Below are 72,089 nucleotides of genomic sequence, written 5' to 3'. Positions count from 1 at the left end.
TGGATCAATAGCTATGAAGTCATCATCAGTGAAGAGTATTGGGGGTATTCTTGGTCGACCTTTGATTGTGGTCGAGTGCATCGATTGAATAGCCCGTAGATATTTCTACTAAGCTCAAACACCCTCCACATGCAAACCCTTCAACGATCGTGTTAATTACCTCACGACTGATTCTTTTTTAAGGCTCGACCCTTCTAAGGGTTTCGCTCCTTCATTGTTTCTTTGTTGGGCGTTTGTCATCATCGTCATGACGCCGAGGGTAAGTCTCCTTTCATTTATCTCTTCAAGGATATTTCTCCCTTTGAGGGGATCTCTAAGAACTAATGTTCATACCTAGGATGAATTTACGTAAACGGCCAACTCTAATGAGCTCTTTAATTTTGTATTTCAACGCCTAACACTCTTCGGCTGTGTGACCAAAGTTTTGGTGGTATTGGCATTGCCTGAACATATCAGCATCCTTTGGGCCTTGTAAATTTTTAAGTGTTAGGATGAGATCGGCATTCAGTGCTTCATCCATGATTTTCACCCTATCAGCATTCAAAGGGGTATAGGTGTGAAATTGAGGGCCTCGATTTTCTTTGTACCTGTTGGATCGTCCGGGCGCATGTCTGCCACCTTGATCCTTCTCTTTTTCATTATCTCCACCATTATATGCTCGAACACTATTGCGATAATCACGTAATTCTTCCAGTTGCATGAACTTAGCCGCCTGTTGCCTTACTTTGTCTAAGTTTTTTGCTGGTTTTTTACATAGATTGTTAGTAAACGAACCTGACTGAAGTGCTATGACCAAGTGACATATAACCATCTTTTGGCTGAGGTTCTTGATATTCAAGGATAACCTTCTAAATCTCTCCATGAATGCTCAGAGTGATTCACCTTTCTGCAAATGGAAGTCTTGTGAACCAACTAAGTGCTCCTTCTTTTAGCAAGGTGGGGAACACTCGACACCATACTGATTTATCTTATGTTTAGAGGCTCATTTGTGTCTTATACACATCAATGTGCTTGTTTGGATCTGTGATACCATCATACTGATCGACATTCAATCCCTTTCCAGTTGGGAGGGAGTTGTGCTTCCATGATTTCATCTGAGAAGGGATGATGTCCCTTCGGATCATCTTCTATGATGTGAGTGCACTCTGTATGCAATCTGGAAGACCGATAAGTCTAAGTTTGGGTTGTAACTGTTCTCTCTTGGTTTTGTGTGTGCTTTCTTCTCAGAGGAAAAGGTTCCCTTTGTTATCTACGCTTGACACCATGTGTAGGACCGGTTAGTTGCCGCTTCATCTCTTCATTTTGCTCCTTAAGGATTCACATCTCCTCTTCATTCTTCTAGCGAAGAGCCACATTCTCTTTGTATTTTTGGCACATTTCTTCCATCTCTTTTTGTAGAGTCTAGAACATAGCGATCTGATCTTCCTCTGGAATCCTTTCATTCACCATCTGTCTTGTTGAAACCATTGTTGCTTGTTGTGATTCTATTTTGGTCCAACGGTGGGCACCAATTGTACTTGTATAGACAAAGTGAGCCTTAGATAGTACCTGAGATTAGCTGTAACAATTGACACTAGTGTCAGTCGCTCTCCCAATAGTCGTGTCTTCGGTCGTGCTCCCTTGTACTTCAGTTCTTCAATTTTCCCACTCCTTCAGGCTTCAACAACTCCTTAGTTCCTTAGCGCTCAATCGAGAGTAAACTTATTAAAGGTTCTTCGACGATCAAGTAAGTACTCTGTATTGAGAGTGTATGATGTAAAACTAATAAAAATGTACCTTAATCCTTTGTAGAAGGCTTGTTTATAGTGTTCGGTAATGGACTATTTGATTGATGGGTCATATCTGGCGCATATCTTCAATAAATCCGTATTAGATGATTTCTGGGAGTGTCACTCGGATTTGTGGGAAGGTATATCTGGAGCATATCTTTAGTAAATCAATGTTTGTTGAATTCTCGATGTGTCACCAGGATTTGATAGAGCGTGGCCTAGATTTGTAGGATGTTTCATCACTTGTCATTTAGTCAATTTATTCTTTAATATGGTTGATCACCCGGTCGATCGGTCAATCGAGGACGAGTGACGTGGTTCACTCGGTCACAACCGCTACAAGATACTTTGTCATGAGACTTTAAATTTATAATATAGATTAATAAAATTATGTTAATTATATAATTTTAACTTTTAAAATATACGTAGTTAATTGACTTAATTAATGACTCAAATCAGTTAACAAAAATTTATGGCAATTATTTCCAATATTGTGAACCTATTTAATGTATGAATCTTATGAAATAATTTTACGCATCTTATTTTACATGAATCTAATTTTTCTAACGTCGTGAAGTTTTTATGTTATATATTTGTAAGTTGTGTTTTAACACTGAGATCTTATACTCATGTTTTTATAAATAAATAAAAAACAATTGAATTTTTATATATAATTTAAAAAAAAGTAATTTAATTATATAATTAAATATTATTTTATTTTAAAATTCAGTCTACCCATTTTTTTACCATTTAAGAATTTCATTGTGTGAAGATACTAACGTATTCCAATAAAAAAAATTATGATAATTATTTCTTAAAATGATATGAAAAGCATAATAATAATAACGAAGATGTCTTAGTTCATAAGTTTTCTTTAAGCTGGTGAATTAAAAAAAAAAAAGAGTTACTAACACGTAAGTGGTTTCCATTGAATATACATATTTTTTACTCATTAAGCATGTGCCATACAATTTAACATGAAGATCTTGAATACCACTGTCAAATATTTTAAGTTATTCGAAAAGCACCCTAAAAAAATTTAGCAATAAAATATGATAGAGTCATGACTCGTGAATCATGTGGGGGAAAGAAACAAGAAAACGATAATTAAGGAAGAAACAGTGAAAGGAATAAGGGAAACTTTACTTTCTGCCTTCATCGTCCAACTCTCAAAGGAACTAAAATTTCAGCATCTATATGCTCAACAAATTCAGTAGATTAAAACTATTTTAAGAAAATAGACTTAACTATTGCTTGCATTTTTTTCATTTTAAATGCATAAAAAAAGTGATAATGGAAATGTAATAGTGAAGCATATTTAGAGCTTTTTGGTTGTATGGCACCGAGTGTGATAAAACCATTGGAGGAGCTCTTTCCAGGAAGCAAAATAAATAAAAATTAGTTCATAGTTAACCTAAAATTATCTTTTATTACATATATAAACTAATATAAAAGAGTTTCTATTAACTATTTTATACCTAAAATAATTTTAATTATGATTATTTTCTTACCTTTTTAGAAAATATTTATCCAAACAAATCTAAGCAAGGAATTGAGGAATCAACGTGTAATTTTTTAGGACGCGACTATTTTGTAAAACTTCTTCTAGAAACATTCCTTTAAGTCAAGAATAAAACACAGTTTGCACGTATATTAGTTGGTAAAAGTAGGGCGAAATGCCTTTGTTTTGTTTTCTTGATTCCCTATAAATGTGTATTCAATCATTTTTCAAGAGTCAGTATTTATTTATTAAATGTGTTCATCAAGAAAACATGTCAAATAACCTACGCGCATGCATAATAAAGTTGGAGCATATTTTGATTTGAATATTTCTGTTTCATTGCCTTTGCTTGAAGTATTTTACTGCTGAGGTTGTTATATCTGTATTTGAGCACGTTTTGATCATTGGATGAGAATCTTTATAACAATTTAAAAAAAAATTAAAATTAGTTTATTAATAAGTTAATTTGTAAAAGTGTTTTCATATATAACTTATCTAAAATTTTAATTTTAACTTAGACATAAATTAATTTTAACTTATAGTAAAAAAATTTAGAAGTTCATCCATAAACATCATTTAGCAACTACATTTATTATATAACTTAAAGCTAAAAGTTACCCACATATATTGTCAGGTTCATTTGAGGAATGACACTAAAAAAATTTAATACTATCAGTTATAAATTGACCATAAAAGAACGGATAACATTATCTTCTAACACAAAATTTTAAATATGATTTTTTTAAAATGTTATACAACTTTCTCATTTATAATTTATATTTAACATGTAACTTTTAACTTATATTTGGATTTTTAATATAAATGATAGAAAATATACCCACTATTTAAAAAAAAATATTCACTAGTTTGAGTTCTCTTCATTAGAAAACATACGATGGGCTCTCGAGATGCGTTCATTGAATTTATCTCCTGGTTTCTTGAGATTGTTTGTCTGGAAAAAAGACTTTGTTCCATCTACTGTGAAGAGTACTAAAACTTAGGCTTGGGTTAGAATTTACCATTTGCCTTTGGAATATTGGAGACCAATGACGATATTTTCCATCACCAGAGGCATTGATACTCTTTTATCTTTGGATGATCATACCATGAGAAAGAATAGGGGCTTGTTTGCTAGAGTGTTGGTGGATATTGATTTGTTGTCCCCTCTTTTCGATTAGCTCTTGGTTGACGTTCAAACTTTGCTTTTGTAACCGACATGCACTACAAGAAAAACTCAAATTACATACAGTCAAAATCCGTATATAACACACAAAATCCGTATATAAAACATCGTTACATACGGATTACATACGGGCAAAAATCTGTATGTAAAACTGTCGTAGGTAATTTTTACATACGGACTTTGGATCCGTATGTAATTACATACGGATAAATCCATATGTAATATCCGTATGTAATTACATAGGGATAAATCCATATGTAATATCCGTATGTAATTACATACGGATAAATCCGTATGTAATTAACGGATAAACTTACATACGGATAAATCCGTATGTAACATTCTACACAGCAGCATCAGTTTTTATATTTGGAAGCACCCTATATTTTTTGTATTTAGAAGCACCCCATATTCTACACCTGCATATATTCATCAACATTTCAGTACATTCCAGTTTTCAGAAGACAAATATTCATCACATTCAATGTTGTCCATACATACAATACTTACTATTTCCAAATATCCAAAATGTATTTCATTAAAACAAAGTTCTAGAGAAGGTAATAATTATTATAATCTTCACCGGGTGAATTTTGTTGTTCATCATGATTACTATGATGTTGCACTTCATTTGACTGCTAATTCGGTTGAGTTGGTGGCGGGGTATTTGGCTGCTGAAAAAACTGTTGTGCTGCAGCTGCTGCCTCAGGTGGTAGATATTGCATCATAAAGTTTTGAAAGTTTTGCAAGTTTTGAAACTTTGCATCCATGTGTTCAATATGCTGCTTAAGTTCAACAATTTCTTCTGAATCAGCCTTCTTATTACTAGAAGATGGTTGTGTTTCTTGTAGGTAACGACTAACACAGTCGTCCTGACAATCAACACGTCCAACCCCATATACTCGTCCCTTGTACCTTCCACCTACACTTTCTAACCAACAACGACTTCTCAATTTTTCCTCCTCAACAGGATCTAATGGAGTAGATATTGAGGTAGATTGTGACTCAGATAATGCTTGAGACAATCTACTTTCAAAATCTTCCTATTAAAATGAAAAATATTTGTTATCATACTAATTAATGTATATGAAAAAAAGTTTAAAATAACTAACATGAGTCCGCCTTGATCTATCATCAAAAAAATCTCCAGTGCTCTTTCGTATATGTGTTTGTTGAAACACTTCATCAACATCGACCGAGCGGCCAAGCTCCTCTGTCTATAAAGAAAACATTTCATAAATTAAGAAGATAATAATTAATCATAAATTAATATAAAAAAATTATATGGAAATCATACCATACGAATAGCGTGTTCATGAACACTAATAGATCCTCCAGTGTGCAGACATCCACCTTTTTCAGACAAAAGATTCTTTTTAGCTGTATCACATTTGGATCGATACACAGGCATGTTCCACTGTTCAAGGAGGTTGTTCCAAACATTATTGTCAATCCATTCTGGTCGTTTACCTTCTTGGCGAGCATCTTTAAACATTTGTGAAAGGGTGTGAGAAGCTTTTGTATGGAAATTTTTCTTAACTTTTTCCTCGTCCTCAACCCTCCATGTGACCTTCCTCTACAAAACAACAAGAATCATCAATCCAAATTGTAAAATATAAATTTTTTAAAGGGAATAAAAAACAAGTACCTTAAAACGTTGAAAAAATATATCCCATTCACCCTTTGGGATTGCCCCCCATGTTGGCCATGGCTCACCAAATTGTTGTTTGATGTTGGCAGTGATGGCCTTTGATGCTATTTTTGATGGATAAAACCTAAATACCAAAACAAAGTTAGTCAAAATTATAAGACAATAATAATAAATTATATAAATTGAATTTTGTTATATTCTTACCCTCCCCCAATAGGCTGAATCAGAGGGCGATCACCAGCTGAGAGGACCTCGTTCTCTAAGTTATTCGCTGCAGAAGCTGAATGTGTCCCTCCAAGATTTGTATATGGGGATGGTGTAATATCTGGTGGGGTTGATGTATTAGACCCAACATGTGGAGATGGTGTTGATGCAATAGCATCTTGTACTGGTGGGGTGGATTGGGTAGCATCTGCTACTGGTGGGATAGATCCATGAACTGAAGAAGAAATAGGTGTATTGGGTTGACTGGATGATGGATTTTGGTTGTTAAATCGTGATAACAATTTTATCACATAATTTTTTTTCCCCTTTTTTTGGTTGTTACTCAGTGATGGTTGATCAGAACCTCCTGATGACATCTATATATATTGCATGAAATGATAATGAAGGTTATATAAGTTTATCAATGAACAAGAATATGTTGAATATAGTTTAATAAAAAAATTGAAATAAACATGTACAAATTTCATCAGCAAACATTAAACTCAAATTAATTGGAGTAATAAACAGTATATTAACAACAACAATACAATAGTAGTTCCTACAATAAATATTATTTGTTAACATTGGCTTCCTAAGTCTATTCAGAGCTAGAGATGTCAAAGTCATCTCCATATTCATCTTCACTTTCTCCCTTTTCATTGTCTTCTTCCCATTCATTTGTTTCTTCATCTATCTGATCTTGAAATGATGATACATTGTTTATGTCAACTTCTGCAAGCTCAGCCTCTAAATCTTGTAATCCTAAAACCCTTTCAACTTCAATGACTTCATTAACATGTGACATTTCATCCACCTGATATGGCACTTCAACTTCTACATCATCAGAATCTATACTACCTATGGGCTTCTTTTGATTGCAACACACCAACCACGTTTGTCTCTGCGTGATGTTGGATATGGTACATAATAAACTTGTCGAACATTATGTGCAATGATAAAAGGATCAAATGGCACATATCTTCTATCCATTCGAATATCCACAATACCATATTTGGAATCTACTCGCGTACCTCTTGTTGATGGATCAAACCAATTACAGTAAAATAATACAACTTTCTTATCTGAGGTCGAAGAATTGTACTCCACCTCATACATGTGTTGAATCACACCGTAGAAATCATCCTCACCTCCTTCTGTAAAACCCTTTACATGGACCCCACTATTTATTGTTTTCTTTCCCTCGCTCCATGCGTGAGTGTGGAATTTGTACCCATTCACAAAGAATGTGTGCCATTCTTTTACACACCTTAAATGACCAAATGATAAATCTCTTAGGTGTTGGTTCTTGACATTTAAAGGGTCTTTATGAACCTATAAATATATCAATGTCATTACTTTTTTATGAAATGGTTAAAGAAGTCAACAAAAAAGTAAATTATAGAATTTCTAGATACATACTTGTGTCCTAAACCACAAAGGGAAATATGCATGTATATGAGCCGAAGCATGGGATTCAGAAATTTCATTAGAATGTAAGAAAGCGCTGTCAATATATAGGTGTCAATGCATTAGGTTAGCGATAACTTAATGGATGAATAACAGTGTTTTAAAATAATATATTGCATGACGCTTACTCAAGGTATGGTTTAACTTCATTACAGTTGATCAAAACATGAACATGAGCTGAGCTCAATTCTTCATCAGTTAACCAACGAGTGATCTCCCTCCCAGAATGACGTCTAGGTTGGTCAAAGACAGATAAGATTGATGGAAGCCTTTCACTTTCAATGTCCACTTCATTTCTACAATGTTGTGGTCTTAACATGAAGTTGTTGAAATAGTGTGAACAAAAATGAGTTGTCTCACGATGCAAATAAGATGCACAAATAGATCCTTCTACCCTAGCCTTATTTTTCATTGAACGTTTAGCATATCCCATGAATCTACAATCAAAGAAATGTGATATGATTGATAATTATAGTTCACATTAAATAAAGAATAATAACTCTTATTATTAACTTTCAAATGGGTACATCCACCTATAATGGACAGGTCCACCAAGTTTTGCTTCATATGCTAGATGGACAGGGAGATGTTCCATAGAATCAAAAAATGTCAGAGGAAATATTCTTTCCAACTTACAAAGAATTATTGGAATGTTTTGTTCCATCCTAGTAAGGTCATCTTCTTTTAGTGTTGTAGAACACAAATCTTTGAAAAAATGACTTACCTCAATAATGGGATTTAGAACATGAGCTGGTAATGAACTAAATGCTATGGGAAGTAGGCATTCCATGAACACATGACAATCATAACTTTTCATCCCAAGCACCCTTCCCTTGTTGACATCAACACATCTAGCCAAGTTCGAAGAATATCTGTCAGGCATCCTAAGATCTTTTAACCATTGACACACATGTTTAATTTCCTCTGTTGCAAGTGTGTAATTTGCTTTTGGCTTCAACATCTTTCCATTAAGATGTGACTTAAGTTCCAAGTCTCTTCGCCTACAATACAAACCTAAGTCCATTCGTGCTTTGTCATTGCCCTTTGTCTTGATGGAATATGAATGGCTCCCTCCATTTTTCTCTCACTGTAAGATGATTGGGCATGAGCTTGCTCAGTGCCGCGTGATTCATGATCAGGATCATGTTCCTGAACCTCAACATAAGTCATCTCAGAAGACAATTCCTGGTGAACGGGAACAGGGGAAGGTCGAGGTTCCTAAACAACATAAAGAGTATCGGAAGAAAGATCCATAACTAAAACTCGTGGAAGGTCTTATTGGTAATTTGACAACTGATGCTCCTAGCGGGGCTAATGCAGGGTAACTCTTGGGTTACCTTGCTTCTGAGAATACAGATGGAAGAGAGGATGATTTTGCATATATCCCTCCTCTCGAGGATGCCTCGGATCATGATAAGTCATAACCCAGGCAGGGGTTGTTCACTCCCCCTTCCGATACAGTTAGGGTTTCAAAACTGAGGATGGTAAGGAATTCACCAGCTATTATGCAAGCCAAAGGTTCAGAGTCACAACTTGTAGGAGATTCAGTTGCGACTTCTATTGATGGTCATCATGTGGAGGTCTCTGATATTATGCTTGTACCATATCTGTCACGTCATACCTCTCCTCGGAAGGCTAAATCACTTGGGGATGTTAAAGCACCAATTACGACTCCTATTGATGGTCATCATGTGGAGGTCTCTGCTACCGTGGTTGTACCTTCTTCGTCGCCTCATACCTCTCCTCGGAATGCTAAATCACTTGGGGATGTTAAAACACTACTCCCAGATAATGATACATTGGTCCTGCAAAATCACTTTTCCTCTCTTGATGGTTTGGAAACTACATATGTGGGGGATGATCCTCATACTGGTACGCCAATTATTTTGACTGCCATTGTTGAATTTAATTATGAACATATCACTATTGAAAATCAGGTCGTCTCTAAATTTTGGGCAGCTCTTATTGAGATGGAGGAGCATGCTAGTTATATTGGGAAGGAAATTGTTCGCACGACTAGAAAACCAAGGAGACCACCTAAGAGGACTAGTAAATCTAAAAAATCTACTAAGGCAGTTCTCTCTAAAAAGTTACAATGAAGGTCTCTTCATTTCTCTGGAATGATAGAGGATGAGAAACCATAAAATTGTGGAGATGTTGATTAGTTTACTTAAACAACATAAACCCCTCATTATTTTTCTTCTTGAACCTATGATGTCATACATTGATGCTTTCAATGTCCTTTTCAAATCTGTTAATATGCATTTGGTTACGTCTCCTATTGCTAATAAAGTTGTTAAGCTTTGGTGTTTGTCGGTTCCAAATCTTGTCCAAAATTTCTTGGTTAATGACCTATTTATTTATGTAACTTGCCTTATACATGATAAATGCTTTAGCTATGCAGGTGTTTATGGTGCTAACACATACTTGGTTAGACGATTTTTGTGGAGGGATCTTAGTTTCTTCAAAAGGCCTTGGTGTATTTTGGGAGATTTTAATGGTGTTCTCTCGGGGGATGATTGCAAAGGGGGTGACTCCTAATCAGGTTTCTTGTAATGAATTCCTTAATTGGATTAATACTAATGATCTTTCTTGTATGCCTTTTATTGGACCTTGTTATACTTGGTGTAATGGAGAAGGTTGCATAGAATTTATAGAAGACTGGATATGACTTTATGTAATGGAGTGTGTCTGGATGAATGAGATTCTTGTACTTATCATATTCTTGTTAAAAATTGTTTTGACCACTCCCCTATTCTTGTTAGTCTTGCTAGTAATTCTTTAAGGAAGGTTAGCAATTTTTGTTTCTTTTCTATGTGGCTTCAGGATACTTCATGTATGAGCTTATTCATGATTATTAGGTTAATAAGGTTGTTGGTTGTCCTATGTTTATTTTGCAACATAAGTTAAAAAGGTTGAAAATTGAGCTTTGAGACTAGAATAAAAATTCTTTTTGGTAATGTTCACAATGCAATTCTTCTTAAGCAGGGTCTCCCCACCTTGGTATTCAACAAACCTTAGAAATTGCTAGTTTGTCTGATATTGATGGGCTTCTCTGTCAAGAAAAGATTGCTAAGAAGGAGCTTGATCATGCTCTTCACTGTCAATATTTGTTTTGGAAAGAAAGGGCAAAGATTCTATGGTTTAAAGATAGGGATCAAAATACTACTTTTGTCCATGCTTTGGTCAAGAGGAGAAATAATTCTAGTGGAATTCATCGTCTATGGATTGAAAATGAGGTTATTGAGGATCCTAAACTCATTGAGGATCATATTTTGGACTTTTATAAAAATCTTTATGTTGAGTCTATTTCTAATGTTCAATATACAAGCAATATAGAAGACTTTATTGGTACTTATATTCCTGAGCTGGTTTCCTTTAAGGAGAATATGATGTTGATTAAATGTCCTGATTTTTTGGAAATCAAAAATGTTGTTTTTAATCTTAATGATAATAGTGCTCCTGGTCCTGATGGTTTTGGTGGTGTTTTCTATCATTCTTGCAGAGAAATTATTGGGATAGATGTTTGCAATGTTGTTCAATAGTTTTTTAAACAAAACTGGATTCTCCCTAGAATGAACAGTAATATGGTATCTCTTATTCCTAAGATTCAGGGTCCTTAACCCATTAAAGATTACAAGCCAATTGTTGTTTCTAATTTCAAATTTAAGATTATTTTCAAGATACTGGCGGATAGGCTTGCACTTGTGGATGCTAAAATCATTTCTCCTAATCAATATGGATTTGTGCAACTAGACAGGTTCAGGATTGTATTGGTATTGCTTTTGAAGCTATTAACATGTTTTCTAAAAAGGTTAGAGGAGGTAATGTGGCTTACAAAGTTGATATTCATAAAGCATTTGACACTCTGAGTTGGAAGTTCTTATTATTAGTTTTGACATGCTTTGGTTTTCACCCCTCATTTGTCAGTTGGATTAGTACAATTCTCCATTCAGCTATGCTTTCTATCATAATAAATGTCAGTTTGGTGGATTTTTTTCCTTATAGTAGAGGTGTCAGACAAGGTGATAATTTGTCACATTTACTTTTCTGTCTTGCAAAGAAAGTTCTTAGTAGAGGTATCTCTAAGCTTGTGAATGATAAGAAGATTCTACATATGGCTAATTCGCAAGGTTATCTCATTCCCTCTCATATTTTATATGTCGATGACATATTTGTTTTTTTTTAGGGCAGATAATAAGTCTCTAGAAATTTGAGTATTTTTCTTACAACATATGTTGATATATCTAGTCAATATATTAATAATTCTAAGAGTAGTTTTTTCACTATGGATAAATTCTGCAAGATTTGTCACCAAAATTCAACGCATTCTTTCTTGCAGTTATGGTTGTTTGTCTTTCACTTATTTAGGAGTGTCTATCTTTGTTGGTGCTCCAAAGTGTCAATTTCCTCAACCTTTGGTTGATAAAGTCAAATTGAAGCTAGCATCTTGGAAAGGTAAATCTCTTAGCATGATGGGCGGATTTAGTTGGTCAATGCATAACTTTAATATGTATAAATGGCATGTTTCACTTTTTAAGCAAGTTGAGTAGTGGTGTCAAAATTTTATTTAGATTGGTGATATTATGAAAAAAAAGGCATAGCTACCGTTAATTGGGCTACGATTTGTTCTCCTATTGAGAATGGAGGTTTGAAGATTATTAACCTTCCTCGTGAAAATAATGTGTATCTTCTTAAGCATGCTTGGAACTTTGTTTATAGCAACAAACCTTGATCTTTTCTCCTGAAATTCAGGGTTCTTAAATCAAAATACGAGTTTAGAATGATTTATATATCCTCATTTCTTTGGCCTGGAATTAAGCAATTTTATTCTACTATACTTGATTATACTTCTTAGATTGTTGGTATAGGTACTTTTATTAACTTCTGGAATGATAAATGGTGTTCTACTACTTCTTTAGGAAATATTGCAGGGTTATCTGATGGTGCTAGCATTCCGGATACAGTCTCTCAGTTTTGGACTGCTTGAGATTGGAATATTCCCTTGTCTTTACAGCAGATGCCTTATTTTTTTAATCATATATGGTTGGAGAGGAATAGGATGTTCCTAACTAGATTCTAGATGAGTCTGGTCGTTTCACTCTTAAATCGGCTAGGACTATTTTCTTTGAACCAGGAGTTCCCTGTGGTTGGGATAAATTCATTTGGTTTTCATATATTTTGCCTTCCAAAACATTCTTGATCTTTTATAAATTATTTTTATTGTTAGTGTAAATTTAATTGGTGTAATTAAATAATTGGATGTAGCTATTGAAAAAGAGCGAATTAGTATAATTTTTTTTTTAGACTTTTTCTCTAATATTTTCAATAAATTAATATGTTAAAATTTCAATTTATTGATTTAGTAAAAGAATTTTTTAAAAGACTAAAATTTCTAAAGAGGAAAAAAAGGTTTTTAAAGTTCAATTTATCGCTTTTGAACTTTTTCGTATTATTAATTACATTTTTTCTTTCTCTTTGTCATACTAATATCTTGCTATCCTTTCCTTTTTAATGCTTATTGTTGATTTTTCTTTAAACACTTTATACATAAAATAGGTTAAATATATATCATCAAACTACCAAGATACATTTTTATATCATATTGTAATCGTTGGTTCGTCTTGATATGGGAGATAAATATTAGGTTTGTGAGTTTCTTATATAGAAAGTCTTTTAGAAAAAGATTTTAGAAAAACATGTCTCGTTGCATTAAATAATAATAAATAAGAGTTAATACTTAGATATTTATGATTTTTACTCAAGGAAAATTATACCATTGTAAAAAAATAACTCGAACTTAAGAAGAAAGATTTGTAAGAAATAAAGTAAGTTTTTTTTTAATTAGCAAGAATTAAATTGAGTTAAAAGTAAGATGAATAATATATGAAAAAAAACACAATTGATTCTCTTAAAATTTTAAATTGAAGATGATATTTTGATATCTTGGATAAGTTTATTAATTATCCATTAATATTAAATTTATTCCATGTTTATCCTAAAAGAAACTACCATATTTAAGATCTAAAAACTCTCACTCATTTTTCTATTTTATTTCATATGTGTTCATCACTATAATAATAGAGTTACAATTTTATGTTTTGATTAATGAATCCAAAATCTTGAATCATTCCATATTAAAATATGTCCCATTCATATATTTAAATTATTTATATTCTAATTTTATTTTATCTTAAATAAGTTATATATATATATATATATAATCATATTTTTTTACTGAAGAATCTTAATGAGTCTAAACTCTTGTAACTTGTGTTTAATTGTCTTGGCTAATATACTTCCCTTGTTTGATATATTATAATCTATGTTGTCTAATCAATAGTTAGATAGCCTTTCAATAAAATCTAAAATTAATATAAAGAAAGTTGAATGCTATATATGAACTCCAAATTAGAAATTGGATAACACAACGCTTCTAGTATCTATAAAGTGTGTTTAGATATACATTAAATAGGCATGTAGTCCTTTAAAATCGCATCAAAAAATAAAAATGATCAGAAAAGTTATAAATAATTGCATATCCTAAGTGAAAAATCAACTGTTTCTCTGTCATGATCTCAATCCGAATCCAAATTAAACCATCTTAAATGGGCCAAAATCCTTCGTACCATAAAATTTAATGCAGACAAAGCAAAACCCTCCGTTTAGACGACACAGCAACAGTTCATATATTCTCCACGCCACCTGACTCACAATCCATAAACATTAAAGACTCTCTTTTTCTCTCTCTCACCTTTATGCTATTGCAAAATTAATATCTTTAAATAAAACACTCTCTTTCTTTGTCTCTATCTCTCTTTCCCAAAAGAAAAAATATTTATTTTTTATATGTCACATCCTTCAACATGTTCCTCACACGGACCCCAAAGTGTTTCTTCCTTTTTCTTCCCCCACTTTCTACCCTCTCACTCAAACAAAATCAAATAAAAATAAACATTAATTAATAATGAATTGTAACCAAACCCATCTCCATGACCATGCCAACGTTATATAATGTCCTCTAACCACTGCTTCGTCTTGCTGTAGAACCAACAAACCAAATTCCCAAAAATCAAAATCAGAGTTAGCCCTTGTCATATTCATCTTCCCTTGCCAGCTTGGAGTTACACACAAATATCTTCGTCCACCAAAATCATGAGGAGCTTCACAAAGAACAAGTTCCTATGTTTTCGCCCTGTCGTTGACATAGATTGCATGTTAAAGTCCGAAGTTGCTCCTCATCGTTCCTCTCCTAGTAATTTCTCAGGCGTCCCAACTTCAGAGAAGCAACAAATGGTGAAGAATTCAAAACCCAAATCTGTATACTTCCACCCCGTTTCACCTAAACGAACGATTTCTCGGGTGATCAAAGCTGTGTTCTACGAAACCATACTGGTTAGTCTTGAATTCACTCCTTCACTTTATCATTTTTTATGAGTTTAATTTCTACCATCAGTCACACAAATCATGATCGTGAATTTTTAGTTGATGTAAAAAGTAATAAATTTATCACTGTGATCGAAAGAGGGTATAATTATTTTCCTATTTTAACTTAGATGTTTTTTGTCTTGCAGAATAGAAGAGATCACCATAAAAACCGTTACATCCACGATTCCTTTGGGTACAAACATAAGTATTCGAAGCACGGGGAAACCAAAACCCTTCAATCGCCTTTGTCAACTTCATCTTGCTCCAGCTCAGACGCGTCATCAGAATCAACGAACGTTTCAAAACACTATTTCACCAAGGAAAAAGGGAAAGAGGGTGGTCATGGAAGCCCACTAGAGAAGCAAAAAAAGTTCGAGTGCTATGGAATATACTTGGTTCTAATAAGCTTAGCGTTTACGGTATTTTGGGGAAAGCTTTTTGGAATTCTTTTGACTTCAACATTGCTCTACTTTTTCGCCGTTTGGGACTCAAGTTCTCCGTGCCAAAAAAGGTTACCTAAAACTCCAAGGCTGAGAGAAAGTCCACAGGACAAAGATAACAGAAATTATCTTGATATAGTTCAAGATTATCGAATGGCTATAGTCCCGTTTAGTTTTCACGTGACTCATGATCGAGACCTACAATTTTTAAGAAAAAATTAATAAAGCTTGATCATGTATCAGATGATAATTAACAGTGACTATACTTATGGGAAGCATGTTCGTAGGGAACTATTAGGAACTACCATAATGGGGCATTAATTTTTGACGTGAGAATTGTCATTTTCGTGCTTGGTGCATGCTTCTACATTCTCTGCTCTGCCACATCCATGCTTGCTGTCAAAGCTTTCTTAGGCAGAACACTAAAGACAGTGATATGAGTGGTGTTCCAGTGGCTATGCTTGGAAAGGATTGTAGGGGTGGGAGAGACAGAAGAAACAGTTCCACATTGATTTCCCTTTGCCATGCTTTTGTTTGGGTTTCTGACATGACATTACATATCTAACCGATGGAAAGTAGGAAAAGTAGTTAATGAAATTTGACAGGGAAGACGTTGGTTGTTGTACTGAAATTAAGTTTGATTTGTTACAGGATTTAGTTCTGAAATAATACCAGTGCATTCATGATTTGTAAATTCAAATATCTTCCACAATCAGATTCTGTAATATGGTTTTGAAATATTAAGTACATATTTTCACCAAATGAAATTATAAATTTAGATTATTGTTTAAATGACGGATAATGTGTGTACTACTACATAGTACATATGTGCTTTTAATGTGGTAAGGTTGAGATATAAAATTTTATTTAAATGATAAGCATAATTTCTTGTATACATTAAAAGAACTATCTAGCTGGTGTGTCTAAATTAAATTATATAACACCTCGTAGTTATTAACAAAAAAAAATACATAATATAATAAAGTATACATTAGTCAACATCAAATTTGAAATAACAAAGTAAATTAAGCTATTATATCACTTTCGTTCCATCTCCTTCACCTGCAACAGTTTACAATCATATCATAAAAGAAAACAATCATACAAAAAATAAGCTATTTAACATTTAAGGCAATTTATCACAAGACTAAATTATTTCTTCTATTTAAACTAAAATTGTTTTCATACAAAATAAATAAGAATAAATAGATATATCTTGAAAAAATCGTATTAAGTAAACATAAAGGTGAATTAGTTGTAGGAGAGTTTCATCGTTCAACATAAATGTGCGATTTGTGTTGACCAAAATCACAATAAGCGGACGCAAACACAAGTGGTGTGAGCTAATCCCACGCTTGGCATACGCTCGGTGAAAATAGAAGGGAAAACAAATATTGTGTTAGTTTTTGTGTCGGCTTAATAAACCCTTTCCCATGTTTATTTTTCCCAAATCAGAAAAACCTAAACACTCTATGCTTAGTTTTTTCCTTCTTCCCTGCGTTGTTCCCTCCACTTCACTTCACACTCCACTCTACATCACATTTTCTCCTTCGTGCTCTATTTCTCCCTTCTTCTCTGTGTCATTCCCTCCACTTCACTTCACGCTCCACTCTGTGTCACGTGTTCTCCCCTCTCTGCGGCGCTCTGCTAGCATTTCTCTCCTCTCCAAGACGCTCCATTGGTGTTTCTCTCTGGTGGGTGACGTCCTCCTTTTTTGTGAGTTTACTTGTTTTTCATTTGTTGCTTTCATTTTTATTTCTTCATTTATGTAGTATTCTAGAGGCATTCCATCTTCATATTTCTGAGTTGGTCTACAACTTTGTCTTTGCGATCTCGGATCAGTCATGCTCTGACTATAAGTTGTGAAAGGTAAGCTTGGTTTAAAATTGAATTTAATTTTCAATTTTGATCTGCATTTGCGATTTTCAATTTGGCCATTCCTTCCACTTCACTTCGCGCTCCACTCTACGTCATGTCTTTTTCCCTCTCCGCGGTGCTCCAGTGGCATTTCTCTCCTCTCCACGACGCTCCATTGGTGTTTCTCTCCGGTGGGTGTCGTCCTCTTTTTTTGTGAGTTTCCTTGTTCTTCATTTGTTGCTTTCATTTTTTATTTCTTCATTTCTACAGTGTTCCAAAGGCATTCCATCTACATATTTTGAGTTGGTTTGCAACTCTCTCTTTGCGATCTTGGTTCAATCATGGTCTAACCATAAGTTGTGAAAGGTAAGCTTGGTTTAAAATTGAATTCTATTTTCAGTTTTGATCTGCATTTGTGATTTTCAATTTGGCAATTCCTTCCACTTCACTTCGTGCTCCACTCTATGTCACGTGTTCTCCCCTCTCCGCGACGCTCCATTCGCGTTTCTCTCTACTGGGTGACATCCTCCTTTTTTATGAGTTTCCTTGTTCTTCATTTGTTGCTCTCATTTTTTATTTCTTCATTTCTACAGTGTTCCAGAGGCATTCCATCTTCATATTTCTGAGCTAGTCTGCAGCTTCATCTGTGCGATCTCAATTCAGTGTTTCTCTGACTATAAATTGTGAAAGGTAAGCTTGGTTTAAAATTGAATTCAATTTTCAATTTTGATCTACATTTGCGATTTTCAATTTGGCCATTCCTTCCACTTCATTTTGCGCTCCACTATATGTCACGTGTTCTCCTCTCTCCATGGTGCTCCAGTGGCCTTCCCTCCTCTCCGTGACGCTCCATTGGAGTTTCTCTTTGGTGGGTGATGTCCTCATTTTTTGTGAGTTTCCTTGTTTTGCATTTGTTGCTTTCTTTTTTTATTTCTTCATTTCTGCAGTGTCCCAAAGGCATTCCATCTTTATATTTTTGAGCTGGTCCGCAACTTTGTCTTCGTGATCTCGGTTCAGTCCTTCTCTTACTATAAGTTGTGAAAGGTAAGCTTAGTTTAAAATTAAATTCAATTTTCAATTTTGATCTGCATTTGTGATTTTCAATTTGGGACTACCCTAATTTATTATTGTTGCTTGGTTTATCATTGTTGAATGCGCTTATTTGGTTTGGTTTATTATTGTTGAATGTGTTGGTTTTGTTTATTAATATGGTGAACTTGAACTAAAAAGATGTAATTGATTTAATTAAGGTGTATGTATTGGACCTTCTATTATTGGTTTGAAAGAAATACTGAATTTGAAAGAATTTGAAAGAAATTGGTTATATAGGATAGACCTCGTAATGTCTAAAATTGTTCTTTTTGTATTTATACGTCGATCAAGCCCACACAAACCTTAAATTAATTTTTAAATCTATTTTTACATCATATTTTGCGTGGCTTAACTGACATAAAGTTTTGATCTCCATTTTGTGTCTGCTACTTACCCAACATACATCCGACGGTTAATCATCGATTTTCTTCTCCTTGTGTCTGTTTTTGACCAATGTTAATTCAAGTTTTTCTTGTAGTAACACATGACTTATTTTAAGTATTTCAAGTCTATGAACCTTAGTTTCATAAGTCATGATAAATTCACTGCACCAAATTGTATATCGATGTCGTGTTATAGTATGTACAAGAGTACTCTCAACTTCTAATTGTATGATGTTTTGATCTATGTGATTTATATTATCATTGAAGCAAATATATCTTTTTCCACTAATAAGTTCTATAGTTAATAATTTGAATATATGACTATATCATAGATACTTGATTTCAAACAATTTGAATTGAAATATAATCCATCATTTTAAGCACAACTATTATATAATTCTATCAACATTCATAATTAACATATGTGCATAATTATTTCTAATCAATTTAGAATCACTCATATAATTTAAACATGGATATGTAAAAAAGGTGCATTCATTAAATGGATCAAACTTCAAGGTGAGACTAGCTCTTGAAAATAAATTTTACTAAATGAAATCTGATACCTAAATGGATTATGTAGAATCAGAGCAAAATTTTCAAAATTTATCTTCAATCTCAAAAAATCAACTTCAAATAACGAATAATTCAACATGTTTAAAATATGGTTAAATATGTTTTTGTCCATAGATCTCAAAATCGGTTTTCGTTACTATTGCAAACATTAAATCATTGAGATGTTTGTAGTAAGAAAATGGATGAAATGAATCTTTGACCACAAACAACATTATTTTTTTTTATGCGGCAGATGGAATTCCAATGTGAAATGTATGTTGACTTTTTGGTATAGCTCAGTATATTTGAAGGGAGAAACTAAGAACAAATCGAAGAGTACTTTTGCGAGAACTAAAACAAATGAGATTAGGAATTCGAATGGCAAAATGATACTTTTGTGTGTGTTGATTCTCTCGCCGGAAGGCGTGTAGTTAATGACAGAGAGAAACGAAGAATGTCTGGTAGGTTTTTCATAAATCGAAATCACCCTGCCAGTTGCAAAGAAAGAGGAGAAATGTTGCAAACAGAAAACATTATTTTTCAATCGAATTTGATTGACAAGACGACCCTGACTTCTTCTTTCTTCGCGTTTTAAATTTTTGTTGTTCTTCGCTATTTCGGTCCACTTGTTGTCGTTATGATTTTTCTATGCATGACTATTTATATATGTGGAAATTTTAAAAATAAAATCATCCATTTGTGCACATATTTCTTAGGATGGAGTTCAAAAATAAAGTAGAAGTCATACAAAAACATATAGGCTTTTCAAAAATAGAAAATAAACATTACCTTTTGGTAACATTTAACCAATCTTTAAATATTATAATTAATATTTGTTCTCGAACGGGGTTGGAACCAAGAGAATAATTCGGATCACGCTTCGGTCGGTCGGTCTGCATTATCTCTCTTCCTCTCAAAACGGACTCCTCACTCCTCCTTCGTTACTCTACCTCTCAGTCTCTGCAAACTCCAAGTCGGATGGTATTTGTCAAAGGCACTCTGATGCTCAAGTGAGAATTGGTATTCGACACTCGGTTCTATTTGTTAGAATTAAAGGCCTTAAATAAGAGGGGATGAATTGTTTAATGAAAGATTTTCGAAAATACTGGACAAGAATGAAGATTAATGCAAAATCACAGAAGAAGCAATCAGATCAGCCAAGAAACAAAAATGATTTGAATTGATTCTAGAAAATCAATCCGTTTTTTATGCGAATCAACCGATTGTTTTTGTCAACAGTTTACAAAAACACGGATCAAACAGTTTTAAAGTAGTGAGGGATAGAGAGATTCATACACAAAGTTTATACTGGTTCACTCTCAACCTGAGTTACATCCAGTCCCCAGAAACCCCTGGGTATTCCACTAAGTAATCAACCACAGATTACACAACACAAACACCAAAGAAGTGATTTTGAACCCTTCAAGAACACTCACCCTCTTTGAAACACAAACACTACAATTAAAAACACCCTCTAACGCTAGACACCAGTACCTTTCAAGTTTAACAAATATTGAAATGAAATACAAGTAAGAACAAAATATCACACCTAATACAAAACGAATACAACAGATCCTATTCCACTCTTAACCAAAGGAAAGCCTAAAGCAATCTTGCAATCTTGGAAAACTTTTAATCTCTTTTGTAATCTGATCTCTCTCTTATTTTAGAGATGTAAACACCAGTTATATAGCCTAAAAAATAGTTGTTTTAGACTTTCAATCAGAGGCCAAAACACATTTGAATCATGAAAAATAGATTTAATATACTTAACCAATTCTGTTAAGATTTTTAAAAAACAATCGATTGAAAGCACAATTCAATTGATTGAATTGGCCTTGATTGTGAGGTCAACCAATTTCAGATTTTTCAAATCCTTTCCAAAAGCACCAAGTGTAAAACAATCAATTGAAACAACAAATCAACAGGTTGTTTTTCACTTACTTTGAAAAACACTTTTCTTTTGAAAGAACTTGATTGATTCAGTTTTGGATTAAGCTAAGAGTGGATTGACAAATTCTAATCTACCTAGAACCCATGCCCACAAGCAGCAACCTTGACTTCAAGCAATCTTCATGGATTTGGAGACATCAACACTTCAAGTTCAACACTATTAATATTGTATAATGACGTACCTGCTTAGGAGTGTATTACATATTGCTTGATCATTGATTAGTCTCATTAATCATGTTTTGGCGTGATGGTTCTGGTTGTGTCGGTCGGCTTGGACGTGTGCCAAGTCATGGTCTCGGTTGTGCGGACCCTACCAGTACACTTGCCCCCTCAGGCTCGAGGATATTTAATCTGAAAAGTCTTTGACCGAGATTGTTGTGACGGTTGGGCTTCCTGAGGTTGGACATGACATTGGTGGCGCCAAACGCGTGCCATGATGCACATTAGTGATGGGGTTTTTAGGCGCCATTTGATGAGGACCATTGGATCGAGGGAGATACAACGGTTGAGATGAGAGTGACGCTTCGTCTCCCGAGCCCTTTAAAGGCTATAAATAGTGGTCCCCTACAGTGTCGAGTCACTGCTTTACTTGCTTCGACATCCGAAACCTAATCGTCTTGGAGCGTTGCTTACCCTACACTCTGAAAGGTTAGTCATGTCTTCTTCCTCGTCCTCTTCTCCCTTTTCATCTTCATCTTCCTTTTCTTCTGGGTCTTCCACGACCAAGCCTTTGTCGGTCGGGGCAATTCAAACATTGTCCCACGTGGGGGATTCTGTAAGGGTTGATGACTCGGAAGGTGCTACCGACTGGTCAGATCCCGTTGAAGCATCATCCCATAGTTCGATATTTGACTAGTTAGATCCCAAGGTGACTGAGTTTATCTTTGTCTATCGAGCCTCTACTTACATTAACTCCTTCATGGATAGGCACCATTTGTTAAAGTTGGATGCTTCTGATAGCATCTTGGCCATCGATTATTATCGTCCGACTGATACCATCTGCATGGATCGGTCGTCCTCTGATGGTCCTTTTTTCTTTGTTTACTCTTGCCTTTTTTTGGACCTTAATGTCGCCCTACCCTTTGATGATTTCACGATGGGTGTCCTTCGGACGATCAAAATTGCTCCTTCAAGCCTTTCGGCTCATGTGTGACATGCTTCGTCTTTGTCCCACTCATTTTACCTTTCTGCACTATTACACATCGCACCCATCCGACCCGGTTAGCTGGTTCTCTCTTATCAATCGATCGGGTAATATACTTTTTGCCCCTTCACATCCTCGTACAAGAGTTTTAAGAGAAAAATTTTCAAGATTTTTAAAGAGACCGAGGGTAGGGAGCTCTTTTTTTACAAGCTCGGGCGGTCTAAATTTCCTCTGTATTGGACCAAGACCCATACCTGCTTCAAGTAATGGCCTCGTCCTTTCTGTATATAATTTGTCCTAGAGGTGGACTGGTTTTTAAGGTATGCTTGTATTTTTTATGGCTTCAATTCTCAGTCGGTATACATTTTTGGCTAACGTGTTTTCTTTGTTACAGATATCATGGCGAGACAGGCTCCCAAGGCGATCGACATCTTGACTACCTTCCGCAAGAAGTCAGCCGATATCGCCATGGGGAGCCTAGAGACGATTGTTGCAGGGCAACCCATCCACCCCAAGGGCCAGTTCCCCCACTGCTCCTAAGGAGAAAAAAAAAGGAAGAGGAGGGACATTGCCACAACCATTTGGTCACCAGGCAGCACTCCGCGTTGACCCCCTCACCCCTCTCCTATTCAGCTCGAGAGCCCCTCACTCGCTAGGCTCCCACCGCTGAAGCAGTTGTCGGTCATCCTTTAGCATTACTTGGTGGAAACTCCAAGTTCTCAAGGGGTGTTCAGATCGGCCTAACACCGAACGAGGATAATCTTCTTTCCTCGGTTCCTGAAGATGAGTTGCTCTTGGCCTCCATAGACCTACATTGTCGAGGAGTGGTGTTGGCACAGTTGGTTGTATTACTTGAGAAAGAATGTTATTGAAAGAGAAATGTATAAAAATATTTTGTTATTGACTTGTCTACATTCTCTACTTGCATTATTCCTCTTCCAATAGGTAACTGTATTACTATTGTCAGTTTATGGTCCTAAAAAAATATCATATTGACTTTTTTTTTTACTTTTCCATTCTTATACACATTGTTTTAGTTTCTACAATTTAAAGTTCATAAAATTTTCAAAAAATATAGAAATAGAAAAAATAACAAGAGTTTGCATGAATAATTTTTCTTTTATTTGTATGAATAATTTAACGTATATGTTATATTGTTTTGATGATGAAAAGATCTTTAAAATCCTAATGATATATATGTGTGTGTGAGAGGTTCTTTCAGCACATGGGTTCCACCTTGAAGAAGCACTAATGGCATCATGTTGCAGTAGCTAACACATCTATAAGAGCCAATATTGACAGTATTGTCATCCCACTAACAGTATTGGTATGGCTACTCTTATGCAATATGCAGTACACAGTAGCTGTAATGCACAGTAGCTTCAATTTTTATGTTTTTGTTCTCTCTACTCAAAACATGGGTTCTTCTACAATACAGTTGCTTCTCATCTTGGGGCTTTTGGCTACTTCATGCATAGCACAAGCCCCAGGCGGTGCACCCATGCAACCTCCCGCAGCCACCGCACCATCACTGCCCGTAGCAGCACCAGTACCTGCACCCCTGGTCCAGCTTTTTCTCCTCCATCTGCTGCAACTTCCCCAGCTCATACACCAAACCTCCTTCTGACTCTCCACCATGTATGAGTAGTTTGGTGTGGTGTGTGTGTAAGAATTGATGGCTTAAACAAGAGGGGAGGTGAATTGTTTGTCAAAGATTTTCGCAAAACTTGATTAAGAATGAACCTTTATCAAAAAAATCACAGATAAACAATTAAGGAAAGCAACCAATCAATGATACAGAAACTGTTTTCAGAATTTTAACCGATTGAAATTGCGTTTTAATCGGTTGTTTATACCAGAAGAAGAAACAGAATTAACAGAAACAATTATAGAGATAGAGAAATTTACACAACAAATTTATACTGGTTCACTCAACCTTGAGCTACATCCAGTTCTCAGAACAACCTCTGAGTTCCACTAGTAATCAAATCCAGATTTCACAAACACACCACAAAGAGGTGACCTTGAAAACCACACGACCCACTCACCATTTTTGCAACACCACACACCTCAAGTCAGAACACCCTCTGACTTTGCAGGATTTCACACACTTTACAGTTGTAATGAAAGAACAATTACAAGAACCTTGAAAGTGATAGAAAACACCTGAGATTATACAAAACAGGAAGCCCTATGATCAGATCTTGTACCAGTGCAAAGCTTTAACAGCAATCTTGCAAAACTTTTGAAACTTCTTTCAAAAACAAATCTCAAACTCTGTAAAACTTGTTATTTTGTTTTGAAAGAAAGGCTATATTTATAGCACTTGAAATCTAGACATTCAAGGCAGCATTAATGAGCTAAAAAAGTTTTGATCATATTCAAAACAGTTAAAACAGGTTTTCAAAAAACTATTATGAAAACACACAATTAACCGGTTTGAAACCACGATTTAACCGGTTGAATTGCTTAGGCAGTTACATAACCAAGTCAGAAACAGTTTCAAAACCTCTAAGCCAGCTAAGTGACAAACAACCGATTATATCGATAATTCAACCGGTTGTTTTCCCTTTGCTTGGAAAAACACTTTGTTTCTTTAAAACATATTGGTTAAGCTTTGTGCAAGGATTAAGACCTGATCTTAACATAGATTCTAAACATTCTAATCTAAACCCAAACAAAAAGCATCACAACTTCAAGCTTTATCTTGGATTTAAAACATCAAAGCTCCCATGCTCAACATTGTGTACTGGGTGGGTGGCATAGTCATATTCGGGAAGTGTTAGATTGTTGGGGTAGTAAAGCATTGACGATTGAGGGAGGGAGGGTGTGAAGAAACAAAGAGAAGGGAAAGCGAAAAAGGGATGAAAGAAACATTCCTTTAGGACAGTAGGAGAGAGAAGAGAATAAATAAAGGGAAGGGAGAAGAGGAGACGTTTTAGAAGAGTGAGTGAGAAATGTAGGTGAATTAATGGTGAGGAAGAAGTTAGGTGCAGAAGAAGTTGTGTGAAGAAGTTGAAGAATTAATGGAGACCCAAGACCCAAGACTCTAGCCTCAGCACACCACGTGTGCAGACTAATACTTGTGTGTGCGCTACGTCATCAATAGTTATCGACGTTGGTGAAAACTTAATGAAAGATACCAAATTGAACCTTTTTAAAAAATCCTTGGGACCAAATTGATTTTTTTAAAAAAACCATTATATGAAATTGAATATTGACTCCAAATGTAGGACCAAAAAGGTAATTATACCTAATATTATAATATCAATGTTGGAACTTTGTTTTCCACGTCAAAAAAGAATTAACCTCGTCTTTTGTTAAGGATTCATTCCAATTATTTTCATGTGGCTGAGAGGGATGGTGTTTCTCTTTCTTTTGGCATAGCGAGCCCCAATGGGAGGCCCGCACAACGGGCCATTAGCTCAGTGGTAGAGCGTGCCCCTGATAATTGTGTCGTTGTGCCTGGACTATGAGGACTCTCAGCCACATGGATAGTTTAATGTGCTCATCGACGCCTAACCCTGAGATGTGGATCATCCAAGACACATTAGCATGGCATACTTCTCCAGTTTGAACCAGAGTTTGAAACCAAACTTATCCTCAGGAGGATAGATGGGGCGATTCAGGTGAGATCCAATGTAGATCTAACTTTCTCTTCACTCATGGGATCCAGGCTATCCAGGGGGACCACTACGGCTCCTCTCTTCTCGAGAATTCATACATCCCTTATCAGTATATGGAGAGTCATCTCTGGAGCACAGGTTTAGGTTTGGCCTCAATGGAAAAAAACGAAGCACCTAACAATGTATCTTTACAGACCAAGAACTACGAGATCGCCCCTTTCATTTTGGGGTGACGACGGGATCGTACCACTCGAGCCTTTTTTCATGCTTTTCTCAGGGGACTGGAGAAAATTTCAATCAATAGGATTTTCCTAATCCTTCTTGAAAGGAAGAATGTGAAATTCTTTTTCCTTTAAATAGGGACCAGGATATTTGAATCTAGCCATAAGAATAATAAAACTCTTGGTTGTTAAATAACTCACTTCTTGGTCTTTGACCCCCGCAGTCACTACAAACACCCTTGGTCAATGCAATGAGAAGTGTCAATTTATCTATCTCTAAAAAGGGGGGAGCAGGTTTGAAAGAGGATCTTAGAGTGTCTAAGGTTGTGCTAGGAGGGTCTCTTAATGCCTTCCTTTCTCATCTTATCATAGTCTTTTCACAAAGACTTGCCATGGTAAAGAAGAAGGGGGAACAAACACAGTTAGAGAGTGCAGTACAAAGGATAGTTGTATGATGTGTTCGGGAAGGATGAATCGCTCCCGAAAAGGAATCTATTAATTCTTTCCCAGTTGCTTGGACTGTGGGTGCGATGATTTACTTCACGGGCAAGTTCTCTGGTTCAAGGCCAAAATGGCCCAGCTGCGTAATAAGTGCCAAATTTTAGTAATATTTCATATTAAAATACATGCACTTATGGATATTAAATGGTAAAAGAAACATAAAATAATCCCTAATCTATGAAATTATACCTTTTTACATATTTTGTGATTTTGATTTGAATAAGAACAATTTATTTCCAAATTTGTGTTAATTTCAGAATTCTAGGGAAGAATGGAGATGATTGAGCAAAAGGAGAATATACAAAGCTAAAATGGAAAAGCTGGAACGCACCAGCACCAAAGCTCGCCCAACCTCACTAAAGTCAAACGCCCCAGAGGATCTCGCGAGAATGCTCTAGTGTCGTTGGGCCCTTTTTCGTGCAACTCGCCCAGGCGAGCCCGATAACGCTCAAGCGAGAAGTCACCTAGCCCAAGCCAATTAAGTTAAATAGGAGGCTTCAGGAACAACCCTGGACGTAAAAGATTGAGAGAGAAACACCATTGAGTAAATTGTAATCCAATTGGGAGAATAGGAGGTGTTAGAATCCCTAGAGGAGGCAGCCGTCAATGAGAAACATTCGTAATCTTCTTTTCTTGCTCTCCCTATTTGTAATAGTCATCATGTGTGTGGCTAATTCTACCCTTTGGGATTGGGAGGAATATGTTCAAACTATTACATATTGAGGTGATATCTAAACATCATATTTTGTTCTTAATTGATGATTCATATTTTTTTTTTTTTTTTTGTAATGGTTAGTTTTCCATGATCACGAAATTTAGATTTGGCTAATGCTTAACATATTTGAATGCTAGGAATAAATTTGAAATGTTAATTTCTATCAACATCCAATCTTAATGATTTATGCGAGGAATCAATATTTAGGAAGCATCTTAATAATTTTATATGCAAGGAATCACTATGAATTATTCTTATACGAGCATCAACATCAATCAAAGGACACAATATTGTCATGCTAAACAAAATACAAAAGAGTGAGAAAGATGAACCCCAATCCCTATTTTTCCAATTGTAAGAACAAACTCTTTCACTTGTTTTCTTATTAATCATTGTCATCATAACAAATCCCAACAAACTTTATTATTTTGTTTTCTATTTAGTGAATTTTTTACTTGATTATTCAAGTGTTCCTTGTGGGTTCGATATTCATCCTTAGGGATAAATTATTACTTCAGACAACACATTGCACTTGTCCTAAAGTAGTCATCAAATTTGTTTTTGACGTTGTTGCCGTGAATAATTAGTATAAATTCCTAAATATTGTGAAAATGCCAACTGTTTTTTATTTTCTTGTTTATATTCTTTTTTATTTTGTGTATTATTTTACTTTTGTGCAAATTTGTTTAATTTTATTTTAAATTTATTTTTTTTTCTTTTATTTCAATTTTAAATTTTAAAAAAAAAAATCTCTTTACTACGAGTGAATATTTTCTTTCAAGTTATTTTTCATGTGAATATTTTTAAAGTTTTTATTTTTTTAGATGTGAATAATTTATTTATTTTTTTGTTTTTTAGATCTGTATATTTTTTTAAAAGATTTTGTTTTTTTTTAATATGTTTAAATTTTAAATTCTTTTAAGATGTGAATATGCTTTTTTTTAATTGTTTTTTATGTTAATATTTTTTTAAAAGTTTTTGTTCACTGTATTTTTTTTTTTTATTTTGATTTTGATTTTGTTTTTTATATTTTATATTTTTATTTTTATTTTTTTTATTTTTACATAAGGTTACGTAGTTATTTTTAAAGTATTTTAGGTACTTCTTTACAGTTATAATTTTCTGTTTTATTTTTTTTAATTTTACTCTTAGTATTTTTTTAATTTTAAGTACGCTTTTATATTGTATTTTTAATTTTTTTTTTCTATTTTATTTTTAGTTTTCATTTAAGTAAGTTTTTGTTTCTTTTATATATTTTTTCATACGGTATTTGTTTTGTTTTTATTTTATTTTATTTATATTTTAAATTTTAAATTTTCTGTTTTCTTTATTTTTTTTTAAAATATTTGTTTTTTTATATTAATCATTGCTTTAGTTGTCCTATGATATTAAGAAGACATGTTTTTATAGATTAATTGTAATTAGATTGAGAAATTAAGAAGACAACTTGAAAGAATTTATTTAAAAATAAAGAAAAGAGAAGCAAGGAGAAGAGTGAGAGGTGATGATGATTGTGCCTATCACTAGCTATGGTTTTAATGATGATGAAGTGGCTAGGGAATTCTGTCTAGCAAATCACTCCTATAAAATTAGCCTAACTGGAAAACCATGGAGAATTTTAAGGAAACACATGAATACTTTATCTCAAGTATGGATGGTATTCATGCTAGCCAACATGATACCCATTGATCATGTGTCTGACTTAAATATCCTCAGGTGTCATCTTCTTTATTGCCTCTTGAAAGATTATTATTTTGTTGATGTTGCTAATATTATTTGTCATAAGATTTACAAATTTGTTAGATTAGAAATTATCCAAAATAATCAGAAGGCAAAGGGTTCTTTGGGTTTAACTGATTTTAATAACTGCTCTTTGTGTAGCTCATGGGGTTAGGGTAAACCTATGAGTAAAAATTAGACCTCCAATTAATCTGAAAGTTATTGTGAATAATTGTAATGCTACTGAAGAACAAGCACCACAAGCTAGTGATAATCCTATCATCATTCACCAATACATCACCCTGGTGTATCCTCATGCTCCAGGGAAGATAGGATATTGGAACAAAGGCAGTTGGAGCGAAGAGCCACATGGGAGCACATACAAATGTAGGAAAGTACAAATCACAGAGGGATAATGAGATTACAACAAGGTATATATCAAAACTTCCCTCAAGGGCAACCCAACCCATACATATCCCTTGAAAGAAATAGGCGTCATGCTATATGACGTTAAATGAGCACTTACTGGGAGGCAACCCAGTATAAATTTTAGTTTAATGATTTGTTATTTTTTTGTTTTGATTTTTACTTTTAAAAACCATGTTTTTTATGTAGAGAAACTCGCTCAAGCATCATATGTCTCACCTGGGCGGATTTGACATCATAAAGTTCGAATTTTGTCCAGGGAACTTCGCACAGACATAGTATATCTCGCCTAGGCAAAGTATGAGGACAAACAAGAGGTTCTTTTTGGAGTCATCTTGCCCAAGCGAAATAAATCTTTAACAACGTAAAAATTAGTTTTCTTGTATGGAATCTTGCTCAAGCGAGATAAATCTCGCCAGGGCAAAATTTTTTTAAAAAAATCCTCAAAGGCAACCCACTACATGCCTCCTGGTCAGTTTAAAGCTTATGTATTTTGACCTGGGGATAGGTTCTATTATTAGGGGGGAAATCCAACAAATGAAGCACGACCATAGATGAAGACTTTAACAGAGAGTTGGATAACTTCTTAGAAAGAGAGGATTGGGCAAAAATATAGTTTTATCTTTCTAATTTTTCTTGTATTCTTATTTTTTTTTTAGTTTTTTTATTTATTTTTTGATTTCTATTTATTTGCTTAGTTTGTTTTATTTGCCTTTTGTATTGTTATTCTTGAATTATTTACAGTTTTAATTAGTTTTCTAGTTTTATTTCTCTTAAATAAACAAAGGACTGCAATATTAATTTTGAATTATAGAAAAAAGGAATTTGTGTTTAAATATGAAATATTGAGATGAATTAGACACGGGTTAGAAAAGAAAATATGATTGAATCCCTATTCAAATGTAGTTGAAACTGAGACACATGAAAATTTAATCGGATGATTGATTAGAATAGAGAATGACAAAACAATAAGGAATGAGACCATTTAAACCAAGTGAGTGTGTGAACCTTAAACAATTTTGAGAGTTTTACTGATGAATTGATAGTTGTGGTTGTTTAATTTTTATTTTTTGTTACATTATAAAAGAACATAAAGATGATTGAGGCATTTGTGTTAATTAGGAACTCAGGGCCAAATAGCCGACTTTTTTTTCAATTACCATTAAAAAAACTTGAAAAATTATTTATAAAAAATAACATTGGTGTAAATGATTAAAAAAATTAATTATTATAAATATCAATAAAAAAAACATTACAAAAGTCAATCGAAAAAAAAAATTATATCCAAAACAAAAAATAGTCTTCTTAACATTGTCGACAAAATCCTAACTTATATTAAGAAAGAAATAACATTGATCTATAATAATAATAACAAAAAATAATTCCAACAATTTAAATAAAAAAATAACTTCCTTTGATTAAAATTTTAAATTATTTTACTCAAATAATATTTTATCATACAATGTTTTTTATTTTTTTATAAAAATAAATTACCTCCTTACAATTTTCTATCCAAACACATTATAAAACTTGTATAAGGTTTTATGAAATGTTCATTGACACCGACTTGGTGTTTACCCTATACTACACTAAACTCCTTAATTCTTTAAAAATGTTATACGGATACTCTTTTTTATGTACCCTATATAGAGCTTTGTTTGTAAATGTTATAAACGAAATATGAAAATATAATCCATGACTGTTACATATAACTGAAAGTTTTAGTCTATAAATATATTAACATTATACTTGTGTACGCTAAAAATATACACCAATTGTTAAAGTTCTATATGAATTTAAAAAATCCAAGTAAATTCCTATCACGTGACATGTATTATCTTATTATGTAATATTTCTAACCCTAAATTTTGAATCTAATAATTAAATAAATATTTATGTCTGATTATTCTTCCAAATTCTTCAGTGCAGATGTTCTCTCTCTTGCACATGAAGATATCTAGTGATCAATAATATGATTGATATAAAGTTGGCTTTCTATTTGCAATCATGGAACCTTTCTTAATTCTTTCCACAATTCCACTCATCCACGTGTCATTCAAATAATACAAGTTTTTCCCACAATAACTTAACAAATTGGGTTATTTAATTTGCTACCTGAATTACTTAATTTTAATTAATTAATTAATATCTCTGAGTAAATTAAGATGGTTACTACATTTACATACTAAATTACTATAATATAATTAGTAATTGAATCTTGATTAATTGGTAAATATTAAAAATTTAAGTTATAAATTATTTGTTCATAATTTTTAAATACTATAATAAAAAATTTAACCTCTTAAATTATTTTTGAAATTTTTAATTTAAAAAAATGGATTGATAAATTAGACCCGTCCAACTTTGTAGGGTCGAAGAGAAATTATTGAACATATCTTTAGTTTAGTAAAAATGCATAAAGTAAGTAGATAGATTCATGAATGTAACTAGACACACTATAATAAAATTATGAAATAAAAATTAATTTTAAAAACAAAAAATAATTAATTGTTATAGTGACTAAATTAAAAAAATATTTTAAAGACTAAAAAAATGTTGATTTTTAAATTAGTTTTTATTTTTGTTAAATGGTTTCTAAATTGATATCTAATTAGCAACTAAAGTTTTTGCTACCAAATTTAGAATCTAAATAATTGGTAGTTAAAACTTTGGTAGCTAATTAGATATCAATTTATAAATTATTTAACAATAATAGAAACTAATTTATAAATTATTTTTTTTAATTTTTAAAATGATTTTTGATTTAATTATTAAAATAATTAATTATTTTTTATTTTTAAAATTAATTTTTATTTCATAATTTTCTTGTAGTGACATAATTCGTACGAGTTTAATTAAAAAAAAACATGAAATGCATGTTGCTAAGATTTCTTCAACCATGGGTTTGGCAATTTTATTTTACCAACATTCTAGGCAATCATACTAGGCTTTAGATGGCTGTCCAAGGTTTAGTGTCTTAAATTATCCTCAATAAACTATTGCATGTGTCAAAATACATGTTAGAAAGATTAAGAAAAGTTTGATTTTGGTAAAACATAATTAGTTGGTTGATCTTTTTAGGGAAAGGAGGAAAAATGAAAAGGAGAAATGAAAGTGGTGGCCATTGCAATCAGTAGAGTTTGTATCTTATTAAAAGAAGAAGAAAGGCGCAAGTAAAGCAATGTGGAGGCATGGATGCTTTATACAAGATCCATAATATAATAATGATAATAATAATAATAATAATAATAATAATAATAATAAGATGGATAAAAGTGTGGTCTTACTAGTACTAGTGGAATGTACTTTCCCTTTGGCATAACAACTTGATGACAAATGTTTGTGTCTGGTTAACTTGGCTTATATTATTTGGGACACATCAAGTGTATTGGTAGAGTAAGTAATCGCAGAGTTAAAAGTCTACTTTCAACATAATTTTTTTTTATTAAACTTTCCTTCCTTTATTAGTGTTTATGAATAAAATTATAATTATTTTTTAAACTTATCTTTATTTTTTTTTTCTTACTAGATTTTAATTAAGACCATTGTTAAAAATTTAAGTTTAAGTTGACAATTTTGTATTAGAAAAAAAAAATTTCGATTTTTTTCTATTTTTTGTTTTTTTAATAAATATTTTATTTTATATAGTTAATATTGATAAGTTATTTAGTTCTAAATCATAAGCCAAATTTGATTATGTAAGAAAAGTTACTAATAAAAGTTAAGTTTAGAAAATCCAAACAAGAATCTATACAAGAACCAACGGTGAATAAATTGGAACAGTTTAACCCCCAATTTTTCGATTGAGTTTAGATTACTAAACAATTTTTTTTTAAATGATGGTCAATTAGGAAACTGGTAAGAATTAATTCAAGAGCTTAATTCACAAAATATTATTTAAAAGATAAATAAACTAGAGAATGTTTACTTGCATGCATTGGTTTGGATTGGATGGTAACCAGTTGAAAGACGTATTCCTCCCAGACCATGTTGCTGGTAAATGAGAAAAAAAAACTAGAGAATGTTTAAATTAAGTTTCAACTTAAATAACCTTGATAAATTTATAAGGTATAATTATCTTATAAGTTCATATTTTTAGGGTTAATATTTAATTTAGTAAAATGGTTTTTTAAAAAAATTAATTTAGTCTTTATGTTTTTTAAAATGTATCTAAATTGGTCATTTCTACTAAATCTCGTCTTACGGCATCGAATATGGTTTATGTGATGGAGAGGAGTGGAATTAGATTTTTTTGAATTGCAATAAGTGGGTGGACAATTGGGGATAAGACTTTTTAATTGCAATAGTGTGGCTGCACCACACTCAACACAAATTGTCTCTGCAATTTCATAGCCCTCAAATGTCAGAAGTGCATCTCCATCATCATCAGAAACATAGCAAGAAATTTTCTCAACTGGATAGTCTACGGCTAGGATATTGTTGCTTAAGAGAGTGTTGTTGATTTCCAATCTATAGTTGGTACTATTGCAATTCAGTCTTTCCAACAAATAAAGGGTCTCACGCCAAAAGTGTTTTTGCATGTACATTTGTGTTTCACTTCCCCATCCATAACAAATCAAAAAAGCACTCATATTTTTCCCTCAATCCACACTCCATCGAGAAAAATAACAAAAAAAATAAAAAGTTTGTTGGTGAAGAAGCAGAACAATGGAGGAAGAAGAAGAACGGCAGGAACTTTCAGATCTGGTGAAAGAGTTAGTCCACTACTTGCGCTCTCAAAACCTCCCCTCCAATTCCCTACCTCTAAACCCTAACTCCCCTTAATTCCACAACTCCCTCCGCTATGCCCTCTACCTCACCACCCACGCATGCTCCACGGGCGCACTCTAACCTCTTCTCCAAATTTGCCTCCAAAGCCCAAAACGTCAATAATAAATGGGCATTCAACATCAACATCGTATTGTTTGACAAACCAGAAGACAGGAACCGCGAGAAATTGAAGTTGCACCCGTGATTTTGCTAATAAGTTTGGGATTAGGATTTGTGCATAGGAGAAATAATATTCAAAATTTTAAAATAAATATAATTAATAATTAATTATAAATGTGCATTATACGTGGAATCCATCTATGCACAACTGTGCCATATAGTGTGCCACATAATCATCACTTAACGTTGTCCATACCAATTTAACATAAGGGACCAAATTGCATATTTTTAACAAAACTTGGGACCAAATAGATTTTTTTTAAACCACTATAGTAAATTGAATATTGACCCTAAATGTAGGGACCAAAAAGGTAATTAAACCAATTTATAACTTGTAAAAAGAAAAATGTTCTAGCCAACAATATCTCGATTTGATTTCTAAGGTTTATAAGTAGAGTATTCATAATTGTTTCTTTATTAAAATTAGAGAGAAATATTTTATAAGTCCTAGTTAGTTCTTCTATTATCATATAAATCTTAACTAATATTATTTAATCGTTAAAGTTTGAATTTTCCTCAACCAATTTCAAGTACCACAAACAGATATTCGTATGTTTTTGTTTAAGATTATGGATAGTTTTATTGAATTTAATGATTAATAAGTTTTATAACCAATTATTTAGATAAGTTACATTCCTTTTTAATAGAAGATCAGATTTACTACTGGTATACTCGGGTTTTGGACGAGTTGTGTTAGTTAAGTTAAAAAAAAAACATCAACTCTTAGCTAACTAGTTTATTTTAAACGAGAAATAAAGAGATAAAAATCATTTAAAATAATGTAACATTAAAACATATTAATATAGTTAACCGAAGCATTTGAGCTTAAAGCGTATCAAGCTCGAGACCTATAATATTTTGGAGGTCGACTTGGTGGAATTGAGTAAAAATCTTACCATCGAGTAAGGTTTACAAAATTGTCTTAGTAATGCTACCACTTTGACCTACATGACTGAAATAAAGGCTAGAGAGTCTCACTCCAACAAGAAGAAACTTATACACATAATGAAAGAAAACAAACAAGAAGTGGAGTGCCTTAGAACTGAGATGACCAAGACAAAAGAGGCTTGAAAGAAGACTACTAATGATCTGACCAAAACCAAAGCGCAAGCAGGTGCTGATAAGCAATCCCTGATCACCAATCACTCTGTCAAGAAGAAAGATTAGGAAGAAAAGAAGAAGAAGTTTCTTGAAACTAAAAATGCCTTAAAGTTAGAAGTGGTTAAGGCCACTGATGGGGGATTTCAAGAGGTGATGGAGCAAGCTCAAGTAATTGTTTCCTCAATTCCTCAACCGCGAATCCATGGAAGGTTGCATCTTACTGGCGTGATTGTGGAGGAAAACTAAAGAGTTTAAATATTGTGTTTTTTTACTCATTTTAATTAAATACCACTTTCTATTTCATTCGTTATTCTCGTTTGTAGTTCATTTTGTTCTGCTTTACACAATTTTTAGAAAAATAAATAATCAGCAAATTACTGAAACTGATGTGAATCACTAAAACCAAGAGATGGATAAATAATTGATAAAAATTAGTTACAATAATATATTTAACTGAATCATAACTTATGTTCGTATTTTATCAAGACATAACTTATCACAATTGGCATGTTAAAGCTTAAGTTGAAAGTTATCTAACCAAGATATAACTTGTCACAAATGACTTAAATGTTAAGTATGAAAATAATCACAAGTTATTTGACCGACACTTGACTTATCATAAATGATTTAAACGATTAAGTTTAGAAATAATGTAACTAAGTAGTGCCTTTTTATTAGTGTGTGATGTGTGTTAGTTAAGACTTCATGATGGAATTCTCAAAATGAGGTGTACAAACTCCGCGTGCATGTAAACTTAAAGTTGCAATGAGGTGTACAAACCTCATGCTTGTCCTAGTCCTAATGATGATTAAAATCTTGATCAGTGCGTAATGTGGTGTACAAACTCCACGTGCATGTCTCAACTTGAAGTGGTAATAAGGTGTACAAACCGTGCATGCATGTCTCAGTTGCATTTGGAGACATCAATGATAGCTTCCTTGGATTTTCAATAATTTTTTAGCTTTGAATGAACAAGATTGGAGACATAACAAACGCAAATGAAGTAAGCGGAGACAGAAGGGGTAAAAAAGCCACATCAGCATTGTTAGCGCTAACATTTTGGGCCTGAGACTTGGCACTCTCCAACACTAAGACATTACAAAATTCTTTATGCATGATGAAACTATCCCTCTTAGTGAATAAGGTGTCACAATCGTATTGATACTTTTTATTGCCACAAGTTTTCGTATGAGCTTTCTAGTCAAACTATATAGGGTATTTCTTATAGCAGCATTCGCATTTCCACACATACGTTTTCTTCCGCATTTCCATGCTCCCTCGCTATCGCAACTTCCACGACAAGTTGTGGTGAAGTTGTAGGTTCTAATCGTGCTAGAATCCTATGTTATAGATCTTGAAAACAAAATGGTTTGTCGCCAATAGCATCTTTGGTGACAAAGCAATCATTTCGGCGTTTAAATCTCTACCTGCTTTCTTAATTCATCAACTACCTACTTCCAGGATACAAACTCTCCTTCTTTTGGGACTTGGGGTGGAGGATCTCTCATGGTGAATTTGGCGTAATTTGGCTTTTTACTCAAAACGGTGATGTCCCCATAGACAACGCTAAAATGTTCTAGCCAAAAATACCTCGATTTGATTCCAAGGGCTTCTAGTTGGAGCATCCAAATTTGTTCCTTTATACATAATGAGAAGGGTATTTTATAAGCCCTAGTTAGTTGTTTTGTTATCCTTTTGAATCTTAATTAATAATATTTAATTCTTAAAGTTTGAATTTTCTCAACTGGTTTCAAGTACCACAAGTTAGTATCCTCTTTGTTTTTTATTAAGATTATGGATAGTTTTATTGAATTATCCTTCTTAATGATTAATAGACTCCATAATCAATTCTTTAAATAAGTTACATTCCGTTTTAGTAGGAGATTAAGTTAACTACCGGTAAAAAAAAGTAAAGCAGATCTACAATAAACACGATGTTAGAGTTATAAGCTTACCAAAACTATTCACAATTGAGAAAATCACTTAATTTTTCTCTCAAAATATAATATAAGATGTTAAGAAGTTGGTGAGTGAAAGATAAAAAATATTATAAAGAGATCACTCAAATTATATTAAATAACACAAATTCATATTTTAACTAGTGATTTCATCAATGAATTAACAATATCTAACAAGTTGGTTAGTGAAAGATAAAAAATAGTAGAAAGAGATTCCTCAAATTATATTACTTAACACAAATTCATATATTTATTAGTGATTTCACCAATGAATTAACAATATTCACAATAAGAACAACTCTATCCAAAGAAATTCGAGAATTCTAATAAATTTCTTTAATAAAAATTATATATAGACTTATAAGAATGGTTAGGGGTGTTTTAGTAATTTTAAAAAATTAATATTTTATTTAGTATTCTAAGTGAAAATAAAAGTTTCTACAATTTTTGAAATTATATTTTGACTAAAAACAAGATAATTTGTTAAATCACACTGATATTTTGGCGATGTCTACATAGTAATTGAAAAACTTAAGATAATAATGTGTTTGAATTTTGTAATTCTTTTAGAGTTTTTAAATTTAAATTTCGGAATGATTTTGAGAAAAAATTGCTAAATATATAAATATTTCAAAATTTAAAAGAATAAAAAATATTTTAACTTTTGAATTTGGATGCATAACTTCCACCAAAGATGTTTTCTTACAATTTTTACCATGTTTATGCATTAAAAGTATAAAAAATTACAATACTTATGCTTATAAAAACAATTACTCATCACATAATCCTATTAATTATCCAGAAGTGGTAGGATTAAAGCAACTTTCATTGTGAGAATGAAATTGAAACATGCAAATTCAATATTTATTTTGTTCCAGTTGTTAAGAATCTAAGAACATGATTGGTAGAGGGAACATACCGGCATCCTAAGTAACGAGCAAGTCATGTTTAACAGAGTACCCATATTATTGTTTTCATGCCTTTCTTTTATCATATACTTTTTTAAAGTTTCAATCATTTTTTAGGAAAAGCTTGAATAAAGAAGATGACACTTGTCCAGTTTTACAATCTGTGAACATAAAGTCTAAAGCATTCTGCAAAAGCATTTGGAAGAGTTTCTTGTCTGTAAACGTAAAAAATATCTGAGAATATCCTTACGGTGGAAAAATAAAATAAAATCTGCAACTATTACAAAAGTGTTCCAAAGAATCTCTCACTTCAATGGTTAAATTGATAGTATTGAGCAAAAATGGAAGCAGTGTATAGCAGCTCCAAATACCCCATTACAAGAAGTTCTTGAACAAATTTAATATGTATAAATTGGGTGAACTAGGTCAATAAAATGTTGGCACGTCATTAATTAGAATAGATATTAATCTATTAATACAACAATAAATTATCAATAGAGACAATAATTTTCCATTAATTAATGCACCTAACTTAGATGCACCATGTTTCTGCTACATTTCTCCTCTTCTGATCCCCCAAGCCCCAACTGGTTCATACAACAAATAAATGCTAGAATAGCTATATCAGACTTAGATGACATTATATTTGGTTGAACATACAAGCATCTTAGCAGAACCAGAAGTTTAGAATTAAATGCCTCAAAATCAAAGTATGGCTCCATGTATTGTATCTTGAGTGAATGAGAGAAACCATGTCCTCTTAATTTTGTCATGGGGACTAGGAAGTATTGGATGTGGTGTTGGTCTTGGTCTTGGTTTGAGAGGAGGCACTTGAGGTATTACTCTTTACCTGTGAACTCTGTGTGGAGCTGGAGTCAGTGAAGAAAACTATGCTCTCATGGTTGTCAACAAAGGCTTGGAGGGTCCTTGGAATTGGAGGCAAAGTCACTTCCAAGAAACCTTCAAGGATTTGAACCACCTGACCCATGGAAGGCCTGTGAGATTCATCATCCTGGACACACCATGAAGCAATTTTGATGACTCTATTGACCTCTTCAATGTCAGCATTTCCCTCCAACCTAGGGTCCAACAAGCTAAGCACATTCCCTTCTTGGTGGACCATGTTTGCAGCAAAAGTAGGGAAGAACCTCACTTGGCCATCTTCCGATGCCTCAGAGTTCCTCCTACCTGACACCAACTCAAAAAGCATCATTCCATAGCTGTAGACATCTGCTTTGGCAGTGATAGCCACACCTGATATCCACTCTGGGGCAAGATAACCTCTTGTCCCTCTCATGGTAGTGAGGACCCTGCTGAAGTCCCTTCCAACCAGCTTTGCAAGGCCAAAGTCTGCCACCTTTGGAACAAAATCAGCATCAAGGAGAATGTTTTCTGGCTTCACATCACAGTGTATGATGCAGTCTCTACACTTCTCGTGAAGATAAGTCAACCCCCTCGCTGTTCCAAGAGCAATTTGGTACCTCACTTTCCAATCCAACACCTTGGATCTATCTTCTTGAAATATTTTGGAATCCAATGAACCATTTGGCATGTAATCATAAACCAGAAGTTTCTTAGTACCTTCAGAGCAGAACCCGCGAAGCCTTACAAGATTGACATGCTGGACTGTCCCAATTGTGCTCACTTCTGTTCTGAACTGCTTCTCACCTTGGCTAATGCTTTCAAGCTTCTTAACTGCAATGACACTAGAATCAGGCAATGTTCCTTTGAAGACAGAGCCAAAACCCCCTCCTCCCAGTTTCTCTGAGAAATTCTTCGTTGCATTTTGCAAATCCCTATACCCAAATGCCACCAATGAGCCCTCCACGGATGTTCCTGTCCCAACATGTCTCTTTCTACGCCTGAGAATCACAAAAACAAAGACAATTAGAAGAACCACCACGGCACCAACAGCTCCAGCAACAGCACCAATGACTGTCCCTTTATTGCTTTTAGAATCATGAAACTCGGACGCTGCAAGTTTGAGAAACAAAGTCTGCCCACTGCTGTCATCTTGAGTAAGCTGTTGCAGGTTCAAGAGATCACCATACCAAATTGAGCAACCATTATTGTCATAAGCATATGCAGTACAAGAACAGTTACTCAAGCATCTTGATTCACATTCCCCAACATCCCCAGCTCCTATGGATTGTGAATGATTAGGCAAATTCATGTTGGGAATTGGAAGGAACCTGTCATTGTCCTTGCTAGAGGAATTTGGAGGGTCACATCGAAGCTCCGTCTTTCTCACACACCCTCCTGAGTAATCCGTAAGATTCCAATCAGATTGTGACTTTGGCTCATACCCAGTCAAACAATTACAATATGGCATGGCATTCTCAGTGCAGCTCCCAAATCCACCACAGAAGGCATAGACCTCACACTGTTGCCTAGGCTGAGACCAGAACAGATTCCACTGTTGAGCATTATCCAGCCACGTCAGTTGCTTAATCTGCCCCGAGACATCCATAAAAAAGCGAGATATAATAGAGTTGTTATACAAGGAGTAAGTGAAGTAGCTCTCGTTCTCATTAGACACAAAGGTGAAATTGTAGATGTAGTTTAGTCTCATCTCAGGAACCAAGCTGAAAATGTGTCCATTCCAAGCACCACTGGACCAATACTGCTCAGTTCTATTCCAACGAATCAAATATGCAGTGCTTCCTTCAGGGTCTAGTTCAAGAGAGAACATACCCGTTGCAGGATCTTCAGTATTCTTCCATGAAGTGAGATACTGTGGTTTCTTTGTTTTGTTGTTCAAACTTATCTTGCCACCGGGAAGCCACGTGTCTGTGGGGTGATCAAAACTCTGCCACATAGCATCAGTTGCTGATGCATTAGGCCTATTGCTTAATATAAGATTCCCAGAATCTAGAAGCAGGGCTACCACAGAACCTGAGCTAGAAGAACTCAAATTCGTTGACCAAACTATATTTTGGAACTGGTTTAAGACCACTAAATTACCATCCAATATTGTTAATTTAGCAGAATTCTTATCAGAAACTGGGGTGTCTCTATTTGCTACCCAAACATAAGTCTTTTTAGATATCTTTCTGTACCACATGCCTATATAGTAATTAGAGTTGTTACCTGTGGAGAAGAAACCCAATTCAAATTGTCCCTCTGTGGAGACAAGAGTTTGATCTCCAGAGAGAGATTGATTTGCTGAGATGGTGGTCAAAGCTGCAAGTGATATGTAGGTGTGGAAAGAGAAGAAGTATGTGATGAGGAGAGAAAGCCATAACAAGGGTGGTTTCTTGTTCCACATGTTGTTAATGGTTTGCTTGATTCCACCGTGCAAGTTGCAGAGAAGCCGATGAAGGTAGTTATTATGTGCTTGGTGGGGTTGTGAGTGTGTGAGAGGAAGGAAAGTGGAACGGGTCCAACCAATGACCTGGTCGTGTCTGAACGAAGAAGTTAATAGCTTCTGTTCTGTTTTGTCTTGTTACAAATACTTCTGGAATTCCTTGTTACAACCTTTTGGCCTGAAAATTTATCTTCCATGAACTTTTTAGACTTAATATTTTTATTTAAAAAATTGAAAACATATCTACTAGAAATTCAGATTTATAATATAAAATAAAATTTATATGATTATAGTTTGCTCTACACATGGTTGTTTGGTCTATCACACCTCATTATGAAATTATTTTCACAAGATATTACTAAAATATAATATACAAGTAAAAGAGCATTTTCATCCCAGGGAAGTCCTATTTATTAACCCCAATTTTGGTTAACACGGTTTTATCTATAGTTTTGTCGTATAACAATTATATTTGACCGTAATGCACACGTATATTAAAAATCATTACTTTTCTTTGTCATTATTGTGTGAATCTCTGTGGAAACAAAGACGAGACTGAACTTGGAAATTATGGACTATAACTTATATATATTTTGTTCAGAACTTTCATATCACGTGTTTTATGTTTTGGTTTATTGGACAACTTAAACCCAAATAATTTTAAGTTAAAATTTAATCATAATTGAACAAAGTTTTGGTGTATATATATATATATATATATATATATATATATATATATATATATATTTAAAATCTAACATATCCCTTAAAAAATATAAGAAAAAATGAACTAAAAAGTGAATGAGAAAATAACAAAACTGTGAATAAGGTGCATTTTGGTCATTTACGAAGGTGCAACAGAAACAGCCACAAGCCAACCAATTTGTTGAAAAGTCAAATGAAATACTTTTATGTATTCATTTATTTAGTTGTGTTGTGTGCATCATCATTATCCCACTTCATACCATTCATTTAATGCGACATTATTTAAATTCTTCCTTCCTCACAAATCTTATTATATTCTTGTTTTGTCTTTTTCCTGGTTTCCTAGTTGACATTTTTGACTTTTACATGCCATGCTAACACTAAGCATGACATGCATATTACGAAACCTCCAATTTCCAAACCTTATATTAGATCAACCGTCACTACATCATTAACATTAACATTGTCACACATTTTTTTATTTTTCCATTTTGAGTTATTTTTTATTTTAAATTTAGTGAGATAATATTATTAAAGATAATAGCATCAATCTTCATATTTATGATATTGTTTCGTTTTAAATTTTGAAAGATTTAAAGTTTGAAATTTTATCACTATTTTGTTTTTAAATAAAAAAAATATGTATTTAGAAAGATTATTATACATACTAAAATAATCTATACTTTTGTTTTAATAATTTTTCTATTTGAAATCTTTTATCTCTTTCTTTTTAGTATTTATGTTTTTTTTTTCCTGTGTACATCAAATTAGGTTTTCTCATACCTATAGTGAAGGTTATGCAGTTTTGATTTTCAAAGTCGTGAAAATGAAAATGGAGCCATGTAACATAGTAAACCGCAATCCCTAAGATTGCATAAGAACTATAGTGAAGTGAAAAAACAAACAAGGGGATGCGTGATAAGAAACCAAACAGCAAGAACCCTAAAAGAGAAGCTATGTGGTGAGAAACATAGAAGATGAAGAGGAAAGAAAATGAATCTGTTGATATGTATTCAATAATATGATTAAGGTGTTTTTACATAGGTATAAAAAGAAAAAGGTATCAGGCCAAAAAAAGAGAGCCCATATAACAAATAGTCAGTGCCAAAAAAAGGCTTGGGCCCGAAAAGAAGAAGTTTATCACCCCTCACCTCCCTCAAGTTGGGAATAGATGTTTTTCATTCCCATCTTGGAGTGCAGTAGCTGAAAAGTGGACAGAGGTAATGGCTTTGTGAAGATATTAGCATTCTACATGGAAGATGAGATTGGAAGCAACTTTAGGAGACTAGTAGTAATCTTTCCCCGAAAAATATGGAAATTGATCTGGATGTGTTTGGTGCGTTTGTGGAAAACCTCATTGGATGCAATCTGGATGGGAGATTGATTACCACAGTACATGGTTCACTAGCACAAAATGTATAAACAACGATTATTAATTTAATGCGGTTTTAGGGTTAGTCGTTGTCATTCAAAACGCGGTGGCATTTTTTAAATTAATTTAATTTACGAATGCGGCTATTTAAATAGCCGCATTCTGAAATCATTTTTTACCCTAATTTTGAAGTGCGCCACCTACGCTTTCATACTTTTTTCCTTTTTCACGCTTCGCGTTTTCTCTTTGTTTCTGCTCTGATGTTCCTCTCTTCTGCGAGTTTCATTGTGTTCTCGTACCAATGTAAGTTCGTTTCGATTCGCTCTCTTTCTTCTTCACCAATGGTTTATAATTTTTTTTCGTTTCACTTATTTATTTGTTTTCTTGCATTGGCGAAGGGTTCTCTAACGCTTCATTTTCTCTTTTGTTTATGCTATCGTGCTTCCTCTCGTTTTCTACGAGCCTTCATTGTCTTCTTTGTGCCATTGTAAGTTCTTTTCGAGTTCTCTTTCTTCTTCACCATTGATTTATATATTTTTTTTTCGTTTCTCTTATCTATTTGTTTTCTTGTATTGACAAAGGTCACCAGCTTCATTGTCTGTTGTTTGGATTTTTGCTATGCCGTATTTGCTCCGTTGTTGTTGCTACCACCGCTATTGCTGCCTTAGGGTTTAGGGTTTTAATTTTTTTTTAAAAAACTTAAATAAGAATGCGGCTATTTACCATAGCCGCATTTATAAATCACATTTACGAATGCGGCTAAATAGCCGCACTTGTAAATCTTCGATTTAAGAATGCGTGCTGATCAAGTGCGGCTATATAACCGCCTTTGTAAATGTAAAATAGCCGCACTCGTTTGGCATGTATGCACTAGTGGTTGTTGGTTGTGTGTAGGAGACACCAAGATCTTGTAGCAGATAGGTGAGCCATTGGAGTTTGCAGGTTGTGGTAGCCATGACTTTGGACTCAGCCTCAAAGGAACTCTTGGAAATGGTTTGTTGTATCTTTGATTTTCAGGAGATAAGATATTCTCCTAGATATATGGAGAAACCAATAAATAAAAAATTGGTCTTAGGGCAAGTGGCCCAATCCGAGTCATTGTACGCTTTTAACTGGATAGAGTTCTGGTGAGGAAAAAAGATATCGTAGCCAATAGCATTCTTGAGATATCATAGGATCCGAAAGGCTGCTTGTTGATGAGTAGAAGTAGGGGCAGAAACAAATTGACTCAGCTTGCTGACACTGAAGGCAATATCGGTTCTTGTATTCGTGAGATAGATGAGCCTCCCAATTAAGCGCCGATAGGAAAAGGAGTCTTCTTCATTCATCAGCAGGCCTTGTTCACTAGAAAGGCGTGAAGAGTGAACCATTGGTGTAGAAACAGAAGCGCAATCCAACATTCTTGTTTCATGTAGGAGGTCAATACTGTATTTCCTTTGGGAGAGGAGGATGCCATCACTGTTGCGAGCAACTTCAAGGCCAAGAAAAAACGTGAGGTCACTCAGATTTTTGATCTTGAAATGGTGATGCAACAGTTTGGTGATGTGGGCAATCTCCTTAATGTTGTTTCCAATCAAGATAAGATCATCCACATACACAAAAATAACAATGATATTAGTGTGATGTTTTTTAATAAATAAAGAGTGGTTAGTAGAGGAAAAAATGTAGCCATAAGAAAGCAAGAAGTGTGAGAGTTTGGCATACCATTGTCTCCCAGCTTGTTTCAGACCATATAAGGAACGCTACAGTTTGCAAACAGTGGTCTTGTTGAGAAGAATAAAGCCAGGTGGAGGCTTCATGTAGACTTCTTCATAGAGGTCTCCATGGAGAAAGGTATTGTTGACGTCCAATTGTTTGAGTGTCCAATTATTGGTGGCAGCAAAGGCAAGGAAAAGGCACAGTGTTGTCAGTTTGGCCACAGGGGCAAAAGTGTCCTGGAAGTCAAGTCCTTTTAGCTAGGTGTAGCCCTTGGCAACCAGACATGCTTTGTAATGGTCAATGGTGCCATTGCTGTTGTGTTTGATTTTGTAGACCCGACGACAGCCAATGGGTTTCTTACCCGATGGAAGGGGAACAAATTGCCATATATTATTTGTGGAGAGAGCTTCAAGTTCGACCTCCATAGCTTGTTTCCAGGATGGATGTTGTGAAGCTTGTTCATAACTCTTAGCCTCTGTGTGTGATGTAAAGGAGGAAAGAACATGTTTAAAATTAGAAGACAAAACATTATAAGACAAAAAATTAGAGATTGGATATCTTGTACTTACAGTCTGTGTAGATGGTAGATCAGTGCGAAATTCTTCAAGATAGGTAGGGGTGCATCTTGGACGAGTGGTACACCGAGGTGGATTAGGGATGAATTGATCCATAGGTGCCACAGATATTGGTTCAGCAGTGACAGATATCGGTTCAGCAGTGTAATTATCATAGGGAAAATCATAAGTGGAAGCATAAGAAGAAGAGATGGGTAATGATAAATTGTTGGGGCTCTTGTTAACTTCATCTTTCAATTTGTAAGGAAAGTGGATTTCATAAAAGACAGTGTGTCTTGAGACCTCTATTTTATGATTTTTTTAAGATTGATAAAAATGTAACCTTTAGTATTAGGTTGAAAACCAAGAAAAATACCAAAACAATAGCGTTCATCAAGTTTCTTTCTGTGAGAAGTGATAGTGTTAGAGTAACAAAGGCATCCAAAAACACGTAAAATCGAAATATCATATAAAGTGACATGCAATTTTTCATATGAAGATCTGTTATTTAAGAAAGGAGTGGGGATGCAATTAATGAGAAGAACAACATGTAAAGCAGCAAAATGCCAAAAAATAGGAGGTAAATTGGCTTGAAAAAGTAAAGCACGAGTTACATTGAGAATATGTTGGTGTTTCGTTCAACAATACCATTTTGCTCTGGTGTTTCAATGCAATTTTTTTTATGAACTATGCCTTTTGAAGAAAAAAATTGGTCATGGAAAATTCAACACCATTATTTGTTCTAATAGTCTTAACAATAGGTTTGAATGATTTTCAATATAAGATGTGAAGTTAACAATGTGATTGCGAACTTCAGATTTTGTATGCATAGGAATAATCCAAGTATATCGAGAAAAATCATCCACAATGGTTAAAAAAAATATCGAAAACCATGCATAGAAGCAACAAAGCAGGGATCCCAAATATCCATATGTAAAATATAAAAAAAAAAATGCTAGCAGTACAAGATTTACTTAAAGCAAAAGGAAGTTTCTTATGCTTTGGTCGATGGCAAGTATCACATACAAGCATTCTTTTATCAAAAATGAATGGATAAATAGATCTCAAAACACGCAATCCTACATCAAAAAGATACCCCAATCTATAATGCCACAGATTGATATCCTTAATAGTACAATGAAAAGAAGGAATAACATTATTTGCGGTAGTATTTTGAAAAACAGAAGATTGAAAAACATATAAGTCATCCTTGGCTTCAACTATACCAATCCTCTATTTGGTTTGATTGTCCTGTAACACACAGTTAGTGGATGGAAAAATTAAGTGACACTTCATATTAGTAGATAATTTAGAAGTAGAGACAAGATTGAAAGTGAACTCTGGCACATACAATACATCAGTGAGAAAGAATTTGTTATTAAAATGACATCCCAGAAAACTTAGTGAAAACATGGTGCCCACTAGGTAAACTGATAAAAACAGGTAGAATGCTTTTATATGATGTGAAATCAAATAGAGATGTGCATACATGGTCAGTCGCCCCTGAATCTAAGATCCAGAGGCATCTAGCAGATTTAACCGTGTTAAAGACAAAAATATTACCTAGTGGAGATTGTGTTGCACCATTGTGAGCAAAATCAACAGTGAAAGAACCCACCTGGTTCACTTGTGTTTGTTGTGTAGTGATAGTGTTGTTGCCAGTGTGTTGTTTGAACAGGGTAGACAAAACTTGGTATTGTTGGGCTTTTAGGCAAATGTCTCCTTGTTCCTGATCTTGATTGCAATGCTCAGAAAAAACTTCATCAGATAAAACAGTATTATGAACTTGGTTAGTCTTAGTATGAGTGAAATTTAAACCAAGAGGAAAACCATGTTTTTTGTAGCATGTGTCTGTGGTATGACCAGTTTTATTGCAATGAGTGCACACTTTTCTGTGACTGTTGGTTCTAAAATTCTTGTTGTCTTGATTAGGAAAAGCAACTTTTTTGAAACAAACATTCTCTGTGTGACCAATTTTTCCACAAAAAGAACAACTTGTGGAGAGATATTACAATTAGTGTTGGCATTGTTAATATTGGTAACCAAAAATTTACTAGCCATTTGGCGTTCTTGTTGAACAACAAGAAAGAAAATCTTGGGTATAGGTGGTATAGGTTCCATAAGGAGACCATGTGAACAAATATTGTGAAATTGGTCATTTAACCCACACAATAGCCTGATCCTCGGTTTTTCTTTTACTAATGGTAGAAGATGCAGAGCAAGAACAATCACAGATAGTATTCGACCTAAAATTATCTAACTCGTCCTAGATAATCCTAAGTTTTGTTAAATAATTTGTGACAGACAGTTCACCCTGATTTAAAGAAAAAGATTCCATTTGTAAATTAGATATTCTAGAAAGGTCCCCTTGGGAAAATCTCATTTTCAAATCATTCCAAACATCCACAGCCTTATCCATCCAAATTATACTTTGTCTAATAGGAAAGGAAACCGAATGGACTAATCATGACGCTACCATGTTATTGCCCCTTATCCAAGCTGAGAAAGTAGGATCGTCCTTCGCTGGGCATGTGTACCCATGACAAACTCCACTTTGTTTTTCACGATTAAGGCAGAGATGACGGACCTACTCCAAGAATGATAATTTGTTGAGTCCAATACTAGTGAGAGGAGCGAAGCCGCTGGATTTTCGTTGGGATGAAGGTAGAGATAACTACTCGTTAATGAATCTGAGGGAGTTGATCTCGCCACTTCTTCTTCTGCCATAACCCTAAAGGAAAACAAGAACAGAAGAATAAGGAAATAAGTCAAGAACAAGAGCACATAGTAGAGCTCTTCAAAAGAATAGCTCTAGTACCATAACACAGTAAACCACAATCCCTAAGATTGCATAAGAACTGCAGTGAAATGAAAAATGAACAAGGGGATGCATGAGAAGAAACCAAACAGCAAGAGCAAAATAAAACAAAACCCTAAAGAGAAGTTTTGTGATCAGAAACAGAGAAGACGAAGAAGAAAGAAAATGAATATGCTAATATGTATTCAATAATATGATTAAGGTGTTTTTACATAGGTATAAAAAAAAGGGTATTGGATCAAAAACAGAAAGTCTATATAACAAACTGTCAATGCCAAAAAAAAATGGCTTTGGCCCGAAAATTAGAAGTTTATGACCATGGTTGTCCATTGAATTGGCAATGGGTCTAAGGTTTTTCCTTCTTCGGAGGATGACCCAACAGAAGTATTTGATATGCATGACACAGAATAACATTGATTACTTCAAGAAAGACAAAATTTGATTCCACAATCATCCTTGATGTTGTTTCCTAATCAAAATCGAATAAATTACTCAAGTGTCGTTTTCCATCTTTTACTCCTTCTTTCAATGTATGTATAATTATTCAATTTACAATAAGAAACGTATATTATAAAGTGACCTTGGATAGAGTAGGTAATTTCAAGGGTTGATAAGAAAAAATAATATTCTAACACTCATAATTTCTTGTCTAGATTACTTACATTTTATATTAATATTAACTACTATATTTCTAACCGGCTACTTAGATTATTGAAAATAATATCAGTAAATACAGTACAAGCCAACATATTAAAACATAATTTGGAAGTTAGGCACAAACACAATTAAAATTTAAAATATAACAAAAAAAAAATCAGTGAATGAGTTAATCTTTCAGAAATACTAAACAACAAGATCCTATATTCGAAAAAATTTATGTACTATCACAGTCAAGACTTTTACTATGTTGACGTATTTAAAGTGACATTTTTAAAATAGTTATTGCAACAACAAAAAAACACTCTTACCGTACATATTAACTAGGCAATTTTTTGTTTGCACCTCCATAATTTCTTTCTGCAGCCCCCATAATTATTTTAATTTAAAAATACTTTTTTGAAATTGTATTCTGAATTTTCTTATACGAAATTCATTTTCTTTTATCATCTATTTCCTTCTTCGTTTCCGTGTTTTCTTTCTATGCTATCTATTTTCAAACTCACTGCGGTGCAGACATTTCATGGATGTGCTAATGAAACTTATATATTCGCATTTAATATTCTGCATCATTATTACCAGTGTCAAAAAAGAATTCAGAAGTGATTTCACTGAAACGAAGATGATGGAGGGTTCAGAAACTTAGGTTTAATTTTTAATTTTATTAAAGATAAATATGACTTTTCATAAAAAAAATATGAACGTTTACAATGGTGGTGCATTAAGAAATAGATTATGAACTGTTACAAACTTTAGACCTGGAAATTTATGTAGGGTTATATACCACAGGTTGTGGATTGTTTCTTCCTGCACCTCCATATCTTCTTCTGTCATCTTCATACACAACATAAAAATATATTTTTATCTTTTTTATACAACACCTATTAGAGTAATTTCCAGATTATGTAATCTGGAAACGCATTTGATAAAAGACTTCCAGATTACATAATCCGAAAGCCAAAAAAGACTTCCAGATTATGTAATTCGAAAAGTAATCATGCATATGAAAAAAGACTTCTGGATTATATAATCCAGAAGCTAATTACAAATTTGAAAAATAACTTCTAGATTATATAATCCAAAATATTACAGAAAGGCATTTTTGAAAATACAAAAATCTATGGAAGTGAGAGAAGAAGGTATGGAGGTGCATAAAGAAGGGCCCAGGTTGTGCCGTGAATTTTGTAGAGTTAAGATCATTCTTGCAGTTTTTTTTTTACTAAATGGTGCAATTTTGGTTTATTATTATCGAAATAAGTAAAAAAATTAAATTTGGGCCAATCGTATTTGGAAAGATAATTTAAAAATTTTGCTTCTAAATATGAATGAGTTTTACTGATCATATCTACTTCCAAGTGAAATTATGCTTAGAAACATAAATTTAATTTTTTTTTATTAAATCGTGTTTAGATGCATGATTATGGATTGAATACAAAATAATTTTAGTATTTTTAGCAAAATCATGGATGCAATAAAGATTTCAGAATGGTTTTATTTTTCAATTGGTTTTTCGTTTTTTAAAAAAAGAAATCAGGGGATCATATATGTTGAAATCGTGGAGATGACAAGGATTTCTTCATGTATTTCTTTTTTTTTTACCTGAAATCGTTTTTGTTTAGTTTTTTTAATAAAATTTATGGTTTTTATTTATTTAAAATGTGATTGATTACTTGTGGGAAAATTAAAAATTAAAGTATACTATATTTTATTTACTTATTTATTTTATTATTTATAATTAAAATTATATTATATTTATTCATTAAGGTATGTCTATCGTCATTTATTTATTTATTTGATTACTCTATTATTATATTTGCTCCAAACCTCATTAAATCTTATATAATAATTATAATTACTTGATGGACTCTTTCTAATCCATCATACTTAATGTTTTCTTATTGTTTAATCTATAAATATCTATCTTCTTTAATGTTAATATTTATATTTTTTCATGTTATAAACAAAATAAAAAACTTCTCATACTTTTTCTCGTTACACTTGGAACGTCACTCTTATATTATCGACTATCATGATTTTTAATTTATTATATTTTAAAAGATAATTATTTTATGCAATATTTTTACCAAAATTAAAATAAGATAAAAATTTATCTATATATATAATTCACAACTTTTATATTATTTTTTTCTTACATTATACATATATATAATTTCTGTAACACAATAAAGTGTAATCAGCTGAACAATTTAAAAAATGAAAAAAAAAACAATTAAAATAATAATAATTTTGAAAACATGTTTGCACAAGTCAAAAAAACTAAAATGGACTTTGGAAACAATTTTAAAAAATATTATTAAACCAAAATCGCGTTTAAGCACAATTTTAATGAAAGGGTAAAAAGCAAAAACATAACTTCAGTCACAATTTCAATGAGAAAAAAAATGGAGATTAGTAAAACTCATACTTAAAAACACAAGTTTTCTTATTTTTTAAAATCCTGTTTTCAAAGACAAATTATCTAATTGCATAACTTTTTAAAATTATCCATTTTCATAAAAGTCACCCAAAATTGTATTATTTTAGTAAAAATACCATTCCTCTATTGACATATTTAAAATCACACAAAGATATGACTTTAAAAATAATTATTGCAAAAAAATAAACAATCTTACCATACATAGTCTATGATTAAACAGTGTAAAAAAATATTTATGCTTGCCAACTTATTTAAACTAAAATCATATATCAAATTAAAAAGAAATATGTGTAGAAAAACGCATTTAAAATTAAAAAAAAAATTGCATAAAAAGCTAACTTTTTGTAAAATTTCATTACAAAATTAACTATAAATTTAAAAAATAACTAACATGTATATTCTCAATAGAAGTATAAGCTAAATGATTAAATCACTTTTAAAATGACATTATAATTTAATTGATAAAGCCTAATTTTTGAAATTGAAGAGGAAAAATTAACATAAAAAGATGTACAATATTAAGAATAGGATAGTTTTTATGAAATATATGTACAGGATTGAGAAGGTGGGAAAGTGGGTGTAAGTCAGAGCTTCCTGCGGGCACATCTTATGCTTTCCAATAGCAATATCAATAAACATTCTCTTAAAAAACAGATTTATCAACAAATAACCACACAGCAATTCCAAGTTACAATTTATGTGCTACTAGCCAACTTTTTAACCTTGCAAAATGCTTAATGGATTCCAAGAGTAGCAGAAAACCACATCAAATTGCAATTTGATGCTCATCTAACCTTTCTATAAGAGACATAGACAAACAAAAACCTGAAGCTGGGTTAAGAGTTAGGAGGATTACCTTGCACCATGGACTCAAAAAGGAGTGCATAACATCATGCCACTCATCATTCTTGATCAGAACAGTTATCTCCCTGAATTTTTGCACCACGGTGCGTTCTTCTCAATCTACTAAACCTTCTCAGACGAACACCAGAAGACCTACCCTTCGAAGCCTTACTTCTGTCTCTACCTGTCTGAACATTATCACCTCCAAATGAAGTTTTGGATCTGACTGCTTCTATTTCTCTTTTACAACTTTCTTTCCTTCTCTGCTCCTCATGCAACTTTTGTGTCTGTTGGTCGACACGACAAAGTCGACCAAAGTAGTACATGGGTTCAATATAGCATGACGAGGAAGCCACAATGCCCTTGAGTCTGGTTGGTTGAACAAGCTTTAGAAACTCTTCAATCTCCTCATAATTGGAGTGATCAGAGTAGGGAACTGTGTACATGTACTCGTGAATTTTCTCGGGTGATCCTATGTTTCTAATTTGGTCATCACTCTGGGCCTCGCTATTTGCACTCCATTTGCCTCTCTTATAACGACGTGTCAAAAAGGAACCAGAAAGAAACTCATTCTTTTGAAGGGATTTTTTAATCCACGGAAGACCCGATGGCAAGATCCCAATAGTTGGGCACATTCTATTCAGTGACTCTAGAGTTCCAATGCTAAAGCTATATTGAGGAACAGCTCTAACTCTAGTAAGAGACGTGTCCGTTGTAAAAATATCATAGAAACCAAGAAGATGCATAGTCCGCAACCGCTCTGGCCACACCCAAATCTTCAATTGAAAAAAAAAAAAACACAGTGAAAAACCAAACCATCGCTTAGAATGCTAACTCCAACAAGGAAAACAACAATAACAACCATAAAAGAAAACAACATTTCCTGTGAACATATGCTTCAATTTTAATATGATATTCATAGTTGGGTCCATTAAGGTATAAAATTGATAAAAAACAAAAAAACAAAAAAACAGGCACAGATGCGGAGTTAACTACTTTTGCCATGGTTAACATCCAAAGTTTCAAAAAATAGTGGACAGTTGCAAGCACAATGCAATTGCAGCCTCATCAGCTGTTCCTGTGCACAATTTTCCGTAATAAAGAAAGTACTACAAAATTGCAACTGCATCTTTAAGTAAATACCAGGTGCTATAAAACATCAAGTTGAAATATCATTTAACAATATCTTAAGTAAATATTCACACGGAAGATTTCACGCAGAGAAATTGATTCTAAAAGACGCAAATTAAGTTTGACCTAAAACAATTGTTTCCTCACAAAAAAATTAAACCACTTTTACTACTGATTTTATAGTAAAAAATTCAAAAAATATCAATCAAACAACTTCAAAATAATATTTTTAACTCAAGCACTATACATTGTGAAAAGAAAGAGGATTCCTAGCACGCTGGCTTTAATTTTATTCTAAGAGAACGGTTAAGAAGATGCCTTGATTTGAAGCGCGCGCGCAATTTCGATCAGAAGATCTTCCTTCCCCAAAGTGTTAATCCCGATAATGACCTCATGATCGGGATGCGAAGAAATTATATCTATAACCTGAAATCAGCAGCAATCGAATCAAAAAAAATATATTAATAACAATAATCCATAGGAAGCACGGATTAGACAATTTGATTTACCTTCTGAGCCGCCACATGGCGAGTAGGAAAATCATAGATAGGATTGGAGTAGGTGTTGTCGAGATAAACGACGTCAACCACAGGAACGTCGTGAAGAGCGTTGCGAAGCAAGTGGCGCGCGTTGGTTGCTCTCTGGCACGTGGCTTCCCACCTGAAGTCGCCTGTGTAGAGGACGCAGCCGAAGTCGCCGCGGAAGAGGAGCATGATGGAACCTGGTGGTGGAGAGAATGAGAAACGAAAAATGCGTGAAGAGTGGGGGTGATAGGGTTACCGACCGGGGCAGTGACAGGCGTCGATGGCGGTGACGTGGATAACGGTGGATTTGAGGGTGAGAGTGTGGGAGGCGTCGGGGTGGAGGATGCGGAGGAGGGAGAGATCGAAGCCGTAGAACTTGAAGGGGAGGAGTTTGGCGGTAACGGGGGAGCAGAAGAGGGGCGCGTGAGACCACGAGGAGGTGAGGCCGTTGGTGTGGTCGGAGTGGAGGTGGGAGAGGAAGTAAGCTTCGCTTCCTTTTGCCCAACGGTCTACGGAGATTAACCCCTTCTCCATTTTTTGTTCCACGCGTTTCAGAGAGAGAGTTGGGTATATAGCTTCTTCCGCATATATTATGGTTTTTTGGCGGCAGTTTGAAACGCGCTCTCAATTTTGAATAGGATATACGATTTCATCATCGAAGCTTACATGTATATGCATCACGTAAGAGTATTACGAGCTTTTCAATTCGTCAGATATATTTGTTTTTTATTACATACTTTGTTTTCTCTTCAATAACGTGCTATTTCTTTCTATCACCCTCTATAATATAATTTTTTAAATGATCATTATCTTTTCTAAAACAAATTTTTCAGAATTCTTTGAAAATGATTTTCCAAATGGAATTTTTTTATAAGAATTTTATCATGGAATGTTTAGAACATGATTTTAAAACACATGAAATATGTTATGTAAAGAGCATTCTAAAATGAGCTTTTTTCCACAAAACATTCTCTTATGAGCTTTTTTCCACAAAGCAAAGGTGATGTGCAGCAATGACATCGGCAACAGTGGTGTGTGATGCAGTAAAAGAGGACATTTTAATCTTTTACTTAGTTATAGGGTGCCGTTCGTAATGATGGGGCGCAGTAAGCAAAACTCTACTAATGTAAATTTCATATGATCAATGGGGTCCGTCGTATATTTATTGTAAGACTCAAACAATGCAATATTTCCTACTTCGAGCAATCTAAGTTCTCCCCTTTGTACAAAGGAACTTTATTTATCACATCAATTTTGTTTTTATTAATATTTAGGATTTACTTTTCTAGTTTCCCAAAGAATAACTTATGTCAATAGATAAGTTTTGCCAACAACTTGTCCTAAAAGATAAGTTTTGCCAAGAACTTATCCTGGATATAAGTTATAAGATTAACTAAAACATTAAAATATTTTAGAAAAACTTATTAGAATAAGTTTATTAGAGATAAAAAGGGATGATATAATTGATTTATAAATATTTTTACAAACTTCTTTTTAAATGATAGTGGACCCTATAATGTAAGGAGAGTTAAGTAGTAATACAAAATTTATATTGGTTCAACTCAATATAGGTTATATTTAGTTTTCATAAATTAATAGTAGTGTCCAATTTTAAAACAAATTGCAAATATTATGATTATCATGTTTGATTTAATTGGATACATAAAGTCACTATTAACTATTTGAGTACACAACATCTTTCTATGTTAAATACACAAAACATTTTTAAGTTATTCACTTAAACTCCTCTTGAATTTTAAACACGGGTACACAATATATCTTCAAACAAAGTACGAAAGTCTCTTCAAGTTATGTCATATCAGAAAGAAGACGGAAAGCAATGTTATTCATTAAAATATAAATACAATAAAACATTGTAGAAACTGATATTGTAGATGTTTGAGTTGTCTTAATGAAAATCTAAACCACGTAATTATGTAAGGTCAAATTGGACTCACCTGCAAGCTCACCACCTTTTGCCACTATCGCTGCATCATATCTTATCTACAAGATAAATCTTGAATAAAGAGAAACCGTTTAAGTAAAATTAGTATGAAATTTACATTCTAACATTAGTTTATATAATCTTATTAAGTATAGTTCAATTTGTAGTATAATTTTTACATGAACAAAAAATCAACATCCTTACATAATATTTTAGAAGTAAAAGTTGAACAAATAGAAAATATGAGATGAAAATAGTGAATGAGAATTGAGAACCTTTTGAATGAGATTCTTACATTTGCAGTCAATATATAACAGTGTGAAAGATGTGACTACAAAAGAAGAGTGTGAGCTTTTAGGCGTTTAGGTTAAAAGCACTATAATAGTGTGAGAATCGAGGGAGGTGTGGAGAGTGTAAGCTTTTTTTATATGGAAAAGGGAAAAGCATCAAGAGTAACTTTTCATAAAGAAGAATATTCCATATAAGGAACAAACATGGAGTTTTTTTTCACAATATGTATAAAATTCAATCGCATTTTATTAATTATGTTGCATTATTTGAAATTACGGAGTCTATTTTAGAACATACAAGGGAAAAAATCTTAATATGTAGTTATTACTTCAATGATATTTTGATGAATCATTATACTAAGAGTTGCAATAGAAAATTTAGGAAAGATAAAATCTTGACTGAAGCTAGGAAGATGTGGTTACTAGCGATTGAGGTTGGGGTTACATTTCAAGAAAAATACGAGGTTATGATTGCAGAATTGGAATCTAGGGATAAGGCACAAATGGATGTTTTATCCTGTAATATAAAGGGGTTGGAGGAAAGTGAAATGGAAAAATGTGGGAAAGTTAGTGTGAAAACATAAAATCTAGTTATTATGCATACAAGAAACTAAAATGGATTAATTAACAAAATGTGTTATGTGTTGTGGGGAAGAAAGGACTTTGAGTGATGTATAAAACCAATAAATAATCTAAGAGGAGGAATATTGTGCAATTTGGAGAAGGAACCTTGTGTCATTCAACAAACTTTTATAGGAAAGATGTTTTATGGGATTAAAGGCACATCGAGATAAGGGAACAAATAAGTAGTTTTTATAAATGTTTATTGAGTGCGGAAAGAGGGTAAAATATAAGAGTGTGGGAGGATTTGAAAGGTAGAAAATGGATCAATAGTCAAAATGTAGTGCTTAGTGGGTGATTTCAATTGTATAATAGGGTATAATGAAGGCATAAATGAGTACATGAGAAACACATAGGAGAAACATGAGATTGTTTAATAAAGTTACATAGCAATTAAAGATAATTGATATTCCTTTAGTTGTGAGACAATTTACATGGTTTAAGCTTAATGGGAAAACATGCAGTTTGATAAATAGAGTTCTTGTGACAAAGGTATGGTTGGAAGTGTGGAGTGAGTGTCCAAAAAGTTTAGGATAAAAAATTTCATATCATTGTTCCCTTCTTCTCAAAGAAGCGACTATGGATTTGGGATCTAAACTATTTAAGTTCCTAAGTTGTTGGTTAAAGGAGAAAAAGTTGAAGGCTTTCTTCAAGTGAATGGATGAGGAGCGCTTGCACTTAAAGAAAAATTGAAACTGCTAAAGCAAAAATTAAAGGTGTGAAATAGAGATGTCTTTGGTAATACACAACAATAATACAACATGGTGAAAAAGGAACTTAATTTCCTCTATAAAAGAAGTGAGGAACAAGTCTTATTTGTTAGATTTGACTCATACATTTTTATACTTGACCTTGTAACTGCATTTGTTGTTTGAACATTGATTAGAAAAGTCTAAGTGTCCATTTGGAATGTCTTTGGGTTAACTTGTTTAGGCATTTTTTGACTTCTCGTCAAGATGTTATCGGCTTCACTTGTCTCAACGGTCGTTGACTTGGTCTAGCTTGAAATGTTGTTGATGAGACCCCTTTGAACTTGATCAAGACATTGTTTTTTCAACCTTAATCAAAACTTATTTGACTCGACCTTAATTAGGACTTAATTGACTCAATTTTGATTGGATCATCGGTCAAGACATAATCGATTTGACTTTAATTAGGACATTTATGAAATCAATCTCAACCAAAACATCATTCGCTTATTTTAAATAAGAAACATCACTCCCTTTTATCGTAATTAATGAGTATCATTAGTGCAACTTTGATTAAGACATTTTTTAAAATAAATATATGTTTCAAAATTATTTTAAAATAGGTTGAGTTTAAAATCAAATTTAAAATTATACCAAAATTTTATATGAAATAATTTTAAAACAAAATGTAAATCAGTGTAAAAAAATCCAATTCAATTTTATCCTATTAAATGTAAATGAATTTAAAAACACTCCCTTTAATTGGATTGGATACGGATTTAAGGATTTCAAAACAATTCGTTTTGTTGAATCGGATACGGATCGAGTGTTTAAAAAACCAATTTCCTAGTTTGATCAATTTTTTTTGTTTAATCTGGCTTATATTTGTTGTATGAACATAGTCAGCGGAGAAAGAAATAGCCAGAATCACAGTGGCATCAAGAAATGCTTGAAATACCACCAGCTGTTATTTGGTCCCCTTCAACTTTCTTATTTTGTAACACTCATCGTTATAAATTTATAGGTTCTACTTCCTCTTGTTGTGGTCTTTTTCATACTCAAAAGGAAAATTGTGGAGTGTTATTCTTGGTTTTTATCTGAAGAAAAGAGAAAATATACATACTTGTCTGGAATATGAAAATTCCCAAACATAAGTTTCAGAAAATTTTATATTTTAAAAGTTACATTGATTTTTATATTTTAAAAGGACAAAACTTATATATAATTTCAGAGACGTTGTTTGCTTTGCACTTCCATTAGAATCGAAACTTCACTTCTGAAACCGACTTAACCCTTTAATGTGCCGACAAAGAAAAAAAAAACCCTTTAATGTAAATCTTTATCACCAAATTATTGAGGTGAAAGCATAATTTTGATTGAAAAATAAAACAAAATGATATCTTTACAATTGCATATAAGTTTTGTCCATTCTAAACACAGTGATTTTGATTGTGGTATTTTTTTTATATTTGATGAATTTTGTTCCTCGTCCTAATTGTGAATATTTGTTATATGGGATGCTAGGTAACAGTGACTAATTTTTAGATTGAATTACAAATCTCAACCAAAACACAGTTGGGTTAAATTAATCAACCACTTTATTTTTAAAAAAAAAATCGAAAAAAAAGGATGACACATAAGTTTATCTATCAAAGAAATAAAAAGGACAAATAATCTAAACATTCTAAACATAAGCATTCAAATTTGAACTCAACATGACCTTGATAATCTGCATTAAATAAGTGGGGCCAAGTAACTTGGCTTAATTACACTGGTCCACCTAAGACACAGTTGTTTAATTCTAATATGAGCACGTCAACCCCACAAAATAAAACCATGGAAGTGGCAAACTATCCTTCCAAAGAGGAAATTTATTGCAATTGCACCAAACTTGTTTTCTAGACAAATTGAAAATGATGTTCTGAAGGAACTGAAAACAACACACAATGGAATAGAAATAGTGTGGCAGAAAGCAGCAGCTTATTGGGCATTACAACCCACAAATCAACCAATCAATATCTAGTGCACTAAAACAGAAGGGATAAACTGTGCAAACAGAAAACATGGCAGAATACAAGATAGCAAGGTAAATAGATGCAACTGAAACAATGGCAGTGAAGGAATTAACTTTGTAGGTAACAGCTTCTCACAGAGCTCCAAAATTTCCCTCGCTGCGACTCTTGCGCATGGCGCGCTCTGATGTCAAGTTCAATACTTTAGAGGGATTGGAGGGAACCTCAAACTGATAGCGACTGTGGGTTGGTACTTTGGTTCTAGATGGTGGCAGGAGAGCTTGCTTGCCTCTGGATACTTTTGGTGAATCCACATTTCTGCGAGCATGAGTGGAAGTGGCCAATGACCTCCGAGAGGCAACACCACCTTGGTTGCTCTTCCTTGTGGTCTTGCGATCCGACCTAAGGCTGCGATCAAACTGATGGGAATTCATTCCTAACCGAACCGACCGTTCTGCTCCATCCTTCAAAGTGCTCACTTTGATAGGCTGCCGATTGTAGTAAACGAGATGGGGAAGAAGACCCTGCAGATATTTCTTCATCTGTTCATCTCCAACATTTTTCTGGGCAGGGTTCCCATCCAAGTTGATAGCTTGCAAAGAGTTATAGTTGGCTGCAAGTTGGCCTAGGCATTTGGCTGTGGAAATCTTGTTAAAACGGAAATCCAGAATGCTTAGTTTCAAGAGACGGTGCAGACCCTCTACTTCGCTGATCTTGTTTCCAGCCAGGTACAGCTCTTTCAGAGATGAGCAGGATGCAAGACCTTTGCAGATGAGGCAAAGATAAACCAAAAACATTTGGATGTCAATAGATAATTGCATCAACATGTTATTTCCACAAAAAGTATTATAGATAAGAAACTTGAGATGTAATCAAGAATTTGTTTTACCATGTCCAATTCTTAATATGCGGTTGTAACTGAGGTCTAGGACGCGAAGCCGTGTAAGTTCGCGTAATCCTTCAATAGTGGAGATCTTGTTTCTAGACAAATTCAGAGCGTGAAGTCCACGGGGAAGAGCACCAGCAGTTATCCTCACTGAAAAGGAGAATTCAGAACAAGATAACTGAAAATTAAGTACTGTGACTCTAAAGGAAACCAATAATGAATAAAGAAATTATACTACTAACCGATAGCATTTCCAGACAAATTGAGCACTTTCAAACTCACAAATGCACTCAAAAAGGGGATCACAACCAACCCATGATTAGCCAGCTGAGCGGCAGTGGCATTAGCCCCCAGAGAAGATATATATCTTTTAGCTGCATCCATTCCTGGAGTGGCCTTATGATCTACAATGGCAGCAGTCACACCATTTACTGTGCTCACATCAGCTAATGGCTTAGTAACTTCAGGCAATTCCTCATTTGTTTCCTCTACAGGTGGTCCACAATGTTGCAGACCAATAACCCAATCTTCAATGCGCTTAATCTTAAAACCCTTGTGAGGAAATTCAACTGAGGAATCTCCTTGAAGGGTTTTGGCATCACTTGTATCATATGTCATTGGCATTACCCAGTCTTTTGCTGAATCAGTAAGCAGATAAGAATCGAAACCATCATCAAAGAGGTTGTCCATATGACCATCTTCAGTTTTTCCCATGTCATTCTCTCTTTCTTGATCTCCCCTTATTTGATCATCAAACTCGTTGACGAATTCCTCTTTCTGCCTCATGCGTAAAGCATGAAGATCATCAGAAGATCTTGACAATTCATGTTTAAAAGCGTCTTTTTCAGTCAATAGTATAGAAGCTCTGATACTGGGTAAAGAATGTGACTTCCTTAGTGATACGCTACCGGGAACAGAAGTCTGGTCAGGAATGTCACCAACATATTCACCAGATAAAGGAGTATCAGAAATTTCACGGGCATCTTTATCTGAAGGCGTTGGATCTCCAATTGAAAAAAGTGAGCTATCATTTGCAAAACCTGAACTTCCAGCGAACTCAGCGTTTCGATTGCTTCCATACTGATCAACAGGGTTTCCATTATGATACTTTTTGGAAGTTGACATCGTTGACTCAACGTGGCTTTTGGCACCATCACACGACAGGACCAGATCTTCATCACCATCCCTTATGCCTTGGTCAAGCCCACTATGAAGAGACTGACTCTTCTTAAGACGTCTAGTTTGGTTAACTTGACTGTCATTTTCAAAGGAAAACTTGCTGTTCAGATCCTCTGATCTACAACTGCGCTCAACTGAATCCCAATTGCTAATATGAATCCCAGACACATCTATTTGCTGGTCTGCTTGTCCTTTCGAAAGGGTTGAATATGCGCTTGGAGATGAATCTTTACAGACTTGAGTTTGGGCAACATCTTGCAAAGCCTTCAACATTACTTCAGCAGAAGGTTGAACTGTTTTCTGATTGAAGAGGAAAGCACAAAGTTAACATAGGCCATGATATATATCATATCAACAAATAATACTAACCAATCCATATATCTTATACTTACCTTTGCCTTATTGCCTTGGACATTAGCATGGAAACAAGAAAATCTAAACATTGCTGCAATGACGTTGACAGCTACATCTAAACACAACTTTCTCTAAACAGAAAAACAAATATCAATTACAATCTATACCGTGCATCAATTTTCCAGAAGCCTAATTAAGAACTAAATTTTCTCTCAGATTCAGTGGCAAACTAGAAAGAGCTTCTGGCAAAACCGCAAAAAGCCACCCTTAGCCATAATCAAGCGACAAGCCCACTGAAACACGGCACAATCTCCATATATCCGAAGACTTTGATCTTCGCAAAACACAAAGCCAAATCACTCCCTCTTCGTCACCCCACACCCTCCTAGAGGTGCGAGAATAGTTTGACTTTGTTATAGCGGCCAGAGTGAAAGAAATTCCTTTGCAACCAGCAGAATCCAGAGACAGATATGCATAAGAGAAGCAATCCTGGTAAATAAAAAGGAACCGAGAATAAAGATCAATCTGATATGTTATAGTAAAAGTAGAAGAACATGATCAACAATAAAAAAAAACATTTTTGCTCAATCCAAAAATATAACTTGAAGATTAAACCTATAGAACCCATTCACATATAATCCGCAATATAGTTTATCTTTTTTATTCTTTACCTAACTCACAAGAAAATATACAATAGACCCCAACCACAGAGCTTGTGGATCAACCGGTGCGAAAGTTGCAGCTTAATTAATGATCTCAAGTTCGAGTTCTGCGTATGCAATGAAAGACATGGAGGGAGAGTTTAGCTGTTCATAATAATCCTACCAGTTCGACCATGATTGTCTTAATGTACATATGGTCTCTAAAAAGAAATACAATACACCCCATCTTCAAGTCGTTGCTTCAAAACGGTTCCTTCATTCTTTCCTAAACTCTAAATTAGCTTAAATTCCTAAGATTGTCTTAACCATGTTGGACTTCTTCAAAAATTCCAACAAATGAAATCCGAGAAACCAAATATACGAAAAACGAAACCCCCAAATAAAAAACATCCAAACAGCAATCAAGGAAGAACTTTGAGCATGCCCATTGATTTAATCAGAAAACGGCAGCAATGGGATCAAACAAAATCGCATCTTTGAATCGAATATACAAAAAAATTATCCATAAATCATAGGATTTTGCAATAGGAGAGGTTCCATGAGGAAGCAACTAACACAGCATATGGCATATAGAGGGTGGAGAGAGAGAGAGGAAACCTCTTTGAAAGAATGAAAGAAGGGGCACTGTTGTATAGAGAAAGAGATTCTTCTTCCACCGTTTCCCCCTGACCTGACCTGCTAGGCTACGCCACCAAAAGCATCAAAGAATCACCTTCCATTCATTTCTCCATATATAGTCATTGATAAATAATAATATTCGGAATAAACGGTATTCAGTAGGAACCAACAACTACGTCCTATCTATTGCTAACCCTAGACTGCTAACAAATCAGATCTGAATTAAAAAAAATGTTTTCCAGACTCAGCTGCAGTTAATGTCAATGGTTATAGGCTTTCACTTTCAACATTAATCACAAAATATATTTGTAATCCAATGTTTTTAAAAGATATATACAATGAATAACAATTGTAATAGTGAAAATATTTCTATATTTTAATTTGCTTCCTAATATGCATTTTTTCCAGATTTTAAAGTTCTTAAAAAATAAAATATCTTGTTTTATTATTGTTTCTTTTAAATTTTTTATTTTTTTCTAATAAAAAATAATATTAAAATAAAGTATTAACATATTTTAGATTTTTTCAGCTAAATTTATCCATTTAAATTAAATTTTAAAAGATTTTTTTTTCTTTTTTATTAGAATTATAAACTGTTAATCATCAACACAACTTACACTATTCGAGTCAAGGTATTAATTAGGTTGTGTAAATTTGATTTTCGAATTTGAAACTAAATAAATTAAAAATTAAACTAATTTAAATATTACACTCCTGATAAATTTATTATTGTTTATAAAAAAAATATTAAAAAAACTTTTTACTGGTTTGAATTGAACGATCCTATAATTTTCGGTATTGAATGTCATTCAGATAGTGTGAATACATCAAGGTAAAAAGGAATACGCAATAAATCAAGTAATATAACATATTAAATATGACTCATCAATGAAAAAATTTATTGCAAAGATATAAATAAGCCCATCACACAAAACAAAGGTACTTCATTATTACATCATCAACAACACAATATTAAATACTCACTTGAGTGTTAGATAATATTCTACCAATGCATTGAGATTATATTATGATAATTGGAATAAAACTATCTTCACCTATAGTTGGTTACATTTCTACTTTTTAGAAGTTCTGTTAATTACTTTATTCATTACAAGAAAATCATTAAGTAAAAATTAATCTTAAAACAAAAATAATTAGTTATTATATTAATTAAATTGAACATTATTTTAGAAACTAAAAATATTATTAATATTTAAATTAGCTACCAAGTTTTAGCTACCAACTATTTTAAATTTTAAATAAAAACTAACTATTAATAATAAAAACGAATTTAGATACCAATAATTTGTTTAATTTCTAAAATAATATATAATTCTGTCAATATAGCAATTAATTATTTATTGTCTCTAAAATTAATTTTTATTTAATAATTTTTCTAGTGATTAATTCCTCACTAAAAAAATTATTTGAGTGTTATTTTTTGTTTTTATAACTTTTAAATTTTAGTTTATATTATGAGATTACATAATTTTAAAATATATTTTTATTATATTAGAATGGTTCACTACAAGAAAAAAAGGTTTTAACGGGAGTTTATTTTTACATTATCCAGAGTTAAAAGCTCTATTAAGTCATTTACCTAGGGTTGTAGTTTCTCCCGCAAACATCCCTGAAGAGCATGTGTCCCTTGAGATTATTTTAAACCTCAGGACAAGTATTTCATAACCCCTGTTAAATACCACGAGTTTAAAAACCTCCGTCAAATACCATGGGTTTAAGAACTTCCGTAAAATACCATGAGTTTCAAAATTTCCAAAAAATGACTTGTTATTTGAAATAATCTTCAATCCCATTTTCCACCATCTCTAAGATTCTCTTAACTTTTCTCTTCCATCGTAGACACATTGCTCTCCAACACAGGCTCAATGGTCGTCAACGACAGTCCTAGCAAGGAATCACAATTCAATCATACTTATGTCTATTATATCTAGTGAGAAGAAACACTAAATAAGACATCATCTTCTTCTTACTTCAATGTTGTTTCTTTCATCACCTTACTGCCCCAACTTGGTTCACAAGTCACTGCTACCAAGCTCGACAACAACTAGTGTTTATTACTGCTTTACATATCCTAAATAATTGCATTATTTGTCAGATGTGAGTTTCGAAGTCATATGTGTGTTCTTGGCTAAAGATTGCAAAACATATTGCGAGGAGAAATTAACTTTATTACTTTTCACTTTCACAGTAAAATAATTATTAGATGCATTTTAAAATAAAGACCTTAATTTAAAATATTTAAAAATTATGAGAATTAAATATTAACAATTATAACTAAAACTAAAATTGCACATAAAATATACATACATCAAAAACTAAAATAAAATACATCATATTTTTTTGAAGTATGAGCTCGTAATAAAAAATACTAGGAATTCTATAAACCAATCACCATCAATTATAAGAAATATGTTGTTGAAATAATTATTATCTAAGATTAGTTGTTGAAATACTTATTATCCAAGGTTATTTTATTAAGTTTTTTAAATAAATGTTTGAAACTTTAGAAAACTTATTTGTAATGTAAAGTTATACTTTCAAAATTTTTGAAAATTTAGTTATAAAATATATTAAAAATGTATAGTTTTTAATGATTTATTTATAAATAGATTAATTATATTTATTTATTGAAATTTGGAAAATCTGGAGTGTTTTATTGAGGTTCTACCATACATCTTTGGAATTTAACGAAGGTTAAAAAAATCTCCATTATTTTATGGAGATTGTAAAATAAACCTTTAAAACTTAACAAAGGTTAAAAAGACTTCTGTTAATCTGCCGAGGTTGTAAAATAAACCTTTAAAACTTACTAAAGTTAAAAACCTATGTTATTTTGTTAAGATTTTAAAATAAATCTTTGAAATTTAACGAAGCTTAAACAAACTTCAATTATTTTGCTTAGATTTTAAAATAAATCTTTAAAATTTAACAAACATTAAAAAAAACATTTATTATATTGCTAAGGTTTTAAAATAAATTTTTGAAATTCAATTAGAGTTAAAAAAAATTTCGTTATTTTACTGATATTTATTTAAAACTTAATAAAGATTAAAAAATCATTCTCTAATTAAATTAAACTTTAGAGTTATCGTTAATTTTTTTTTCTTGTAGTTGTTGTATTGATTATTTTTTTTAAATATATTATATACAATTAAAATGTTATTTAACATTATTTAAACTTTTAAAATCCATATTTTAAATATCATGCCACCAAAATTAACCGTAATCTCGTAAACTTGTACAAATCTATCTAATATTAATAAAAATTATATATACTACATATAATCAAGATTCGAGTTCTCATAAAAAAACTTAAATTTCATTTCACAACCGCTTAAACATTGTAATTAATGAATAATACGTGAAATCTTCTTAGAAATAATCTTTAATTATATATATATATATATTGATGTTTTGATAGATTAATACTGTAGTTGATATTTTAAACTATATAATTATAAAAACAATAATTTGATTGTATATATACTCTATTTTTTTGGTTTGGCCTATTGAATGAAAAAAATGAGAGGTATTTGATTTGATTTGACAGCAATTTGTGATAATTGATAATGAGATGATGCAGATACAAACAAGGTGAATTTGGTGATTGGACGGAGCCATGTGGCTGTAATCAAAAGGTTTAAGACATGATGACGTTTATTCACCAATCATGTCTGTTGTCTGTTTTCTTCTGCCAAAGCTATGTTTTCATCGTCACCGCAAATATTGTTTACTCATAAATTGTACGAGGTTACTTCTCCAAAACTAATATTTAATTTTCAACAAATCTTAAACATCTCATGTATTATTTAAATATATAGAAGTTACTTAAACACCTGCAAATCAGCTTTATATATATAAATTTGTTTGGATTGATCAAGTGTTGTGTCAATCAATAATGATGCTTCTGTGTAAAAACTTGTAGGGAATTATATTTTTTAAGAATAAAGATAGTTGGATAAGTTTTATTTTTTATACTACTAATTAAAACTAATAGTAATAATATAATAAGGTGAATATCTAAATTAAAAAAATATTTTGTAAATGTTGTGTTACTTTAGTAAATTTGTCAAATAATTATATACCATTGAGAGTAAAAAGTAATACTCTAGTAATGATTGTTGAGAATAAAAAATGATATTTTAATAATATTAAGAGCTAGATATTATACAAAATTTTGATTATTGAGAATGTATAATGAGAAAAAAGTCAAAATAAGCTAGACGCATGAATTTTGTTGAGAAAAGAGGCATGCTCTCATGTCATGTTGAACAATTATGATTTCTTTGAATAAAAGCTATATTAGGTTAGACATGGTGATGTTGATAAAAATAAGACTTCTAGGGTTCAAAGATACCTAAATTTTCTCTATAAGGTGTAACAAAATTAACATGAAAATATATAGAAAAAGTAAAGCAGCAAATATTGTTCTTCTCACCTGTGAATAAAAAGCAAAAAATAAGTAGTCATATTCTTGCACCCTCAAAATAAGGCTAAAAAGGAGTTCACGTTTTTAAAAATATCTACACATGTTTGTATTTTTAAAAAATAAAACAATACTTTTAATTAATAATCTAACTTGTTTTCTATCCCGTAAAAAACTCAATCAATTTTGTTTCACTCTTTCTTTTCTTTTTTTTAATTTCACATCATCAAACAATCTCAATAATTGATAAGAATGTAGACATAAATTCGACACGTTTAATATATTATATATATAATTTAAAATCATGATTAACAATACATCCAATCGTTGAAACTTTCCAAATCCAATGTAATATAATTTAAAATCATAATTACCAAAACTTTCCAAAATCCAATATGTGAAACTAGAATCTTCTAACAATAAAACTATATTTATTATTTATTTTATTAAGGTAAAATATCTACCGCAGGGTGGTCATCAAAAATCCAATCTAGATAATTCTAGATCCAATAAAATGGATTGAATTAAAAATCTATATTATTTTTAACTAGATCAAATTTATATAATTATTTTAAAATTTATTTAAAGTGAATTAAATTTAGAATAATTTATTTTGTTAATTAAATTAAATTTATTTTGTCAATTAGATTAAATTTATGTTATGAATTACATTAAATTAATTTTGTCTATTTGTTTAAATCTATCTTGATCTGGGTTCTGACTGACTTAGCTTGAAAAGTTTCGGCTTACTCGACTCGTTAATAGACTTTGACCCACTCAACTCGACATAGAAACTAGTCGACTCGGTTAGACATCAGTCCAACGAACTTGACTTGGGCATGAACCGTCTCGGTCTGGATGGGCTCGGTGCTGAATCAACCTTAGATAGGGGCAACTTAGCTCGATATCGGCCGGGTCGACTCCACTCGACATTGACTTGGGCCGACTCTGCTCGACATCGGGCTGGGCTGATTCTGTTCGACATCGGCCCGATATGACTCCACTCAACATCGACATCGACCCAATTCGACTCTGCTCGACATCAGCCCGGGCCGACTCCGCTCAAGATTGACTAGAGCCGACTCCGCTCGACATCGGCCCGGTAGGACTCCTCTCGACAACGACATCGGCCCTGTCCGACTTTGCTCGACATCAACCCGGGTCGAATCTGGTTGACATCGGCGCTAGTCGATTTCGGTCGAAATCGGGTCGGGCTAACGCCGCTCTTCTACGGCACGGGTCGACTCCGGTCGACTATGGTCCAGTTCGACTCCGCCCGGCATCGGCCCAGGATGACTATGCTCGACATAAGCCTGAGTCAACTCTGCTCGACATCGGCCGACTCTGCTCGACATAGGTCTGAACCGACTCGGCTCAACATCAGCCTAAGCCGACTTAGCTCGACATCAGTCCGGGATGACTCGGCTCGACATTTGGACGTGTCGACTCGATTCTCCATCGATCTGGGCCGACTCGACTCGCCATCAATCCGGGCTGACTCGGCTCGATATTAGCTCGAGTCAACTCGAATCGATATAGGCCCAAGACGACTAGGCTCAACATCGACTTGGGTCGACTCGGATCAGCATCATCCTGGGTCGACTCGGCTCAGCATCATCCTGGGTCGACTCGGCTCAGCATCATTCTGGGTCGACTCGGCTCAGCATCATCCTGGGTCGACTCGATTCGGCATCGGCTCGGATCATCTAGGCTCGACATTGTCCTGAGTCGACTAAGCTCAAGATCAGCCCGGGCCGACTCGGCTCAACATTGGCTCGGACCAATGTCAAGCCGAGTCAGTCTGGGCCGACGTGGCTCGATAATGTCCCGAATCGACACGATTCGACATGGGCCCAAACTTACGCGACATCATCTTGGGTCAATTCGGCTCAACATAGGTCCGGACCGACACAACTCGATATCGGTCTGGGCCGACTCGGTTCGACATGGGCCCGGGCCGATTCGGCTCGACATGGGTTCGGGTTGACTCGGCTCAACATCGACTTGGGTCGACTTACATCGACACCAACCCTGATTGACTCGACTTGGCATCGTCTCGGGCTAGCTCAGCTTGACATCGGACCGAGCTGACTCAGCTCGACATCGGCCCGAGCCGACGTAGCTCGATATCGACCTGGTCTGATTCGGCTCGGGATCATCCTGGGTGGAGTCGGCCCGAGATTGGCTCTATTCGACTCGCCTCAATATTGGTTCGAGTCGATTTGGCTCAACATGGATCCGAGTCGACTCAGCTCGACTTTGTGAATTATTAAATGTTATTGGTTTAGGGTTTAGGGTTTATGAATTATTAAATGTTATTGGACGAGGAAAACTCTCGTTTAGCGAAATTCAATTAATTGAAAATCGAAGAGCTTTGATAATTGGTCAAGTCAAATTTGTTGAGCTAATTTTGTAATTAAAACTCGAGTGATTTGATTACTGAGTAATCCTTCATGGTGGGTTTGTTTACGTTTGACATTAAATGGAACATACCACTAAATTATACTATTTATTGACTAGAAAAAAGAACAAAAGCACTAAGACACAATAGAAGAAAGTTACCCCCTACAAATTATCATGGGAGGAGTGTGACTTGTTAGAAAAGAAAATAATGGAAAAGAAGGTAAATAGGCTTAAAAACACATTTTTTGGTGAAAGAGTTGTTTCTCCTCCATCCTGTCCTAATTGAGATGAAATTGAAATTTGACTTGAACTAAAGCAAGAGGCCAAATGACATATGAGAAATGGCAAAATATTGTTGATAAAATTGTAAATTCACAGTCATCTATAATTTCTAAGGTATACATATTCATGAAATATTATGACTAATTTATTGCATCGCTATTTACTATATGCCTAAGTTGATAAGTGCTCATAAGGAAGTTATGTATCCTAATGTCATCAAGACATACTAACCATCACTATTGGTACTGAAGACCACAATAGTCGTGTGCACATTGTTAATTTTGGTGTAAGTGTCCAAAAATAATTTGGAGGATCTATGAGTTAAGAGAAAATTATGCATTGACGTCAAAGTTAACACCACATTTAATTAAGTAGATAAAAACACAAGTTACTAATGAGTTAAGGTACAAGTTTGACCAAAGGTTGGAGTCTATGGGCATCTCCTAGTAGCATAATGCCCTAAAGCTAGATGTAGTCCCAATCCATATCGTGTTAGAAGAAAAGGTAGTTGTGTTATTGAGGACACAAAAGAGGATAAAACATAATTGATATCTCTCTTCAATGTAGGTTTTTTGGTGGATAAGTTCCTCATCATCTTATAACTATTGGGAGAGTGTATCCAAGAGGTTCAACCATACACACAATGCATGATGATTTTACTAAGTGTTGGTTGAAAAACTTAGAGATGTCTTTGCTCTAGTTCTAATGAAGGTTCAATTAGTGGGAGAGACACTTGGAACATTCAATGCATGACCTACACACTTAATTAGGGAAATTTTAAAAAAGAGGTATATCTTATACTATTTTCTTTATATATATATATATATATATATAAATCTTCTTTAGGTTGATTCATAATACTTATCATTATATTATGCAAAATTGAGGAAGAGACAAAAGGTC

General features: G+C 33.4%; 5 protein-coding genes and 1 pseudogene across 7 annotated transcripts; 1 reads left to right on the top strand and 5 right to left on the bottom strand.

Annotated features, from left to right (window-relative positions):
* Positions 1-5,088: 5,088 nt before the first annotated feature.
* On the bottom strand, positions 5,089-6,685 carry LOC150023077 (uncharacterized). Its single transcript, XM_090297531.1, has 5 exons — positions 6,309-6,685; positions 6,102-6,228; positions 5,751-6,029; positions 5,566-5,670; positions 5,089-5,496 (listed from the first exon to the last, which is right to left on the bottom strand). The coding sequence occupies exons 1-5, from the start codon at positions 6,683-6,685 to the stop codon at positions 5,092-5,094; spliced, it is 1,293 nt and encodes a 430-aa protein (XP_090153657.1). The 3' UTR covers positions 5,089-5,091.
* Positions 6,686-6,906: 221 nt separating this feature from the next.
* On the bottom strand, positions 6,907-8,370 carry LOC150023076 (uncharacterized; annotated as a pseudogene).
* Positions 8,371-14,799: 6,429 nt separating this feature from the next.
* Positions 14,800-16,337, top strand: LOC137831346 (uncharacterized). Its single transcript, XM_068638989.2, has 2 exons — positions 14,800-15,170; positions 15,350-16,337. Exons 1-2 carry the CDS (start codon positions 14,931-14,933, stop codon positions 15,863-15,865), a joined length of 756 nt encoding a protein of 251 aa, XP_068495090.1. The 5' UTR covers positions 14,800-14,930; the 3' UTR covers positions 15,866-16,337.
* A 22,903-nt stretch (positions 16,338-39,240) lies between these two features.
* Positions 39,241-42,229, bottom strand: LOC137819953 (G-type lectin S-receptor-like serine/threonine-protein kinase At2g19130). Of its 2 annotated transcripts, XM_090297525.1 has the most exons (2): positions 41,843-41,982; positions 39,241-41,561 (listed from the first exon to the last, which is right to left on the bottom strand). In XM_090297525.1, the coding sequence occupies exon 2, from the start codon at positions 41,442-41,444 to the stop codon at positions 39,531-39,533; it is 1,914 nt and encodes a 637-aa protein (XP_090153651.1). In that variant the 5' UTR covers positions 41,445-41,561; positions 41,843-41,982; the 3' UTR covers positions 39,241-39,530. The 2 variants fall into 2 exon arrangements, with proteins under 2 accessions (XP_090153651.1, XP_068479873.2); XM_068623772.2 differs by having other exon boundaries at positions 39,241-42,229.
* Positions 42,230-52,911: 10,682 nt separating this feature from the next.
* LOC137831928 (DNA repair metallo-beta-lactamase family protein) lies at positions 52,912-55,542 on the bottom strand. The gene is made up of 4 exons (XM_068639841.2): positions 55,059-55,542; positions 54,784-54,995; positions 54,593-54,700; positions 52,912-53,919 (listed from the first exon to the last, which is right to left on the bottom strand). Exons 1-4 carry the CDS (start codon positions 55,330-55,332, stop codon positions 53,203-53,205), a joined length of 1,311 nt encoding a protein of 436 aa, XP_068495942.1. The 5' UTR covers positions 55,333-55,542; the 3' UTR covers positions 52,912-53,202.
* Positions 55,543-60,186: 4,644 nt separating this feature from the next.
* Positions 60,187-64,361, bottom strand: LOC137810819 (Outer arm dynein light chain 1 protein). 2 transcript variants are annotated; one of them, XM_068612281.1, is made up of 5 exons: positions 64,034-64,361; positions 62,813-63,263; positions 61,484-62,720; positions 61,245-61,391; positions 60,187-61,118 (listed from the first exon to the last, which is right to left on the bottom strand). In XM_068612281.1, the coding sequence occupies exons 2-5, from the start codon at positions 62,861-62,863 to the stop codon at positions 60,490-60,492; spliced, it is 2,064 nt and encodes a 687-aa protein (XP_068468382.1). In that variant the 5' UTR covers positions 62,864-63,263; positions 64,034-64,361; the 3' UTR covers positions 60,187-60,489. The 2 variants fall into 2 exon arrangements, with proteins under 2 accessions (XP_068468382.1, XP_068468389.1); XM_068612288.2 differs by having other exon boundaries at positions 63,446-64,138.
* Between the last annotated feature and the right edge of the window lie 7,728 nt (positions 64,362-72,089).

This window comes from Phaseolus vulgaris, chromosome 11, assembly GCF_051622355.1.
Source record: "Phaseolus vulgaris cultivar YP4 chromosome 11, ASM5162235v1, whole genome shotgun sequence".
NCBI lineage: Eukaryota > Viridiplantae > Streptophyta > Magnoliopsida > Fabales > Fabaceae > Phaseolus > Phaseolus vulgaris.
Note: the sequence above shows the minus strand (reverse complement) of the source record. Positions and strands in the feature narration are given on the sequence as shown.

Coding starts and splice junctions, on each gene's coding strand:
- LOC150023077 (XM_090297531.1), bottom strand. CDS start 6,685: ATGTCATCAGGAGGTTCTGATCAACCATCACTGAGTAACAACCAAAAA. Junction 6,229..6,308: donor ATTCAGCCTATTGGGGGAGG/GTAAGAATATAA, acceptor TTTGGTATTTAG/GTTTTATCCATCAAAAATAG. Junction 6,030..6,101: donor TATTTTTTCAACGTTTTAAG/GTACTTGTTTTT, acceptor GTTGTTTTGTAG/AGGAAGGTCACATGGAGGGT.
- LOC137831346 (XM_068638989.2), top strand. CDS start 14,931: ATGAGGAGCTTCACAAAGAACAAGTTCCTATGTTTTCGCCCTGTCGTT. Junction 15,171..15,349: donor TGTTCTACGAAACCATACTG/GTTAGTCTTGAA, acceptor TTTGTCTTGCAG/AATAGAAGAGATCACCATAA.
- LOC137819953 (XM_068623772.2), bottom strand. CDS start 42,020: ATGTGGAACAAGAAACCACCCTTGTTATGGCTTTCTCTCCTCATCACA.
- LOC137831928 (XM_068639841.2), bottom strand. CDS start 55,332: ATGGAGAAGGGGTTAATCTCCGTAGACCGTTGGGCAAAAGGAAGCGAA. Junction 54,701..54,783: donor GCCATGTGGCGGCTCAGAAG/GTAAATCAAATT, acceptor TGCTGATTTCAG/GTTATAGATATAATTTCTTC. Junction 53,920..54,592: donor CGCGCGCGCTTCAAATCAAG/GCATCTTCTTAA, acceptor TTTCAATTGAAG/ATTTGGGTGTGGCCAGAGCG.
- LOC137810819 (XM_068612281.1), bottom strand. CDS start 62,863: ATGTTTAGATTTTCTTGTTTCCATGCTAATGTCCAAGGCAATAAGGCA. Junction 61,392..61,483: donor TTTGTCTGGAAATGCTATCG/GTTAGTAGTATA, acceptor TCTCCTTTTCAG/TGAGGATAACTGCTGGTGCT. Junction 61,119..61,244: donor CATATTAAGAATTGGACATG/GTAAAACAAATT, acceptor TCATCTGCAAAG/GTCTTGCATCCTGCTCATCT.